The 72,089-nt window shown below is 52.7% G+C and overlaps 1 protein-coding gene across 1 annotated transcript; it reads right to left on the reverse strand.

The window, feature by feature from the left end:
* Positions 1–10,129: 10,129 nt before the first annotated feature.
* On the reverse strand, positions 10,130–36,059 carry LOC119104351 (proto-oncogene tyrosine-protein kinase receptor Ret). The gene is made up of 14 exons (XM_037228046.1): positions 35,808–36,059; positions 35,630–35,726; positions 34,644–34,745; positions 33,792–33,858; positions 33,154–33,313; positions 25,961–26,075; positions 20,650–20,839; positions 19,506–19,641; positions 18,942–19,071; positions 17,962–18,066; positions 15,109–15,205; positions 12,457–12,623; positions 10,337–10,440; positions 10,130–10,249 (listed from the first exon to the last, which is right to left on the reverse strand). Exons 1-14 carry the CDS (start codon positions 36,057–36,059, stop codon positions 10,130–10,132), a joined length of 1,842 nt encoding a protein of 613 aa, XP_037083941.1.
* Between the last annotated feature and the right edge of the window lie 36,030 nt (positions 36,060–72,089).

Genomic DNA, 72,089 nt, shown 5'->3' on the forward strand with positions numbered 1-72,089 from the left:
AGCACCTACGTAAACTTCGTGAACAGCATAGGTTCATAGGCATGGCTCCCGGCTGCACCCCACTTCTGGACCCGGGATGGATGACAGTCACGTGAGGTCGATCCAAAGGTATCCATCATCTATACATTGTTCCAGAGTTCCGGCTGGTTTCTAGACCCCGATCACAGTTCCCGCCACCGCGAGCCGATCGCACCCGGTCACCAATATACCGGCCGGTACCGGTCACCGATATCCCGGCCGGCACCGGTCACCGATATACCGGCCGGGGCCGGTCACCGATATACCGGCCGGTGCTGGTCACCGATATACCAGCCGGTACTGGTCACCGATATACCGGCCGGTAATGGTCACCCGATATACCGACCGGTACCGGTCACCGATATACCGGCTGATACTGGTGGCCGAAATATCGTCCGGTACTGGTCACCGATATACCGACCGGTACCGGTCACCGATATACCAGCCGGTGCTGGTCACCCGATATACCAGCCGGTACTGGTCACCGATATACCGGCCGGTAATGGTCACCCGATAAACCGACCGATACTGGTCACCGATATACCGGCCGGTACTGGCCACCGATATACCGGCCGGTACCGGTCACCGATATACCGGCCGGCAATGGTCACCGATATATCGTCCAGTACCGGTCACCGATATACCGGCTGATACTGGTGGCCGAAATATCGTCCGGCACTGGTCACCGATATACCGACCGGTACCGGGCACCGATGTACCAGCCGGTATTGGTCACCCGATATATCGGCCGATACTGGTTGCCAATAAACCGGCCGGTACTGGTCACCAACGTACCGGCCGGTTGGCTCGTGACGCCCGCCGTGCGTGATCCGCCAATGGTGAAATGCAATTTGGAATCAATCTAGAAGAGATCCAATCAATTTGTTTTTAGTTGGAGGAAACTAAGAAGTTCCTAAATTGTCTATCGGTTTAAGGAAGTCAACGAGATCATGCTTCTTCCAGAAAATGAGGTCGAAGGCAAAACCACGCCACTTTAGTACGAGATTGATTTTGAATGTTAAGTGCGTGGTCAGGGTGAAGGATAAAGGGGATGGCAGCATAGCACACTCTGCGAGTAATCTGCAGTTAACAGGTTTTTTTGTTAATTTTTGCCGAAAGTTTCTAGCCCATGATCACCTTGCACTAGCGCAATCGATTCCAGTGCTCTTTCTGGCTACCTCATTGCGTTAAAGTTTATATCGTGAAGAGTAAGGATAGTCCTCATCATAAGCCTGACCTATGCAATTGTCACCGTCCACCGCTCCCCCCCCCCTCATCCCCTCCCCTCCGTCCCCTACACAGTCAGCGGGATATGGTGGCCCCGCAGGGACCATTCATCCGATGTCAGGCCCCAGGGGCGGAGATCTGCATTCAGACTTGCAGTGTTCATTTAAATATGACCTTGTGACAGTGCCCTTGATCAAACAAACGTCATCCCGCGCAAACATGAACGCACAACCTTTCTGTGCTCACATCAGACATCGAAATGCGTGCTTAGGCATGCACTTTTGTGAAACGACCCTTACTCTCGACCAATATTTGAACCAAAATATCCGCATACGAAATTTTTTTTGAGATTGCTTCATGCGAGGTTTTGGGCGCACAAAAGTTTTCTTGCGAAATTTTTCCCGACGAAAATCTTACCATAACATCTTTATCGATACGTACTCTTTCCAATACGATGTTTTGCTGTTACAAACTTAACGAACTACGCACCTCATCCTACAGGGCATTCGGAATACGGGTTTTATCTTACGGACAATTGTCAAGCGCACTTTTATGTACAGCGTCCTAGAATTGCCGGCATAGGGTGTAAATTTACACAATATGAGGAGAACTTTTTACTCGTTTCCCCCATATTCTACGTCGATTTTTCACTCCTGCCTGGCATTGTCTAATCGCACATGCCACATCCCCATTTCCCTTTCTGAGGTGTTCAGATGTCATCCAAAACCGAGCTGACTTGAAACTACCAAGCATAAACGGGGCTTCGCAGAACCTGGACACCTATGGCTATGTCTTGCCTCACCTACATCTGAATCATGTCTGTGTTTACACAGGGCAAGGCCGCCACGCACCTCCAAGCCCAATAACCCCAGCGACCCCAGCCGCTTGCACGCATTAAGTTTGGTTTGTTTACAAAATGCATCACAACCTGCAGCTGTGCGCCAAACGCAAGGTTTTCACGCATCCTCTACTTTTTTTTGGTCTCACCACCACACCACGAAGGCAGAGGCTGATGCAAACACCAGTAGAGCCTGGTAGAGAATTTTACCCCACGTATTTATTTTTTCCTCAGGAAACTTGGCCACTAAACTGCATCACTCCCGAAATGCGTGAGTGAAAAGTTCAAGAAATGTCCTCTAAATTAAACTTACAAGATGAATATCACCATTTGAGCACTTGTATTAACAGATTTTAAGTCAAATCAGCTGATTACAAAATTTTGCGAGAAAAGTGCCAGTCTTTATATTTATTTAGCTACTTTTGTTTTTCTTGGTATCATACCAGTGTGATACCACTTTATTCTTTCTTCCTTTTCCATTGTCTTTGGAGGTACCATCTGCTGCGAAAAATTTTGACCAATTTCTCTGCAAGATGCTCCAGCTGCAAACTTGTACGTATTTCATACATAAATTGGATTAATTCGCCAGCCGCCCAAACATGTTTGGTATGCACCCAAGAGCGAACAATTCACAGTGAATGAAGGAGACAATTTGAAGCATGGAACTTATTTTTACCACCATTTTCGCCCTCTCAAACCTTCGTTTATCCGTTTTCTGGGTTCATAGCGCTGCTCAATAATGATAAATCCAACCCATTCGAGTGTCTGACTCACCGGGCTACCTGGCAAGGTTATTCCAATGCTGCCATATACAGCCTTGGGACAGACCTGACGCAGCTAATACAGAAGTGTTTGATGGCGAAATTCTGCCTTCTGAGGATGTTTATCATGCACACTTCTTACCACTTGTTTCGCATTTTAATCTCCAAGGTTGGTGGGCATGATTGATATTTATATTTGGGGGGTGAGTCGGAGGACTCTGTCTGCCAGCAGACTATGTAAAAGGTACTGAATTTTTGTTTTTGGGGGAGCAAGAAGAAGCCAGCAAGTCTCCTGTGGACCAAGTAATTGCTTACCTTACCTGCTTTCAACACATGATTGGTAACTAGGGTTAGCCATTTTCTGTTTAAATGCATCGAGTTTTGCCATAAGACAAAATATGATGCCACAAGGCGTGCAATGGGCTTATTTTGTTCCACATTCTTGGTTATTTGCCCCAAATTTCCTAAAGTGGTCCCTTACGGCTGATTTAACCAGATGTTTTCCATAGTTGTCATGGTTTGCTGGCCGGCAAATGCCTGTACTGTATATATGTACTAAATTTTTAACACAGGGATAATCTAAGCTGCATGGCAATTATAACAAGAGTTAAATATTGGTATGTAACAAATAGTCAGATCACCCCATTTAAAATGTGAAGCCAACATCTTAAAATGTGTCATTAGATATGAATAAAGAAGCCGAAATGAATGCATTTGCTGCAGCTGAAAAGGCAAGCAACAACTGACATGGTCATCTAAAAATTATGTTATTTTTGGAGAGGAGAAATTGTTTTGTGGAGAACACCATTATTGCCCTGAACATAGAATAACCATGACAATCAAAATAAGTTGTTCAAAAGTGATTTAAAGTGTTTTCATTTGTGTGTTGTCAACTCTGTCTGATGTCAACAAGCATACACAAATGAACTGAATAAAAATGCAAGTTGAAACTAGCCAAAAACTATCTTTAAATATCATGTTTTTATCACAAGTGCCGCTGTCAACAGATAAATGAGTTGAGATGATGTTCATCATATGGGCTACTCTAAGTTAGGTTAAGTTGGTCAAGTACATGGCAAGTGGCAATAGGAATTGTGTAAGGATCAGTAACTCACAACTGCTGCTGTGATACAAACAGGTTATACGGGATGAGATGAGGTAAGGCCTCTTTAGGTTAGGCATAGGCTACTTTCATGGAAATAGGCATTGGTATTTTGCAAGAAACAGTGACAAAATGGTTGTTTTCCCTGACCCCATCTTCACAGAGGCCAGAATTATGTCTATTGTGTTTGACTTGGTGATGGGCTGATGTGTAGGAGTCCAAATCTTTTTTTGTTTTTTTTAGTGTTTTATGCTTGTTGAATTTTCTGTTGTTACTTTGTTATTGAATTCCTTTGCGTTGTTTTGTTTTAACAGTGCTCTGGGAGGGGATTGAAAAGTGCAGCATCAAATTATTGGTGTTAATAATGTATTATGCTTATAATACTGTCATGAAATTACTATGCTTTAACACGCGCCCGGTTGGCCGGCTGGATACCCTTCGCTCGGCTTGGAATGGGGGGTCAATGTAACCCCCCTCCCTCTGAGATCTCTCGAGCTAAAAAGCTAGAAACACCAAATTTGCAGAATGTCTTGACCTATACGTGAACTCGCTTAGGTCAAGGTTTCAGCTTCCCAGGTCATGACCTTCAGGTCGAATAAGGTCAAACAAGGTCAAATTCCAGGTTGGTCTCCAAAGCGCCCCTAGAACCAAGGCAGCTGTATCCAAGCAAAAGACCACAAGCCCACTTGAGGTCATTGACCTTGTTTGACACTTTGAAGGTCATGGTGACCAAGATGCTACAAGACTGCTCTGCGTCTTACATTTGAATAAGCGACAAAGATTACGCTAGGCAGTATGTTTCTAAGACAAAACGTTCGACCCGGGTCATCTTAGGTCAATGGCCTGTTCTGACCTCTAAGAAGTCAATTGAAGATGTATAATGCGGTTCCTGCTGTCACTAAATTCCAAATGAGCACCAGAAGCTATCCCATACAGCAAACCCTGGAGTAATATATCAGGTTGGTTTTGACCTTGGTCTGATCATCATACCTGACCTTAGGTCAACGTAATTTGCTTATTCAATATTTGTGGTGCATAAGAAAGCATCTCAGAGATGTATGTCTTCGTCAAGCACTTCCGTTGTTGTATCAGATTGAACGATTCCCTAGAAATTGCCTTCGCTGAAACCATGACCGAACTTTGACCTGCCATAGGTCAGTGACCTTACAAGCTATATCTAAAAATTGGTATGTCAAACGATCTGCTATGCAACTATCTACAGCTATGCGGCGGCGCTGCATAAGCTCTGAACTGAACTGAGCTCTGAACTGAAATAAGCTCTGATCTGTACAGCTCTGAACGGCGCGACTACGCCGCGCCGTTCAGAAACCATTCGGGAAAAGCCCTCGGGGGGGGGGGGTTAACCTGCTCCCCCCCCCACCCGAGCGCGTGTTATTGTATTATGCTTCACTTTAATGGCCTAAGATGTTAAAAAACGGAATATTTTTATCAGGTTCCTGATATTACGCCCATGCCAACTTGGAATAGATGCCTTTGTTTGCTGAAGCATCAGTCACAAGCTCATAAGTTCCATCTTTTGTGACTTGATTTTTTCACTCCCGCACGGTCTTTTTGCGATGGAATTTTTCACTCCCACTCTAGTTCAAAAGCGATTCTAGCTCCCCTTTATGCATGTGCTTTTATCCTCAACGCCTCAAATACAAGGACGTTATTATAATGGCGCCAGTCGTCACGCCATTACCGCCACCTGTCGACCGACCAGATGATACACCTAGATGTCGCTGCCATCGCCGAATCATAACACGGCTGGCTTGTGTCGTGCGTGAGCTTGACATTGCTATCTTGATCTTTAGCATCGTATCTTGACCTTCCTTACTGTCGTGGTCGACTTCTGACAATGCAATTGCCCAAGCAACAGCCGTTGCCAAGGTCTTTGCTGAATAACTGAGTCGTCCACTGCGGCATTCCAGCCTTCCATTTTGACATTACGGTACGCTTTGCCGTACCGTTTTTACAGTTTTCATTCCTTCATGTGTGTGTGGGAGGTGATACTGAAAGTGGAGGTTTCAGATTTTAAAAAACCAGTGGTGGCACTTTGTTCACATTTTAATAATACAATATTACGCGCCGCCGTCGCGATACTGGCGTCACCTGCCGGCCGGGCAGATGATGCGTGTAGATGTCGCTGCTGTCGCTGCATACTAGACGGCTGACCTGTGTAGTACGTGCGCTTGATCTCGCTATCTACAACTGCACTTAGAAAAGGCTAAGAGTCGTTTATGTATTGATTGTGGTCGATCGCCTACATTGATTATATATTGGTCGTGATTGTGATGATGTATTGTTATTTACGTCGTCGTCCAGACTGTGTCGAAGTGTCCGTGTCCACTAGCCCACTCCAGCAGAGTGACGGGTGCGGCGGTTCGGCCCATCAACCGGAGGTCATAAAGCCGATCAGGATGGCGTACCTTGACCTTGACCTCGACCTTGTCCCGTCATGACATAAACTAACGCAGCCTGGCACCCTTCATCCGCCTGGGTGCGGGTGTCGGCGTCGCACCCAGCCGTCCCGTACCGCTGGGGGCTGCTGGACCAGAGGCAGCCCCGAGGAGTCCGTGTTGCCAGCACCGGATTCAGTCGAGCTGGGTTGTCTGACCCGACCGCCTGATTCGATCAGCACCAGCGGCCGCTCCTCCCGTCGTGCTGAGACCCTGGCCTGATCCTGCAGGCGGGGGGGGGGGGGGGGCGGTCCGGGCGAAGACGTTCGGATCCATGGCGATGGATGCTGTCGGCTGCACCATGTTGCAGCAGCTCCTGCTGGTTCGGAAGCCACACCACAGAAACGGACGTGTGGAAGACGATGTCACTTCACTTTCCCACGACTCAGGCGTGACTGCCTGCTCCCAGCCACGAGGCGAGGCTGTCTGACTGCCCGGGTCCTGCAACTCCCATTAGATGCGGTCCAGCAAGGTGCGCCGGAGCGTCAATAAAGGGGTGACCCTTCGCCGATGCGCCCGCGGTAGAGAGCCCTGCCATCCGAGCGTCACGTGCCCGGGGTGATACGTGCCTGCCCCCCCCCCCCCCCCCACACACACACTGCCGTTTCCGAGCTAAGAACGATAGAACTTCTGGGAAATAAATGGTGAACCTACTAAATGAGATCAAAAGAAAAAGAAACCATGATGCGTAACGACATGAACACTTTGCATTCATGCTCCTGGATCATTTCTGAGTACGTAGATATGTAGTTGTGTTTTTTTAGCACAAATTGAGCGGGTGTCTGTTAACCTAACAATATCGGCCAGCGGCGAGCGATCGGCGGTTTCGTCAGCTGCCGCCCGGCGCCCTCGTCGGTCGTGGATCGCCGCGCAGTCCCCCCCCCCCCCCCCCCCAAAAGAAAACTTCGCTTCTCGGAAACTAGAAACCCAGGGACATGTTTTTTATATCAAAACATGAATAATCAGTGCTCACAGACCATCGAACTTTGGGCACGATCACACGGCTTCCCGGAGGGATATTCTCAGAAAACCATAGGACAGGGTCGCACCCCCTCCCCTCCCCCATATCAGGACGGGGGCTAGTACAGGTGCGGTCTATAAATTACGTTACGCATGGGGAAATGGTGGGAGCTTTGATGGAGCGCAACGGAAGCGCAACAATGGAGGAAGGGACGGTTTTTCGAAAACTTAACGTTGTGCTCAGGTGTAATTTTAAATTATGTCATTTCTTTAGATGAAACGTTAAACCGGACGCTGATGGTTCTTTTTCATAGCAAGGGCCATGCTCTTTATTTGTTTTCCATCTCCAACACACACGAGGGTCGCGCGGAAGCTGCTGTTTGGGACTCCGGGCTTAACACAACGTAACCAGGAGGGAGTCGCCCGGCAAAACCAGCGCATGCCCAGGGTGAGGAAGGGGTTTGAAAATGGCGGAAAATACGTAACATAAATAATGGCCGGCCCCACGCCAGTTGGATGAGAAGTAGTATCAGCGAAAACTCGTGACAAGCTTTCAACAGGTGTATTTTGACTTGCACGCACATTGTAACAGCACAAATTGGACAACAACGGCGTGCATTTGCAGACGTAGTCGGAACCGGTCTGGCTCCCTAGCAGCGTCTTGTATTGCCTGACGCTATTGTTTGTGTCCGACGACCCCCGTGCGGACGCCGTCAGGATGACATCTTGCACTTAATGGTCGTCTATCCGCGCTTCCATGTCCATTCCATTAACATTCCATCCCTTTCATTTCCGTTCCACTTACCCCGTATCGGCGCGGTGTGACCATTCGGCGTCACATTCCGAACCAGTGGCGACACAAGGCACATCACATGTCTCCGTCACCCGCGTGTGACCACATACACGTTCCCTCCACATTGGCTTCGCGCTCTCAGGCTAAGAGCAAAGCAACAGTATTTGTTCGTCTGTTTGTTCGTTGTTCACCGACCGTGAACTTAGGTTTCCCTACCGAGCGTTATGTAGATAAAGCAGTAGTAAAAGCCTTATTCATTGGAGGAAAACAAGGGAAGTGGAGATATAGATGCGTTGATATTTCTGCAACATGCCCCTTTAGAAACAATTGCAGAAGTACTATTTCTTTTGCTATTGTTTCGATGAATGCATGTTGCCAGGATATCAACGCATCTATAGGCCTATTCTTTTTCCGCGAGTAATAAGGCTGTTATCACTGTCTTATCTATGTGAATAATATTTTTCGCAAATGCCACTTAACAACTTACCTAATCATTAAGCGTTATGTTCACAACCAGCCGCAAAGGGCGCTATTCAAAACACCACCCGAGCAAACACCTGGCCCGAAAAGCAGAGCGTGGCAACATTGCACCGTCCCGAGATTTCTCCCCTTGGCAGAGCTGGCCCGGCGTCTGTCGTCCCCCCCCCCCCCCCCCCACGGTGTCCCCAGCTCAGTTCACAGCCCCAGCGGCCGTGCGGGTGCGATGCATGTCCGCCCCAGCAAATGGACGTCGGGGAGACGCGCAGAGGCTAGCCGCGCCCGGATGTAGCCTCTCGGCAGAGTCTTGCCGCGGCTGAGTGTAGCCTCTCCGCAGAAGCTTGCCGCGGTGGGGTGTAGCCTCTCCACGTGCCTTGCTGCTAACATCGGAAGCAACGAAATTGGTGGCCTGAGTGTGCTCGTCTCCAGTGGCGTAGCCAAGGAAAGGGGGCTTTGGGGCCAGACGTACTCACCCCTCTGCCCTTGAGTTGGCGGTGCCCGGTGAGCGAAGACCCCAGCATTTTTGGAAGCTTAAGGCGCTTGCAAGGCCTCCAAAGCGTTATCAAACGTACCTCTGAGGAAACATGGCCTGATTTCGAACCCGAGAAGGTCTTCCAAGTCCACAAACTGACCAAAAAAAAGACGGACAGGGGCAGTTTTCACTTTCGGCGCGCCGCCACGCGCCGAAAGCGAGAACTAGGGTGAACTGCGGAAGAGCTTCTCCTGTTAGATTCCCGCGCTTTGGACTAAACCATTCCAATTTGTTTGCACCACTAGCTCTGGCGTTTTTGAGCTAAAGCTCAAGGAATTTATGCGATTACGCATGATATCTTACGCATTACAAGTATTAAGCGGCGTGAGCATGATCTCCGTCGCGTTGCAGAGGAGATCGCTAAACCATCGCGGGAGTGTCGCCCAAACTACCTGTAGTAAGAATGCAGTCGTATCACAGAGGTCATCCTTGCCACCATTGACTACCGCGCAGGGGGCAGGGGTATGGAGAGGTCAAGCTCTTTCTACGCTGTAGAATTGGTACTGTGCTTTCAGGCGGTGTGTGGAAAGAATCGTCCAAAACCATCGGAAATCCTAACTTTTGACCTGGGCATAAAGCTCTGTTTGCCGCCAGTGGCGGCAGACACTCGGAAAAGTGACGGGAAAGCAATTTTTGCCTCTCGTCTTTCCACACAGCTCTGTAGGCCCAACATAACATTCCCCAACGACAAGGGGGTTCGGCTGTCCCGCCCCTCGCTCCGCCGCTCCCCATTTCGACCGCCCCGCGTGCGGCGGTGTCACACCAGTTGTTCGGAGCCGAGTCGCAGCGGCATCGCAGAAGCTGCCGGCGCTGTGACGACGGCGCTGTGACAGAAGCTGTCCACCCCAGTGCTTCCACCGCGTTCGCAGCCGGCCGTCCATAGCGCCTCAGCCGCGTGCGTCGCGGAAGCGTTCACTTCACATCTCACGAAGGCAGGTGAAGGCGAGGCGGCTGTGGCCGGTTCACACCGGGACGAGTAGTCTGCATTGTTCATCTGACACGCCCCCCGTCTGGTCCTCCTGAAGCTCCACGTCCTCCGCTTCCTCCGGATCGGAGCCGTGCAGTAGTGAGGAGTACACCACCTGACCAGCGGCGGCCGCTGACTGGCTGCCAGCCGGGACGCCGGCCGGCGATTGGTCAGCGTTGTGGGTCGACACCGCAGATTGGACCGACTGCGCGGCGTCGACGGATGATTGGTCGCTGGGCCGCAGGTAGGCGGTGTTTAGCGGGTGAAGGTTGCCATACTCCAGAGGGATGTCGGTCCTTGGCTCGTCTGCCGGGGAGGAAGCGACGCTGTGATGGACACGAACAGATCTACGCGTGACGAAGTGTTTCTACAAACTTCTACTTAATCCTCGCCCTGACAGGGGCACGAAAATGAGACTCCCCGCGGAAGGTTTTATTGAGGACACCTCTCCGTCATGTGGTGCAGTCGCACCCAAAGTTTCGCTGTCCTGTACGGCATCTATTGCGCGTGTTTTGTCACCATAGATGTGTCACTAGCATTGCTGGCTTTTAAGCAGTGATGACTGTTAAGGAACCCACGGCCAGCACAGGCGACGGGCCGACCTGTTCGTTTCGGCGGATTTCACTTCCAGAAGGTATTTCGCGACAAACGTCCACGAATCTCACTAGCCTTGCGGCTGTGTTATAGTCACTAAAATTTTAATATTCGCGTCGTGCGACGTTATTTGAGTCGTTAAATTCAAAAATCGCATACAAGTCACTGTTTTTACTTTAAACTATTCAGAGTGAGTTCAACGGCATACAACATGCAACTTCCTGCCAGTTTCGTCGCACGTAAGTTAGCGATGGCCAGTTATTCGACTTGTGTTGTAGCGTCTCACTCTGGTGCTATTTAGGAGCCAAATCTAACTCCTTTTGACACATATTCTCCGAATTTCTTAGCTCAGAACAGTGATCCATCGGTCTCTGAAAAAAGTGCGTCATGTACACATGTACCTAATATATCTAGCTTTCCACGATGTGCAGAGGAAGCGAGCCTTTCTATTAAAAAAGAAGAATCTGAAAACGACTCGGTCCAAATCGGGGGACTTTTCGTGAGGGAAGAGGGAGCGACATCAGGTTCCAGGAGTACCAGGGTGAAGCATGACGTTTGCCTTAGCGCAATCCTTGATACGCCCCTGATCGCACATCATAAATATGTGCTCAAAACGCATTCAGGTATATGTCATTGTACTCTGAATTGGACAACGAACACGCCTAGTTAAGTTTTGTTTCGTGGTGTGGTGTCTGGTACATGTGAGCATGTAACGCTGAGAAAAATCATTTTAGGAAAATTTGACCTTTGACGAAGCCTAGTGGGGTATGCTATTGACCTAGGAACATAAAACTGATCGTCAACCGCCGGATCTCGTTGAGACCAGCTCAGGCCCAAGCTGTTTAAGTTTGGAAATAGCAGGGGGTCGCATCGACCCCCATATCTGCCCGCGTTATTGAGATCGCTGAACTAGGGTGAGGTTAGGGGTTGAAAGGTAAGAAAGGTAAACAAAGGTTGAAAACCACGAACTTTTTCTTCATAGGTCACTGAAAACGGCAGTGATCCGCGGTCATCCAAGAGTGAAAGGACAAAGTTTCGGGATGTAGCATTTTTCTTCGAAGTCACCCTTTCCCCTGCGTCGCCACACCATGCAGCACGCTGGCCAACATTTCCTTGCCTGTGGCGGACGGGGTGCTCTGTGGAAGGGGACATCCCACACACCAGCCCTATCCCGCCAGACCAACAGGAATTAGACAGCGTCGCCCAAGGTCCGCGAGCGCTTCTGACATCGCGTCCCTCGCCACAGCAGACATCTCCGTCTCTCCGGTACCAGGCCCGACTCGGACCTGCACCCTTCAGTGCGACAGGTGGCGCTCGCTGGGCATACAGCCCGGCCAGTGCGGCTCACAGAACCACTTTGTGTATGCACTGTGCGCTACAAGTGCACTACATAGTTTTTGCAGTTGGACAAAAGTAAGATAGTCCCATCCGGTCTGCCTGGGCAGAAAGCAAGAATTTACGCACTCGTGCCCGTGGGTATACATCAGTGTCACGTATGACAGGGATTGGAACTGGTCTGAACCGATCTGAACTGATCTAAACTAAATTAAAACTAATCTGAGATAGTCGGATATGGTGCATCGGGAGCATCATTAGAGCAAACATTGTCTGTGTCCAGTGACGTTCAATGCAGTTGTTTTGCAAGTCATAAAGTGCCAGTAACTTTCCCGGTTTGCAAAAGCTCTCAGTAGCTGCACATAACACCACGGTGGCGCGCCCGTGGCTGACCTCCGTCTCCCAGCAGGTCGAAGTACTCTCTGTTGAGCACCAGCGGCGTGCTGAGGTCCAGATACTCGGAGCCCGACTGCAGCATCTTGTCAAACCACATGGTCAGCTCGGCGAACGTGGGCCGGGAGGAAGGCTGCTCCTGCCAGCACTGGCGCATGATGCTGTACCTGAGGAGGGTGGAAGCGGGCCCAATCAAACACGTGCCACGGACCTGGAAGAGGGCTGCTCCTGCCAGCACTGGCGCATGATGCTGTGCCTGGGAAGGGCGTAAGCGGGCCCGGTCAAACACGTGCTTCTGTGTTTGAATGCGAGATGTTCTCGACCCTGTATGGGCCGGCAAAGCGACAGCTCTGCGGGTCCTCTCTGTCGTCCTCAACGGAGAGGACAACGGCTCTTCCACCTCAATCTCAGCTCTGCTGTGTAATGGACCCTCGTCCTAGCCCCGTCCTCTCGCGCAGGAGTGCAGTCAGAACCATGGTAGGGGAAGGGGTGTACCGGGGTGACGAAAGACTTCTGCTAGCAAAAACCCTTCCTCTTCCAGTACAAAACCAAGAGGGCACCGACCTTGGTTACCTTGATTTCGAAGAAATCTTTTCGTTTCAATTTATTTTAGCTTTGCTACCACCTTTCAGCTGGAACAGAATCCCGGTGCTATCATCAGGACATGGAATTTCCTTTCCATTAAAAAGCCAATAAAGTTAAAGGACCGGGTACTAATGACTGCGTTGAATTAATCACCGGTGCTATTCACTCTATAACGGTTCAGCGATAAGAACCGTGTGGGGCGCGAGGGATTGAACTTTGATGACACACGGAAATGGGTCCAAGCATTTGCATGGCCGACCCATGTTTGCCTGGAGTTATTCAGCCTCTTTCAGATCTCGTTTGTGTTAGAAATTACACAAAAACGGTTTGTGACGAGAGCGTTCGCGACTCTAGAAGCGGAAACACTGTGTCCGACGCTACAGTTTCTACGAGCCGTGGTGTTGGCCCCGAGGTTAACATGCGGCGGCGGCCGACTGACGGGCGAAAATGACCCTGTATCACAATGCAGCACCTGCGAGCGCCTTATTAGATCACTCCGCACGTGCAGAAGATGTTCCGGGTCGCCGCTCGCGTAATTTTGGGATCGACAGCGGGAAGGAATCAACGTTTACAGTGCCACGCGCGCTTGATGTAAGGGTTGAATCTCAATTGTTCGTGTTACTGCGACGACTAACCCGTTCAGAAGATACGCTCAAAACTGTATCGGTGATATTTCGCCTCAGGCTGCTCTTTGAACGGTACGAATTGATGCCGCAAGGTTTTCGGAAACCTTGTTTCACGGAACGTGGTCGCTCTCGTGCGCCCGCCGCCCGCCGCCAGCCGCTTGGTGTTAGCTTTAGCGGCTGAAGCAAAGCTGCAACGGCGTCGTGTTCAGTCTGATCAATCTGCAACGCCGGGTATCGGTGTTCTTGCTTCTAAGGATTGGAAGCGCGTACGCTCAAAACTATCCTAAGTAGCTTCTTCACCAATCGTTTCCGAAAAGGATAAACTAAGCAAACAAGTGTTTGCTTAGTCAAGAAGTTTTTGGTCCCGCGTCATGCACCCCATCAAGCACTTAAGAGGCCGCTTGTCCTTCCCTGGAAGGGACCCTGCGGGTATGATACTGGGGGGGGGGGGGGACACATAACCGTTGGCGGCCAGGGGCTGAGGGATCCATTCCGTCCCTGTGCACGGTGCCCCCGGCTGTCATTTCGGCGACCCGGAGCCGAGGCCCTCTGTTCGATCCGGAGGCCCTCAGAGGAACACAGATTCATCGGTCCCCCCTATGATGCGGCAGGCCCTGTGACCGGGGTATCGGGCCCCGGATCGACGAATGAACGCTCACTGGCGCAAAAGCTTTCTTTACCGGTGTGGCGGTTTAATAATCAGCACAGGGTCTCCAGTCCTGCTTATCGGGCAGTCAGCTGAAGTGGGGCGGAGGGCTCACTTTCGGTGCCGGGGACCCTGAATAACGCTACAACCGTTCACTGTTTCATTTTCGACTCTTCCAGATGACCTTGTCGAGCGTGAGAAGGTCCCTGACAATCGGGGTCCCGTTCCTGTTCCTGTTCAGCAAGTGTGCCCCTGGCCGACTCGGGACCCTTTGCCAACACAAGACACTGTTGGGCACTCTGGGCCTCTGGTCAACATAGGGGCCATTATTGTTACACAGCCCCTGACCAACGTAAATCGCGGGCCCTGGTGTTCAACCCTCATGGCAAACGGGCCCTTACGTCACATTTCCCGTGAGGGTTAAACGACCGGCACGGAGCCGATTTGCGGTGCAGGTGGTCTCTGGCCAACTGAGGGCCCACGTGATCCCAGGGGGACCCCGAAAGGCGCAGGAGACCTTGACTGACACCTGAGGCCCCGGTCCTGAGGTCCGGGCGGCATAATGAGGCCCCCAGCCTGCCTTTCGGGGCCCTCCAATGGGACCCGTCATGGTCGGCCCCTGCCTGCGCCTCTGCTGTCGCATGTTGCTCGACATTAGCCACATCGATGATTGCCTTCCACCGTCTGGTCCGTGACAGCCCCCTCATCGCCGTGTCAGGGCCGTGGATGGGCGCCTGCTGCACGCAGTCAACAGATGTCGTCCGCCGCCATCGGGCGCTGTCAGCTGGCACTTACATATCCTGGGTACAGTTGGCCGGCCGATCCATTCTGTACCCGGACTTGAGCAGGTGGCACAGCCGCTCCGGGGCTACGCCCGGGTACGGGTTCGCTCCTGGAAAGTTTGCACGCAGCTTAAGTGGATGGCAGACGGGCACTGGCAGCAGTTCAGACACGTGCGACGTTTTAAATTACACTTTTAAAAAGGAAGGTGTGATGCTGAGAATGTTTTGCGGATTTCCGTACAATGTTCAAACATGCAGTTTTATCTTCAGGCTTTCGGAACATCTTCTTCGCTTTTTTTCTGAATCCGGGGCAAGACTGGTCTACTACAGGCTTCAAACCACCACCTGACGAGAGACCCACCACATGGTCCGAATGATTGTGGAGAAAATGCATGTTCAAATGCTAACCCTCCGCGGCAAACCAAACACAAAAGATAGCATATAAATGGTTGGATATACTTAGCACCCTCAGCAAGCGTGGGGAAACTCCAGGGCACTCTCTCCAGGGCCCAAGCCCTCCAGAGCGACGATCGCAACCTGACCTAGCACAAACCAGGCAACTGGCGCTCTTGCTGCGCCATTGCTGCATATAATTTGCATGCAATTCAACAATAATTGAATGTAGAGCGGTTCCAGGACACGGGGTCGTCAAAAAAGCTTCCGTTGTGGCGAAGCTGCTCTGGGCTAACGTCTTGGCTCTATTGAAAGTGAATGTGTAGTGAAAACATACTCCCTTGCAATGGCGGAGTGTGGAGGCGATGAACTTCCGTTGGCTTACTCAACGTGCCGGCTACAGTCGTCGGCTTACATTGCTCGTTCTACATCCACATCGAACGTCTGTCCTGTGAAATGTGTCATTTTACATCGAGCTCTCCCACCCTGAGCTATATTCCCGAGGTGCAGCCTCTTCGACTGATGAGCTGCGAGGGCTACAGATGCTTGTCCTTACTGGCTGGGCAAACCCTGAACTGAGCAACCAGTCTCTCCCAATGTCTAAAACATACCGTTATAAATCCGTCAATATATCAGGTTTTTGGTTAGTTTCTGGTCATTCAGCCTGAGGCTTGCTCCATGTTATCGTTTCGGGCGGTTGCAGATCACATAAAACTGCCCCTAAAAGCCCTGATCTCTACAAGCCAATGACGCTGGCCTGAAGCTCGTAAAAATATATCTGCCGATTTCCTTGAAGCAATAAGAAATCGGCTGGTTTGTCGCATTGCTCTTGGCCTGCCCAAGGAAAATAAGAATTTCTCAAAATATGAAAGGGAGTGTTTCACATTTATGTGGAGTTTGAAATGAAAAAGCCACCCTGAAGACCTCTCGGTGCTGTTTACAACGCTACCTTTCTCGAGATTTATGTTTATGATCGCTATGATCGATCGTCGTTGATCGTTATTATTATGATATGATCCCCTCTAGTTTCTGAGCTACACACCCTCAAAAATGGAGAAAGGTATATCAGGGAAAGTATTTCAAAGTCACCTTGGTATTCATGGCGTCATGACAACTGTATTCAAATCCTGCGATTCTATAATACATGCGGCGATCAATGCTAAAAATAATGTAAATGTCGAGACGTTCACAGCTGGAGTTCGCGAGCAAGATTTCCAGATAAAGCGGCCGTCAATTTGCTCTAAATCAATATTATACAAGGAACGGTGACGTAATCAAAGCATCATGCGTTGAGGAGCAGACTTACTAAACAGAGAATTGTGCCGTTTAGAGCAGTCTTCTCCACTTAAAAGATATACCAATAGTTATAACTGAGCTTGTTTTACCATATATGATGCTTGCTTCAATATTCTCAAATGTGAAACATTCCCTTAAGCGTCGTATTTCCTCTGGTCGTGCAATACGCTGCAACACCACATGAGTAACAGCAGACGCATAACATCAGCTGCTATGGCACAAACTGTAGACATTTTTGCCTTGTCTGGCGTGACCAGCTATCAAAGAGTTGTATCAAGTTTTCAGAAAGCATTGTTGCCCCGCGCGTGGCATATGACCCGAACGTGACCTTAAAAAGCATTGTGCAAGCCGTGGTGCTGTGGTTGGTCTGATACCGCATGTCTGTACACGGCTCCTGCGGCGGCACTCAGGAGTACCGAGGGCAGAGAGCTGTAGGATTTTGAAGAGGATTTTGTGCACGGGTGGTAACAGGCAGGAGGCGAAACGACAACATACCGGACACTGAAGCAACTAGGATGGTTGTGTGCCAAACACCTCTTACACTGCCACACTGTGCGCGTCGTTTAAACTATCATCAAGACCGAGCAGCCAGAGGGCACGTGTTGCACGATCGGGCAGCGGGCAGACCAGAGACACCAACACGCCACAGACGTGCCGAACGCCGCCCCCCCCCCCCCCCCCCGATAATCCGAAGAAGAGCGGGACGGCGCCGACTATGCTACGAGGCGTAAGGTTGTTAAATAGGCTTGGTGTTGACCCTCGAGCGTTAGCTTTCCGACGCCACGTGAGACAGGGAATACTGCCGGTATAGTTGACGAAACTAAAACAAACAAACAAAAAACAAAGCTGCAGTGTCTGGCTATATACTGTTGATGAGTTCATAGCATGTTTGGGTGGGTTCCCGTGGCAGTGACAGGATTTTCCGTTATTATGTTCCCTGCGTGTTTTATTTACCACGACGTGCGTGAGTGAAAAGCCACGAAGTAGATCTCACGGCAAATAAAGCTTCATCATGATCATCAAAAAGTACGTTACCGAAGCTCCTTATCCTTTGTGACTAACTCCCAGAGCAGGACGCCGAAGCTCCTTACTCAGTGTGACTAACTCCCAGAGCAGGACGCTGAAGCTCCTTACCCAGTGTGACTAACCCCCAGAACAGGACGCCGAAGCTCCTTACCCAGTGTGACTAACTCCCAGAGCAGGATGCCGAAGCTCCAGACGTCGGACTTGGATGTGTAGACATGATCTTGGAGCGACTCGATCGCCATCCACTTGACCGGCACTTTGAACAGCAGGTCCAGCAGTCTCAGGGGCGTGCTAAACCAACCTGTTATCCATCATCAACTAACTTATTACCTATCGCTAACCGACACGCAACTCACCACTGACCAACTCATAACCTACCGCCAACCAACCCACTATCCGACACCAACCAGCCTGCCAACCACAGCCAGCCAACTCATTACCCACCGCCAACCAACCCATTACCTAACGTCAACCCGCCTGTCACCGCGCGCACTCGCTCCACGGCTGTGGACATGCGTGGACGCGTCCCTCTCCAGCCCCCGCCGTGGACAGTGGCCGCCCCTTGCGGGGGCGTCCCTCTCCAGCCCCCGCCGTGGATAGTGGCGCCCCTTGCGGGGGCGTCCCTCTCCAGCCCCCGCCGTGGACAGTGGCGCCCCTTGCGGGGGCGTCCCTCTCCAGCCCCCGCCGTGGATAGTGGCGCCCCTTGCGGGGGCGTCCCTCTCCAGCCCCCGCCGTGGACAGTGGCGCCCCTTGCGGGGGCGTCCCCCTCCAGCCCCCGCCGTGGATAGTGGCGCCCCTTGCGGGGGCGTCCCTCTCCAGCCCCCGCCGTGGACAGTGGCGCCCCTTGCGGGGGCGTCCCTCTCCAGCCCCCGCCGTGGACAGTGGCGCCCCTTGCGGGGGCGTCCCTCTCCAGCCCCCGCCGTGGACAGTGGCGCCCCTTGCGGGGGCGTCCCTCTCCAGCCCCCGCCGTGGATAGTGGCGCCCCTTGCGGGGGCGTCCCTCTCCAGCCCCCGCCGTGGATAGTGGCGCCCCCTTGCGGGGCGTCCCCCTCCAGCCCCCGCCGTGGATAGTGGCGCCCCTTGCGGGGGCGTCCCCCTCCAGCCTCCGCCGTGGATAGTGGCTCCCGCTGACCTCTGCCCTTGCTGGTCTTCTGGTACAGGCTGCCTTCGTACACGTCCCGCGTCAGGCCAAAGTCGGAGATCTTGCAGACGCCGCCGGCCGCCAGCAGGACGTTGCGTGCCGCCAGGTCGCGGTGCACCAGCTGGAGATGTGGTTGAACTGTCAGCTAAAGGTGGACCAACTCGGAAAGGGCAGAGACCCAAGTTAGCCGGCCGGTGGCCTGCTTCGTTATACCTCATCGCATTCATGTTTTTGAACCACTCTAGCCCAGATCGAAAATAGATGCCTAATGGCTGCGCAGCACGACGACATCGATTGCCATAAACTGAGAAAATTTCGGCACGCGCACTAGAAATCGGGGCACATCTCCGCATTGGCATTTCAGTGTGCTGACACGGAGAGGTAACAACCAACATCTCAGGATTATTCGGAACTAGAGACCACACCATCCATATGCCCATCAACAGCGTCACCCGTACACTTTCTAGCGACTTCGGCTCCTGCCCTTGTTTAGGATCAAACGGAGTGTTTACTGACAAGTAACGACGTCCTTCGGCATGCAGGGGACAGACGAACCTTTATGCCGCCAAGATAGGCCATTCCCTTGGCTATTTGCCACGCGTAGCTGATGAGTTCTTTGGGCGTGATGGAGCTCTGGCTGTCGCCGGAGCCGGACGCCAGTGTCGACTTCCGGCTTTTGTACAGGTACGTCCTGAAAGTGGAACGATGTCAGCACAGGACGGCACGCCCCGTGTCAGCTCCCGTCCCCAACTGCCACACCGTATTGTGCCGCAATAAATATCGTAATTGAATTTTGTAATGGTGTTTGCGTGTGTATGCGCCATCACATCGGTAGAAATTGCGGCAATGAGTCTAAAAGCCCCTCCTCGCGCAGTCAAATATAAATGTCAATCACGCAGCTGTCATCGGATAGCGGGCTTATCTGAGTTGGCTCATAGTTGTTATGTACGCGCCTTCCCTTGAACCTCATCTGAGCGCAACCGATGAATACATAAAATACCTTTTTTAATTTATATAGGACGAACTACCGTTGCATTGTTTCACCTAAAGTTTTGACTTGTTGACCTACACGAGGTTAATGAGCGACAGTAATATCACACGACAAATCACTACCACTGCAACAGCACACCACTACACCACTACGACAATCACTACCATGGGCGACACCACTTCTTGGAATACTTTGTGTGCAAAACCTCAGGTCGTGGATCGCCGTGCAGTGCTCCTCAAAAACTGCCGCACCTGCAGCTCTGCACAACCTACGACAGTGCCTGCACCCCGGCACACGACACTGCCTCAGCTGCCGCAGCTGTACCTGAGCCACAGCTGTCGCACCTGAGCGACAGCTGTCGCACCTGAGCCGAGCCACAGCTGTCTCACCTGAGCCGCAGCTGTCGCACCTGAGCCACAGCTGTCTCACCTGAGCCACAGCTGTCGCACCTGAGCCACAGCTGTCTGACCTGAGCCACAGCTGTCGCACCTGAGCCACAGCTGTCGCACCTGAGCCACAGCTGTCGCACCTGAGCCACAGCTGTCGCACCTGAGCCACAGCTGTCGCACCTGAGCCACAGCTGTCGCACCTGAGCCGCAGCTGTCGCACCTGAGCCAGATGCTGAGGCTGAGGGTCTCGGACTGTCTGTCCGAGCCTGTCTCATACTGAGGCTGAGAGCCTGAGACTATCTGTCTGAGCTTGTCTCACCTGAGGCAGCCCAGCTCGGCGTACTCCATGATGATGCAGACGGGCCCATCCGCGCCGGTGCAGGCCCCCAGCAGCCGGATCACGTTAGGGTGGTTCACCTCCTTCAACAAGTTGTACTCGGACAGCAGGTCCTGCAGCTCTGACGGCGTACTGGACGGCTTCAGCATCTTCACCGCCACCGGACTGTAGCCTGCGACGCGTCAGGCGTCTCAGTCGCAGTCGACGTAGGCTTTCGGTTTCAGTCGTCGGGACTCTCAATTTCATCAGTCGCCAGCACTGGCCGTCCAAGTGGGCATTATTTTCGTTATCATCAAACGTTAGAGTATCACAGTATTCACATACTTCAGGACTAACAGTGTCCTCATTGTTGAAGCTTCTCAGCCTCAGTCACCAGGTACTTGAACTGTTGGATCGGTATCGATACACTGCACCTGATATAGGCAGATGGTCGTATGCATCGCATCAGGGGTTATCGATGAAGATCTTATCTTAATAGTTGGAAGCCTCGGTTTAAGACGGCTAGCATTTCAGCATTGCTCTTCAGGAGCATCCTGTCTTATTCTCCAAGGCGCTCAGTCCCAGTCTCCTAGGTGCCCAGTGTCAGTCCCCCAGACTCTACGTCTCCCAGGCGCTAAGTCTCATTCTTCTAGGCGCTCAGTCTCAGTCTTCCAGGTGTTCAGCTTCAGTCTCCCAGGCCCTCAGTCTCGGTCTCTCGGGCGCTGAGTCTCAGTCTCCCAGACTCTCAGTCTCAGTCTCCCGGGCGCTCAGTCTCAATCTATCAGACGCCCAGTCTCAGTGGTCGGAGATACAGTATTGGTCTCAGCAGCTCAGTCTCAGCAGAAGCCTTGGTCTCAGCAGCTGTAGGTTCCAAGTCTGCGTTTTCAGTGCCTACCAGTCTCAGGTAACGGGTGCTCTCAGCATTCTCAGCCATCATAGGATTTAGTCTCAGTCGTCAGAGAATCTGAGCTGTCGGTTTGGCGCCGAAACGCTGTCTTCCGCGGTCCCGCGGGACGCGGGTCAGCCGCGGGTCAGCTGGTGATGTCCCGGGTCAGCCGCGGGTCAGCTGGTGATGTCCCGGGCTAGACGCGGGTCAGCTGGTGATGTCCCGGGCCAGACGCCGGTCACCCGGTGAGGTCTCGGGTAAGACGGGGGTCAGCCGGTGATGTCCCGGGTCAGACGCCGGTCACCCGGTGAGGTCTCGGGTAAGACGGGGTTCAGCCGGTGATATCCCGGGCCAGACGCCGATCAGCCGGTGAGGTCTCGGGTAAGACGGGGGTCAGCCGGTGATATCCTGGGTCAGACGCGGGTCAGTCGGTGATATCCTGGGTCAGACGCGGGTCAGCCAGTGATGTCCCGGGTCAGACACGGGTCAGCCGGTAATGTCCTAGGTCAGACGCCGGTCAGCTGGGAGGTTCCAGGTCAGACGCGGGTCAGCCGGTGATGTCCCGGGTCGGGCGCGGATCAGTCGGGGGTGTCCCGGGTCATGCCATTCTCTATTCTTTTCGAAGCTGCAACAACGTGCCCGTATAGCCTAGTTGTACTTTTCACTGCTCTGATGGCAGCGGAAGGACTTGAGTCACTAGAATAGCGTATAGTCCTAATATACCTCAAAAGCATAAATTTACAACGAATTACGATCGTGAACGGTGCTGTGAATGCCGTGCGAGGTCATCGACCTTCCCGGTCATCGACCTCTCTGGTCATTGGCCTTTCTACACGACATGAACGCAATGACAGCTGTCCGCAGGCTTCATCAGCGCTATCAGCAACAGAGCCAACACGTCCGGGTGTGGTGTCGATGAATGAGCTCCAGGTGATTAGAGTTGGATGGAAGGCTTCGACCTGCCACAACCTAATTCAGGCTTGAGGCTGGGTCAGCATTCATGCCAGAGGGCCAAGGGGCGTTTTAATGCGTTTTAGAAACACGAGTGTGGCATTTGGTAGCAAAGATAATGGGATATGTGTTTACGCGTAGCTCTTAGCTTTAGCATTTGAAGATGCCTATGGTTTTGACAATGCTTAAAACAAACGCGAGATTGAAAATGTTCTTAGTTATCCCTTCCGACATGATTATGGACTATCCCCTATCTAACATCAGCAATATGCGCACGCACACGTGAAGGCCGCATGCCTACAATGGGCCGACGCCCGCAGGGATGGAACACAACCCAGCAGGTGTTGGGCGGCCATACAAGCTCTCGCCGAAAAGGTCACGAGTGTATCATGTGGCCAGAGAAGGCGCCAGCTCAGTTGGCTGTCACATAGATGCTTTCACTATTCACTAGCACCCCCCCCCCCCCCCCTCCCACGCCCCCCCCCCCCCCTCCTCCCCTGCTGCCGATGGCTCTTGTTCAGCTGAACGGTGAATACACAGGGAAGCAAATGCAAAACTTGCCAAAGATGTGGCGACATTATATACGTAGTTCGTGGCTGCGCTTTCTGGGTTGATATAGTGTTTGTGCTACGTGTGTTTCTTTTTATCGGGTGATTATTTTTTTCTGGGATGGCTGCGCTACACAGCCCTGCTTCTCACTTCCCACCTTTCCACGCTTGCCCCCTCCCCCCCCCCTCCCGCCCCCGGGGGAGAGCCAGCTAGGTTCAACCAAACAAACTGCCGAATTTCCGGCGCCGGCCCTCACAGTTCTGCGACAGAACACTGAACAGGAGACTCGAGCGTGACGACGACGGAGCGCCCGCGCCATCAACAGACTGCCATCAATCAACATCAATGGGCGCAAACAAAGACCTAGCGTCATCAGTTGCCTACCCCGTCACCGTCGCCGATCATGACAGGATGCCTTTGATCGGAGCCTGCACGCGACACAGCGAGGTCACTCACCGGAGCCGGGTCATAGGAGACACAGCGAGGTCACTCACCGGAGCCGGGTCGTAGGGAACACAGCGAGGTCACTCACCGGAGCCGGATCATAAGGAACACGGCGAGGTCATTCACCGGAGCCGGGTCATAAGGAACACAGCGAGGTCACTCACCGGAGCCGGCTCATAGGGAACACAGCGAGGTCACTCACCGGAGCCGGGTCATAGGAAACACAGCGAGGTCACTCACCGGAGCCGGGTCATAGGAAACACAGCGAGGTCACTCGCCGGAGCCGGGTCATAGGAAACACAGCGAGGTCACTCACTGGAGCCGGTGCGTGACGCAGCGAGATCACTCACTGGAGCCGGGTCATAGCGGGACACGGCGAGGTCACTCACCGGAGCCGGGTCATAGGAAACACAGCGAGGTCATTCACCGGAGTCGGGTCATAGGAAACACAGCGAGGTCACTCACCGGAACCGGGTCATAGGAAACACAGCGAGGTCACTCACCGGAGCCGGCTCATAGGAAACACAGCGAGGTCACTCACCGGAGCCGGGTCATAGGAAACACAGCGAGGTCACTCACCGGAGCTGGGTCATAGGAAACACAGCGAGGTCACTCACCGGAGCCGGGTCATAGGAAACACAGCGAGGTCACTCACTGGAGCCGGCACGCGACCCAGCGAGGTCACTCACCGGAGCCGGGTCATAGGGAACACAGCGAGGTCACTCACCGGAGCCGGGTCATAGGAACCACAGCGAGGTCACTCACCGAAGCCGGGTCATAGGAAACACAGCGAGGTCACTCACCCTAGCCGGGTCATAGGAAACACAGCGAGGTCACTCGCCGGAGTCGGCACGCAATACAGCAGGCTTTCCCCTCCGTTGCTCTCAGTGCCGGGCGCCCCTTTCCCTGCTCCCAGCGCCAGGTGCCCCGCCCCTGCTCTCCAGCTCCGGGCCCCTCTCCGTACCCCACCGCTAGGACGGGCCGCGCGTTTGGTCATGGTGTCACGGGAAGCCACGTCACTGATGTAGAACGGGGTCACGTGCAATCAGAGCCTCCTCCTCCATTGGCGTCTTTACAGACGTGCATGTATATGCGTGTGTGTGGTGGTCGTCTGAATATATATATATATATATATATATATATATATATATATATATATATATGTGTGTGTGTGTGTGTGTGTGTGTGTGTGTGTGTGTGTGTGTGTGTGTGTGTGTGTGTGTGTGTGTGTGTGTGTGTGTGTGTGTGTGTGTGTGTGTGTGTGTGTGTGTGTGTGTGTGTGTGTGTGTGTGTGTGTGTGTGTGTGTGTGTGTGTGTGTGTGTGTGTGTGTGTGTGTGTGTGTGTGTGTGTGTGTGTGTGTGTGTGTGTGTGTGTGTGTGTGTGTGTGTGTGTGTGTGTGTGTGTGTGTGTGTGTTGTTTCTGTGAAGATGATAGCATACAAGGCATTTGTTTTGTTTTTTTGCCTTTCTTTGCTAAATTTGCTAAAACATATTTCAAAACGGATAAGATAAACATGACGATGGATAGTTTACTGTGCATAAAGTGCATCAGGAACGGAAACAAAACATTACAAAGACTTGTATTGCAATCACATCAAAGATGGCTACCACAAAAGGCCTAATAACTCAAGAGCTGTGCACGAATTTGTTTCTTTAAGGCCGTGGGGAATTCGCTGACAACTATGCTTTCCCAAATTTTGAGGCGCCTCCTGGCATTGCATGTCCAAAGGATGTTAGTGTCGTCGGCCAACTGTTGTCGTGCTAATGTCTTGCCACTTTCGTGTCGCATGCGCTCCAGCGGCGCACCGTCGCGTACGTGCAGTGTGAGAGTGTCATTGGTACACCGATGTGGTGTATGGAACCAACTAAACAGCCTTCGAGGCGCATTTAGATTGACACACTACATTGGTGCACTTAAGGTTGTCGGCTGTGTCAGTCCTGTTTCTCATAAGACAATTGGATATGTTTTATTGCGATAATAACTGACAAGGTTTGCTGTGGTCTATATGAATATGGTCGTTTCCGCCTTTTACGTGTTCAGAGATGATTTCCGGTAGGGCCTTGAGTCTTGTGTGCGAGCAGATGTTATTTGATTTTGGACAACCGGTCGGACGGCTGGCTGTTTTCCTTGCTTTGGTTCCTTATCGTGAAAATGTCCTGTCATAACACTTTCAACATCCCCAAGGTCGGTCTGATTCACACTGATTCTGAAGGTAATGCAGCCCATTGAAAACAATGTTCAAATGGACGCCAAAATAAAGAGAGAGGGAGAGAAAGAGGGAGAGAGAGAGTGGGAGGGAGAGAGAGAGAGAGGGGAGATTCAGAGGAGAAAAGCTGCACTATTACTTTTCGTTTACTATAATAATATTTTACATCCCATTAAACATAAGCCTTAAATTTTAGAAATTAACTCCGTATCACTAATGCTGATTTTCATTGAAAGATAAACTGAAACTAGAAATAAATTGAAAGGAGAGTAATTACCTGTATCACCGGCGATTCCCATCGCGCGGCCCTTGAGCACCTTGCCGAACTCGCCCTCTCCCAGCAGATCTCCCAGGACGAGCCGCTGCCGAGGGAACTCCCATTTGCAATCGACCTGAAACACCAGTCGATATTACGTCATCAGGGGTGATGGCCGGAGACGCGGTAGTGACCTGAGAGGAGCGGAGCTCGTGTTAGTGGCGTCAGCCATGTCGGCATCACGTCTTCAGGGGACGTGAGAGCGGCGGCTGCCTGCTAGTAACCTCAGGAATGTCCGTGTTTGAGCGTGGTAGATTTTGGTGTTCTGATGCCGCGATACCGATGGCCAATTTGCGACTATCTTATTTTTCTACCGCCCGAGAATGTCGCCGGAAGACCCAACATTGGCTCACGATATTGGCTTACGACTGGCATGCCTTGGGCGTCACAGGTCACTGGGGCGGTCGGAAATGGCGGCGTTCTGAAGTAAATTGGACACAGGCCTTCATCTGCCCAGTCGCCTGACCGCGGTGACCTGGGTGGGAAGGGCGGACTCAGCGTCCGTGCTCGCATGGGCGCCGTGAACGGGACATGTTATTACTAAACTGCAGTATGAGTGTCTGAAAACAGTCACAACGACCGCCATGCTCGTTGCTGTCGCCATTTGGTGCCTCCCACTCTGGTAGTAAGGACTGGTACGTGGGAATCAAACCTCGTATCTCTTCTTTCCGAGGCGCGCAGCTTAGTCACTGCACGGTCGGTACCACAGTCGATTTGGTTTGTGCTATTCATTGTACTGTACATACTATATACTGTATTTGTACTATATGTATATATACATATATACGCATATATATATATATATATATATATATATATATATATATATATATATATGCATCGGCCGAACAAAGCGCAACAGAATCTGATATTTTGGGGGCTTTCAGGCGTCCAAGAACAGTTGCAGGCGAAAGTAAAGGCCCCACGAGTAGACAAAAAATATTCTTCACTGATTGCCAGGGTAGTGATTGGGATATCATAGGGCTTATTACGCTGTTCAGAGGCCTTTTGCCGTTTCCGGAGGACCTACACGCCGACTTGTAGGCTCAATCCGATCGCTAAGGAGCCTTCCACTCTGCACTCACTTTCCTAGCATTTGCCCGGAGTGCCCCGGGCTGTCGGCCGGGCCCTTCCTGCTACCGTACCGGGGCGCTCTTGTCAATCAGGAGCCTTCCACGGATTCTTCCCGTCAGCTGATCGCATCAACCAGACGACTAACCATAAATAAGGTAAGAGCCATGTTCGAGTTTATTTTCATGATATTTAGCATGGAACTTTAGTTAATTCAGCCTGTTTTCCGAAAAAAACTTAGACTAAAATGACACGATCTACCATGATCTGGAGGAAATTAATAAGTTCCATGTATGTGCTTACCTAACTCGCCTAGCTTTCTATGGCTGCGCACAGTAATATGGGTTCCCGTATTTGTTATTTATTGCATTATATAGTGTGTGTGTGTGTGTGTGTGTGTGTGTGTGTGTGTGTGTGTGTGTGTGTGTGTGTGTGTGTGTGTGTGTGTGTGTGTGTGTGTGTGTGTGTGTGTGTGTGTGTGTGTGTGTGTGTGTGTGTGTGTGTGTGTGTGTGTGTGTGTGTGTGTGTGTGTGTGTGTGTGTGTGTGTGTGTGTGTGTGTACATGTATTAGGTTCCATCTATCTTAAAATTTAACTGCAGGAATAAGATTTTTAGAGTCCAAGCTGTGGGGCCTCACAATGTTGCGTGGAGTGGAGCCCATGACGAAATCCTAAATCCGCTCCTGGTTCGTGACATGTCCCCTGCCTCCTCAGCCTCCCTCTGGTTTGCCGTTGAGTATCAGCATGGCTCTGTTATTTCCATTATATATTATACATATTATGTCATTGCATTGCTCGTTAGCCGTAGAAACAAATAAAACGGGAACGTTTTGACAGGCGTGATCTTCTTCGATGGGACTGTTCCACAAATAAAGATGTTGGGCAAACAACAAATGTAACGGAAAATCCCACTTGCAGCTCTTAGTTACTATGGAACTTACTTTAATCAGATGTAAAAGTGTTGCTTACTTGCATTGACATTGTTGGCTACGGTGCTATTCTTAAGCTGCTTTTATTTCGATTTTCTGCCTCATGTAAGTCATATCTAGATAATCGCACCGTAGCCTGTGCTGGTTACGGCGAAGCGCACTTCGCGTTAAAGACGTGCAATCTGCGGCGAAATCTAACTATTCGCAGAATGCCTTTTATCTTTGGGTAACTTGATGCTCCATTGCCTCACACACAAAGGCTTCAGAAGCTATGCTTTCCTCGACCATGAGCACGAAAAACCATGAGGCGGGGCGGCCGTGCGAAGCTTCTGTGACGTCATATTTGTATGGGTGACGATCCCGTAAGCGGTCCGTCATAGACTGCACAAGTTTACATGCTTTTGTTAAGTCACAAGCAAGAGGATTGGAAGTCTCCAAGTCTGCAGTCAGACTCTGACTCCAGAAGTCTGGAGTGCTGCATCGCCTCATATACAAATGCTTCAGAAGCCATGCTTTACCCTGACCCCAAAAGTCTGGAGTCAGAGCGGTGCAAAAGTCGCCGCAACAGTCCAAGGCGACTTGGTGTTTGGCCTCCTGCATACTGCGGTGGTGCAGAACACTTTGCTGGATGTCAACATGCCCTTAACGACCATCGCGGCATATTTCGGCGCGCCGGCTTAACTAGCGCCATCGCCGACTGTTGACACTGTTACCACTTCATCGCATTAGCCAAACATGTCATGGCAAACAGGCGCCACAGGCTCAGCCAACCTGGCGACAAACAGCTCGCTCGGATCAATGGCGCATAGTTAAAAAAGAACTCGGTCGCCTCGGTTTCGCCAGCGGTGCGGACGACAGCCCGCCCCGGTGAGCGCGTTCCCGGCGATTTGCGCCGCTCGTCCGGCCCCTCTGTTCCGTTCCCAGCGGGTGTGCAGCTGTTGCCCGTGTGTGACGTCAGACCTGGGACTAGTCTCGGCAATCGAAACTGCTAAAAAAGCGCGAGCTTTTGTGAACTACGGTGTTTCCCCATTCAGTCACTCAGGAAGACGTATTTATTTCTTTTTGACGATCGTGCTCGATCGATCACTGAGGAAGACGTATTCATTTCCTTTTGACGTTCGCGATATCTATCGTACTGTTGGCGGAATGACGTGCGTGTTCCATCGAGTTTTCAACAACACCGACCCACTTAAAGCTCAGGTGCGGATACGATGAGGGCTGACAAGGAGGCAGTTCGTTTCTCTTCAGAAGCTCCCCGCTGGCGGCGAGGCGGTCGCCATGAGCAGCGTCCCTCCCCTTCCCCTCCCTCTCCCAGCCAGGTCGAATGACGGCAAAGTGGCTGTCGCAGACGCCTCGACCAGGCCCACTGCGGCGGCGGTCTTAGGCCGCACTGCTGAATCGATAGACAGCAGGAGGCAATCAAGGTCGCTGGCAGGACGCCAGCATCGCAACACCGACCTCGTGACCTTTGGTCCACCTGCGAATCGGCGCGGTCGCCTCGGGCCCAAAACGGTCGCTACCTCCGACCAGCGGCGCCAAACGAAGAGCCGGCGGGCTTCTTCAGCTATTCCCCGCGCGGTGTGCGACGCAGTGACATGCTTAACAAACACTCGTCTTTGCCTGTGCTGCTTAGAGTGAGAGGCTGATTCCCTGAGGTCGATGCAGCCATGCGAGCGTCAGGTACTGTAATAACGTTGAGTGCGTAATAATCCGGCATGCTCGGACGGACCCGTTAGCTCTGCATTGCTGCTCCACGGAGCAGAACGCCCGCCCGGGGCTTTGTGGCGGGTGTCGAACCGGATGTCGGCGTTCCGTTCCCGGAGGAGTTTCTTAGCCGCCCGGTCACGTGACCTGCAGGTCCGCTTCGATTGGTCGACACCGCACGGGCGGCTAAGGCGGGTCAAACGTCGCGCAGTGGTATTTCCTGAGCCCCTGAGGGACGCGAAAGATTGATGGAAGAATTAAGGTGCTTTCTCGCAGCTTACTTCAAAGGTGTGCTATTTTGGTAGCTTTCCATTCCAATATACTCCAGTGTTGTTCCAACGGACACCTGGATTCGTGCAGGTGTTCTTTAGAAATCCCGTTCTGTCGAATTTTATTAACAATTCATGCGCAGTTGGCCACGAAGAATATGTGGTGGTTAATTTCGCCTTCACGCGGCTCAGCAGCCAACACTATTTCCAATCGCAACGTGAGCAGTGAGACAAAGTTGGAGATAAGATATCCGGAACATATGTCACTTATTTCTGGCAGTGTACTTCCAAATGCCATATCCAATGATTCTGATGGCATTTCTTGAAGATGATTACTATACTCTGGTGCGTGTTTCTGACAACACGTATTTTCCAAAGCATCGAAGCTTAAACATCGTAGGGCTGAACATGTTCAGAAATTTCAGAAGCAATGTTGTTTTATTAAACAAGCACCATGCAATGATTCAAGCCGGCTGTCATGCAGTAAGTAACCAGAGGTACAGCAACTAGTAGGCCGAGGGAAGGGGGAGACACAGACCCCGGACTTTCCGGACATCTAACATTGTCGCAACATGCGTTGACTGGAAAGAAACAATAACAAAACTGTGTCGCCTCGCCCGTTAAACTTGGGGAAACTACCATTACCCCACATATAATACAGCAAGGACAGAATGCATCACAACAATCAGCCGGTGCTGCCGATTTTACCGAGTTCGGCGTCCTGAGTCGGCCTCTGTCAGTTGTATTATCTGAGGTTTGATGGCACTGATGGAAGGAATTCCTTTGATCCGCCATGCATACCTCAACACGTCGCTTGTTTGCTTAGTGCTTTCTCTAGTCCGTCAGCCTAGAGAATGCCCGCCGACAGAACCGAGGCAGGAACGCATGATAATGGGTCGAGACGACGTGATTGTGCATGCACTATTAATCAATGTAATGGCTTCCAGCCGCGGAGAACATTTTCATAGATATGTGCAAATGTATGCCGAGATTCTATCGCGAAATATATGTTTGGATAATGATGAAACTGTGCATGCATCGTTCATTAGTGTAATAGCCTCTAACACGAGAGAGAATGAGAGAGAATCTTTATAGATAAACACCAATATGTGTGGAGATTATATAGCGGGAATGAGAGAGAGAGACAGATGGGGAGAGTGAGAGAGAGAGAGAGAGAGAGAGAGAGAGAGAGAGAGAGAGAGAGAGAGAGAGAGAGAGAGAGAGAGAGAGAGAGAGAGAGAGAGGAGAGATATAGAGAGAGAGATAGATAGAGAGAGAGAGAGAGAGAGAGAGAGAGAGAGAGAGAGAGAGAGAGATCGGGGGTAGCCTGATTCAGAGACTGTCACCGCCGCGCTTAGGAAACAACATGAGCCATAGCATCCTACATGCGCAAAAATGAAGAGACACTTTCATGGGCTTCCCATCCTCGATAAAAAACGAATGGCCCTCAGCTTCTCCTTGCTCGGCATGCTGAGTTCCAAGCTCTTATGTTGAAACGCCTTCAGCATAGCAGAAGGTACTGGTTGGACGACGTTGAAATGCTTAGTAATAATATAATCGCTATGTAGCGCTCCAATACCTGCTAGCATAACGAAGGTAACTCGACATGAGAACTTTGAACTCATAGTGCCTAACATTATCTCCAGCATGTAAGACTATTCACCCTGCTCTTCCGAAATAGTAAGTTATGTCACTGGCCAATGCTTCTGCAGGGTTTATCTCGTACTATTACAGAGCAAACATCGGCAACCCTGCTTAACCAAAGCCGCGCTTTACAGATCGTGCTCTCTTCTCCAGTTTTTCGCTACGTCATGGCGGAAAATCCAAGAGTCTAGCCACTAGGAATACCAAACCCCAAGTGGATGACTCTTAAAGACACGGGCTTCGGTCAAAGACCCTGAGACCAAGCCCGTGCCCCATTCCTGGTGTCGTGATAAGACTGATCTGAGTCGCGAGTCCATCCATGTAATATTAAAGAGTCCAAGCCTCTGGGCGCTGGGCACGAGCTAGAGTTAGCGTATGTGTCCGGGGTTTCAAATATTCAGTCCGAGACCATTAACTATTTGGGGAATGCCAGCGATGCTTCACATTACATTGCCATGAGCAGGTCGTCGACGGCATACATTTAAATAACTGTTAGAGTAAAAAAGCCGTAAATGTTGTAAGTCTACACCTGAGCCGGCGCAACCCAACCCAGATGTTTAATTGCACCCACCTGCGAGTCATACAGAGCTTCGGCAAGTGACGCTTAGCCTTGCATAACCCAGCTGCAAGTTCATGCAGCCTAACCGGACCCAGCTGAATTCAGCCATTAGCCCAACATCGTTCCTCGGGGTCGGTTCAAAGGTCACTTTGTCTCCGAAACGCCGCGAGTTTGGGCCGAATTCATGTGAAATCGCCCGCTACAAAGTGTAAATTGCTTGGCACGGAGGGAGCGTGGGTACCTTGGGCCTCTCCTTAACTCAGTCCCTAACCGAACCTAACCGACACCGACAGGTGCGATCATGACCAACTCAATCCAGTACAGGGCAGCGCGCATAGCAATTTCTTCTCCACCATATGTTATATAGTATGTGGATATGTTCCATATCAACTTTGTATTTGAAAGCATATTTCGCTTCTACTGTGCACCCTTCCACCGCAGTTGAAACTTGAATGAAACCAGGGTTAAGTTCAGGTCCCATGCCTTACAAATGTATGAGATTGAGCCTGTGCCTTCCAATAAATCGATTTACTTGAGTTCAGGGGCCAACAGGTCATGAGATTGCCTCATTCTTCAAGTCCGGACGGGCCCATGTCCGGACACCAGGTGGCCCCACTGTCAGCTCCTTCAGATGTACTTAGCAGATGTAAGTGTTGTACAAGAACAAATGTGCCGGACGGGTCATGCCTTAGGCTTATCTAACTACACGGACACATGCAATGGCGCAGTGCATTGCCACACCGGAGAATGGCAGAATCACGTGAGAGGCGAACCAGTGATCCTACGCCAGTCCGAAACAAAATGCGCCCAGTGTCGTCATCCAGTGTTCATTTGCATACATTCGCAGGTCACTGAACACGACCACACTCTTGCCCACACCCTCGACACACTTCCCAGCACCGACTCCGTCAGCTGGCAGGGCAGGGCGCAGCGGGGGAGGTGGTGGCCACACTCTCATCCACTCTCTCGCCACACTCACCGGCACCGACTCCGCCAGCTGGCAGGGCAGGGCGCAGTGTGGGGCGGCCGACAGGGACGTTCGGCGCCTCGCCCCCAGGTCCGCACCCCCGGCTATGTGTGACAGCGCTATGTGATCCACGGCGAACGGGTCCTTCCGGGACTTGACGGCTCGACCTCGCCTGAGGAGGTCACCCGGTGAGGACCCAGGCCCGCGCGCGGGCAGGACAGGGACACGCATAAGGCACCGGATCCTGTGCTTGGCGTTGGTAGCGGGCTCAGCTGGGCTGCGCTCGTGGCAGAGTCAGCTGACTGTTCCGTGACCGGTTACGGCCTGGTGTGCGAACATGGGTCGTGGGTCACAAGAAGGCGGGGAGAGGCCGGTCCTAGCAATGACAAAATATGGCGGTAACCACCTGTCATTGTGACTTGTGTGAGTGGCAATACACCTCGAGCCTTGTAAACCTTTTAAGAAATCCCCGAATGTTTTGCTGAGACATTTTTTAATGACCCAAGACATTTCTAATCAGCGAAGACCCTGATGTCATCACCCCAGTGAAGCAGCCCCAGTTAACGGAAAGGCAGTTTCGAGCCTTCGCCGCCGCTGCCGCCGCCCGTGGGTTACCCACGTTCCTCAGCGTCAGCTCCCCGGCCACGTACCAGTTGTCGAAGGCGACGCCGCCGAGGAAGAGCAGTGTCACGAGCAGCAGCACGCCCAGTGTGACGCCTGTGATGCAGGCTGTGCCGCACGGCGCCGACTGGGCCACCGCCGCCGCTGCGGCGCACGGCCAGAACACACACACATAGGTCACACAGGTCATACAGGTCACACAGGTCGCGGCCTCCGAGCGGCGGCCAAACAGCGCAGCATAGCTCAGGTGAGCAGCTATGTCTTTGTGTCGTGTTGTTGCGTGTTGTGGGCAGAGCGTTGCGCATGCGCATGTGAGCGTCGAAACAATGCTTGTATGGGCGCTCTCAGTCAGGGACACAAAGCACCAAGAAGTGGTGAAAAGTGCCGCACAAGCAATGCTTTCAGATTATTGTGTTTCTCTTTCGATTCATTTCGTACCGTACTTGCTCTTTGCACGGACCTGGAAGCTTATCGAATGTCTGCTCCTGATCTTCCCCAGTATCTTTTTGCAGCTGGATATGTTTGTACCATGATGATTTCTTCGCGGTGTCCAACGTGCCACTTACAAAAATTGTCTACGCTACATGGTAGTCACAGTTCACTCCGCTCCCGAGCCCCAGCCCGCCTCTAATGCTGACATCACCTCCCCACCCGCTCCCGAGCCCCAGCCCGCCTCTAACGCTGACATCACCTCCCCACCCGCTCCCGAAACCCAGCTCGCCACTAACGCTGCGTGCGGGGGGTGACGGGCTGGGCCGGCCGGCCGGCCTCGGCTCCGGCCTCGGCTCCGGCTCCGGCTCCGGCTCCGGCTCCGGCTCCGGCTCCGGCTCCAGGTCGGCTGGCGTCGGCTGGCGGCCGTGGCCGGTGCTGCTCCGGTGTGCAGACGCACGAGCGCGGGTGCAGACAGAAGCAGACGCCGCAGCCCTGAGCCACGCCCCGGCCGGCGGCTGTCTTCTTCAGGCACAAGCCCTCTGAATGGTGGTCTGGCGGCCAGAGCAGCGCGCAGCCGCGTCACTCGCCGGTGGCGACGGCGCTGGTCTCGTCAAAGCAATCGATGGTACGATCCCTACCGCGGGGAACTTTCACTGGTGCCGGCCTCCCCCAGGGTAGCAACGGTCATGGTCTTAGCAGTTACAGAAGACGGCTAGCAGAAAAATAAGCTGACGGAAACACACCAATGGATGTGATCAGCCTGCGTGATGTGCGCTACAATGGTGTGCGATCTCAATAAGTCGACGCCTCATGTTCATTCCTGCCGACGCTGCCGACGAAGAAGAGGCCGAGGTCAACTACCCTGAGCCATCTGCCGAGATCCTTACAGTTCTTCTATTGGCTAATCAAAGAATCGCACGAGCCTATCAGTACAATGAGAGATGAGTGGCAGGGATGCCGGTGCAAAGCCGACTTCGAATCCTGCATCGACCCGGCTACTTTCAAGAAAGCCGCTGCTGCTAGGTGTGAACTACGTGAAAGGTTCCAAAGCAATACTTGGTGTTGGTTTAGTGTTTCAGAGCGCGTCGGCATCGGGGCCAATTTGCGCCCAACCAAATCAATTCTTGCATTAGAACTTGCGCCAGAATTTTACCAGACAGTTGCATCAGCACTGTATGGGAAAACGTCTGATAAATATTTTCCACTAACTGTAGATTTCCTGTCAATAGCAAGCCTTTCACAGTGTTTTTGCGGCAGGTAAGGAAGCTTTGAGTTACTCACAATGCTTCCTGGAACAGCGCGGCTGTTGAACGATGAGGAAATTCAAAAGCCTACCACACAGAGCCAGCGTTAAAGCGGCTGGCCAGTGTAAGCAGACCTCCCTCTCCCTCCTTCCCCCTCCCTCCACCTGTGGCCTGCCGTGACCCGATCTAACCTGCGCAGTCCTGCGGGCAGAGTGCGCCGTGCAGCTGCTCCAGCGGGTCACACACGCCGTCAGGACACGTGGCCAGGTCGGGGCTGCACGTGCCGTACTTTGACGTCATGTCGGTGGCGCGCGGCGGCCGCCAGCGGCAGGCGCCGGCGGCGCCCTCCCCGCAGCGGCGCTCGCACGCCTCGGCGTCGCTCTCGGCCGCGCACATGCCCTTCTCCGGCAGGGCCTCCCCCTGGCAGCCCTCGTCGTCCGACGTCAGCGTCACCCTGACGGTGGTGTTGACGTCGCCGCCCGCCGCCCCGCCGACGCCTGATGACGATGGTGGCGACGCTCCGTCGTCAGCCGGCGGACCCGACAGCGTCAGGTCGATTTGAGCCGCCGCTGGCAGGCGGTCAGGCGCCGCCAGGTACACGATGTTCCCTGGTGACGTCATGGCGAAGGCCGCGGAGGCGCCGAGCAGTCGCAGCTGAGCGCGGCCCAGCGCCGGCGGCGGTTGGAAGACGCGCGCGAACGGCGCCGCGGCCCGACTCAGTGTGACGTCATAGAGGGCCGACGCCGGCGGCGGGGCCTGGCTGGGGGCGGCGGGCGGCGTCGCCGGCGGCGCACACGAGGTCAGCAGGTTCACCGTCAGCTTCACCTGCGAGGCAGGGGCGAGGGTCAGGGGGCCACCGCCTTCCTGGGCCCGGGCGGACAACACCCGTGTACTGCAAACAACCAAACGTCTTTTGGTCTAGCGTTCTACTTGGGTGTTGACGGTATCTCGTCCTTCTGACGAAATGTATGTTCGCGGGGACCCCTAAGAACCAGAAATACAACGGATGAAGTACTGTTTGACGGAACTCTACTAGCGCTTCGCCTTGAATGGAATGTTGTCGTTTTCGCCGCACAGATCAACCTAGGTTGTTTTCCTTTGGCTTCGCATGCTAGATCCTCAACTAGACATTGAGTATAGCAAAATGCGTATGATTTTGCAGAATACCGCCTCCAGACGGACCTAAAGCGCCACGTCTCGTTTGTTTCGATGTGTTCTGGCAAGCCTTGGGTGCGCCAATGTTCAGAGCCGACGTCATCACATGGCATCACACGTATACCCGCATCACAAGCTCTTGTCTGCATGATCGCTCCCATGGCCTGGTCTAGCAGATTGTGTAGACATGGAGCTTCTCGGGGGGGGGGGGGGTGTAGGCATGAAACATTTATTTGGCCCGGATTCTGAGCCTTTAGACATGAGCTCGGACGCTGTCACGCTATTTCGCAATCTCACCCAAGTCTACACTCAATTCTTTAGCGGCACGTGGCGCATGCCGCCGTGAATTCTTGTTGTGGAACGAGAGCGACTGCAGTGACCACACCAGCGCTCGAGGGACGTGGCGCAATTGGAATTTGAACCCGGGCCCCACGTGGGATCCGAAGGTGCCATCCACTCGGTCGTTTTTCCCCTAGTATATGCCTGGCATGCCTCCGTGTGCAGCTGACCCCACGCGGACGCACTTACGGCCTTTGTCCCGAAGGCGGGGTGAAGAGAGACGTCCTCGAAGACCACTTGCACCGAGTAGTTGTACTCAGCACCTAGCAGGTCGTAAGGGCGGAAATCCCGGCCGTACCGCAGCTCTGACAGCATAAAGGACCGGCATTGCATGACAGCGGTGAGCTTACTGTATAGACACTTAAGAAAGTGGTTCAGTCTAACAGACATCCGTATGATCTGATTAACATGGCGACGATTACAAATCATTAGGAGACCAAACGCAATTACCCAGCCACAGCAAAGCCATATATTGTACTTTACGGCCCCGTACTTTCAACTTGCAACAAAGGTTAATCATGAGAATAGATGTGGGCTCGATATCCACCGACAGCGACACCTGCCGGCCTTGTTTTTCAACAGATGGTGACCAGGCAGCCTCATTGGTTCCGCTACTGATATATGTCAACAAAAACCTTGGCTATTTGATCGTGTTCAGTTCGAAAGAACTGTTGCACTAAGCCACCGCAGGGAGGAAGCGCCAGCCCCCGCCGCTAAGCGCGGCTGGTAAGCGGCAAGAAGGTAAGCTGGCTGGTTGGCGACATCATCAGTCTAGGCTCGAATTTAAAAGGTCGGCGCTATCCGGACACGTGCAGCAGGCGATCCTGTCCGAACACTCGTGGGTGGACACGTTCGTGCCAGTTGATCCAGTGCTCCTCGGGGGCCGAGGCCATTCCATTTCGCCAACGCCCACGAAACAGCGGGGAAGCACGTCGTACCGTGGGCAATGTAGGAGGTTCTTAGAAAGTGTGTGGGAGAGGGCAGCGTCCGTTTTGAAGTTGACTCACTCCACCCTCTGGGTTACCCTCTCCACCCCTCACCCCCTCTCCACCCTCCACCCTCTCTACGTAGGGTTAGAGTTCACTCACAAAAAGTGGAGGGACTATGGCTCTGTGTCCCCCCCCCCCCCCCTCCTTGCACCTAGGCCCACGGATTGGCATCATGCCTCCAAAACACTGTTAACACAAATTATTGATGGCTAGATGCAAACTGGGAACACATACCATGCCGAGCGTCGTGTCGACCTGTCACATGACACCACTGCCGCAGAGTTTTTGCACGAGAACGACAAGATATAAGAGCGAAAACGCCTCCGATCTGCATTATACGTTAACGTGTAAGCGCCTGCCTGAAATACATGTGGTCCAAATAATGGCCCCTCCAGTGGCGTGCGCTTTTGACGGCGCCGACCTTGTCATCAAACACTCTCATTACTTGTGAGCACGTAGCTGTCATGACTAGGATACATGTGCTGCAGGTCACCTTGAACGATTCTCCAGTGCCGGGCAATCCTAAGTCCCGTTAGCCGCGGCATGTTCGTCTTTGTGACATGGCTCCGTGATAGGTCGGAGTTCTCATGGCGTGGCACCGTGAGAGGCCGGGGCTCTAATGGCGTGGCTCCGTGAGGGGCCGGGGCTCTTATGGCGTGGCTCCGTGACAGATCGGGGTTGTTGTGACATGACTCTGTGTCAGGTCGGGGCTCCTATGGCATGGCTCTGTGACAGGCTGGGGCTCCTGTGACATGGCTCCATGACAGGCCGGGGCTCTTGGGACTGAAGGCTTGTCTGCGATGGTGAGCCGCATTATTTACCACACGACGGCCTTGCAAATGATATGGCAATGCCGGCTTCGCGGACCCGCTCTCGGGACCCGCTAGGGTGACCCACTCTGGGGACCCGCCAGGGTGACCCGCTTTGGGAAAGGTAAGAAGGCACTGGTGACGCGATCCTTGCTAACAATGACGCGATAACAATGACGCGATAACAGTGGCGCGATAACGGTGACGCGATAACAATGACGCGATAACAAGGACGCGATAACAGTGACGCGATCCGCCATAACAACAAAAATGGGTAGAGAGCAGCTAAATCCATACAGTGGGAGAATAACGCGAGTGCGAAACGAATGTCCGACGGCGAGGTGCGAGGCTGCACCGAATACAGGAGTCCAACGCCCGCCGTGCCCAGCTTAGACGCCAGACGCCAGACGTCAGACGCCAGACGCTAGACGTCAGACGCCAGACGTCAAACACCAGATGCCGGACGCCAGACGCCAGACACCTGACGTCAGGCGCCAGATGCCAGACGCCAGACGCCACACGCCAGACGCCACCTATGCCCGCGCAGCCCAGACGTCATTAAGAAGTGGCATGCATACGCGAGTTGATATGAGATGTTGCTAGAAGCTGTGAACAGCACGCCGCGGTTCGAGGTAAATAAAAGATATCAGCCAGCTAAAAGGGCCGGCGGTCAATAATTACAATGGGCCGAGGTTCTTTGTACATGGCTCCAGTGTTGCCGGGGCATGGAAAGGCTGATAACGTCATCGGCTTATGACCTCAGCTGCCGATGACGTCACCAGCTGATGACGTCAGCAGCAAATGACCTCAGCAGTTACATGCATGCAAACACAGCCGAACACCAGTCCCAAGCGGAATGTAGCGGAGGCTGACCTGTGAATAGCATGGTCTCCCAGTCCTCGCCGTCGTGTCGGCGGCCGGAGGCCCCGGACAGCGGGTAATGACCCGGCGCTATGCGCAGCAGGCCGCGGCTGTCGCCCTCCAGCCGGACGCTGTAGTGCTCCAGGCTGTGGTGGTCCAGGTCGCGGATGTACAGCTGCCGGGCCAGCCCCACCCGTTCGTCCTGCGAGAGCGCCGATCCAGGTCACAGCGCCGGGGTAGGACAGGTCAATTCAGATTGCCCGCTGCTCCTGCGGGAGGGCCAGTCCAGGTCACAACACCGGGACAGGACAGGGTAGGTCAGGACGGGTCAGAACAGATAACCCGCTGCTGCTGCAAGAGGGCCAGTTCAGGTCACAACACCGGGACAGTACAGGCTAGGTCAGGACAGGTCAAAACAGAGCACCCGCTGCTCCTGCGAGAGCACCGCGACCAGTGTATGGCGCCGCCCAGCGGGCCGCTGGCACGCAGGCAGCGCAGTGCGGGTGTTGAGATGCGAGACTTGGGAAGAACTAGGGGCAGCCGCCAATGACACGGTCTGGGAGGACAAAGACTAACACCATGTGGCCCTCTAGCGCGGCTGGGCCGCACACGGCACCGGCTGCCCCAGCGCCTGCCACTTACGAAGCACTGCCGGGCTGTGTGTAGTTAGTGTGTGCCACCCACCACACGGTGAGCACCCCTGCAGCCCCGCTTGACTGCCGAGTCCCTGCCACCCGGCAGTGGCTGCGGACTTGTGCTCAACTCCGTGTCGTGTGACTCGAGAGTCGACAGATATTTATTCAGCTGATTAGTTTGAACCTTTGTTGTGAGTTGGACATATATATATATATATATATATATATATATATATATATATATATATATATATGCATGTATTCATATATTTACTTATACATATACATATACATATAAACCAGATCATCAACATGATTGTTCTACATAGACCATTATGAAATTCACGAGTTATACTAATTGCATCGTTTATTATGATGTGGCTGCTTTTTAACGTTATGTGATGCATGCTATGAAGCCCGGGACACCCGATAACCCCTAAACTGCTGTTGCTAGAACCAACTGCATCAAAAAATTGATCCCAGGGCTAAGTCACCTCTCATTGCGTCAGAACTAAGGCTGACTTGAAAATGTACCGCGCTGCTCGGGGTCAGAGTGGCAATCAGCTTAATATGCCGCGAGTTCAAAATAGATTTGGCTTAAGTGAAACTCATCACAAGTTTACTGGGAAATGATGCCAGCTTTCGAAGCGGGCTGAGTACCATACGATATCATATAAAAAACGGCTCCCTCCGAAATCGTCTGAAATGATTATGCGTCTAATGAGACGTCAATCCACCCTGTAGCGGAAGAGTCAGGTTCAAGCGTCAAATCAGCGTCACAATGACATTTTGACATGCGAGTTCGGCCTATCTTTCGAAAATGGTCATTTTCCTGTCAGCTAATCTTCTGCAGTGCGGAGGCGCCTGCTTCATCAGTCACGTGACACTGATGGAAATTCTGCCCTGTAATTTGGGGGTCCGGAAACGTCACATCCGCCCGGCGCGCTGCCCTGGGGCAGTCGCGGGGTGCCCGGGACAGGAAGAATGTTCGTGACGGGATCCTTCCGTTGCGTGACACGGCCCTACTGCATGGTCGCGTTCGAGAACGCTGTGACGAGTTTGAAGTCGGGCGACTTACATACCTGTAAGGCCACTTTGTGGGTGTAAGCCCGAGACACACGTGAACAACCGCTCCTTAAATGTCACGGGTGTCCAGCTCGGCTCGGAGAAAATTTTTGTGGCAAGACACGAGGTTCCATCTGCCCAAAAGTTACTCGTGCTTGGACCCCAGGGACCCCAGTGACCGCTACCGCTGTGCGTGCGCGCCTACCTTTTCGTTGACTCGTGTTTTTCTCTGGGGAAATGGTTTGCCTATTGCGCGTTACTGGGTGTTGAATGAAATAGCTTTTTATGTCAAGCCGCTTGAATTTCAGGATTTGTTTCATGATGCTCCGGGTTGAAAAAAGTCCTGCAAACCAACCAACTTAATCTGCACAATAACATCAGGTCCATATAAGACAGTAGGTACTGATAGCATCATTTCTCTCAAAAGGGAGGTAGCTGAAATATTGACACACCTATTTCTCCTTTATAATAGTTAATCGACGAGGAATAAAGATAACGGTACTGTCTTATCCATGTGTGGAATGCTCCTCGCAAATGTGCTTAACAACTCACGTAAAGCGGGATCCAGTTGAATATACCGTGGCCAGGGGTGGGTCGAACCAGGGTATTTTTTGAAACGTCCAAAATGAAGATTACAACTACGAATAACTTCCAAAAGGACACATTTAAGAAAGAAGTACCATCATCCATTGTAAACAGTATCGGTATTCCCATTGATAATTGGTAGTGAAGGTGCAGTTTGGAGGGTAAGAAAGCGAGTTGGGATGCGCTGGTGGCGCAACGGCGCTAAAGGACTCTATCTACAACTCCGCTCTCAATGTCAGTTGGAAATTGCACAGTACCTGAATCGCAGCATTGCTTGCATCCCGTTATTTCACACCATGAGCTAATCGGCTGCTCCTCTGAGCGTCGGTGTCTTGTCCACATACCAGTCCTCGGAGCACCGGTGTCGTGTCCACATACCAGTCCTCTGAGCGTCGGTGTCTTATCCACATACCAGTCCTCGGAGCACCGGTGTCGTGTCCACATACCAGTCCTCTGAGCGCCGGTGTCGTATCCACATACCAGTCCTCTGAGCGCCGGTGTCGTGTCCACATACCAGTCCTCTGAGCGCCGGTGTCGTATCCACATACCAGTCCTCGGAGCACCGGTGTCGTGTCCACATACCAGTCCTCTGAGCGCCGGTGTCGTGTCCACATACCAGTCCTCTGAGCGCCGGTGTCGTGTCCACATACCAGTCCTCTGAGCGCCGGTGTCGTATCCACATACCAGTCCTCGGAGCACCGGTGTCGTATCCACATACCAGTCCTCTGAGCGCCGGTGTCGTATCCACATGCCGGTCCTCTGAGCGTCGGTGCCTTGCTCACATACCTTCTTTATTTCACGCCGTTCACAGAGGTAGACGTTGCTCACGGGCGCACTGGTCTCATACAGTTCTGGAGCGTGATTATTTCTGTCCAGCACCTCCACGTCAAACGTTCTCAGTAGTTTTTCCGACCCCTCCTCTGGAAACAGCAGAGATGTCCTCAGGGGAGCAGTGTCAGCAGACGTCTCTTAGGAATGCCATCCAACCAAGTGCCGATTTTGTGTGCTTAAGATGAAGGTCTCTTCAGTGAAAATGTCCCAAGTGCCTGAAATGTCTGCAACTGCAAGTGTGCGCGCCGCTGTGCAACAAAGAATGCATTGCAGGAAGCGCCAAACAGCGAGCCAAGCCTGAATTGTGCAAAGGTGGTCGCTAGTGCAAGCGCCGCTGTTAACGAAGCTTCCTCTGACTGTTTTTCTGCCGGCCCAGAGTAACTTTTCAGGAGAGCAACAAAGAGGGTCAGAGACAATTACTGATTGTTGGCGCGGCTCCTTTGTGCTCAGCGGCGGGTGAAGCCATTACGAAACAGAAGCAAACTCGCTGGTCGAACAAGCCCTACGAGAGGTAAAACTGCTGGCTGAACAAGCCCTGCGTGATCTATTATGGAACGCTGACAGCAACGGGCAGGCCAAATTGGCTCTCATGAAAAAACTCGTTAGGATTCTGCACCGAGATGAAACGGTGCAGTTGGTTGACACAAAGCGCGCGGCACACGCTGCTTTGGTCTCGAGTATTTCCGTGCGCTCCTGTCGTGCCACCTTACGGCTGGCCCGGCGTCCATCTTCAGATTGGCTGCGACGTGCGCGGCCACATTGCTGCTGATGAAGTGCAAACATGGCCGCGGTGGAATGCTGGAAGAGGAGGCCGTCCGTCGTCTGGTTTGGGCTGACAGCCCAGACCGTCCGCCGTCTGGTTTGGGCCGACAGCCCAGACTCCGACTACTCGCGCTCACCCCTGACCCGTGACCTTTGGCGTCTGACCGACCGACCCACCTGCGGCGGGCGGCCGGGCGCGTCCTGCGCCGGCCGGGTGACAGGAGACGGTCAGCCGGAACCGGCGGCAGCGGGCCCTCACCAGCCGGGCCGCGGAGACGGCCGAGCCTCGGGCCTCCTCCAGCTCCGGTGGGCTGCAGGCGGCGTCTGCGGCGGAGGCGCCGTCGCCATCTCGGTCAGCGGCCCCGGCCAGGCGGCCTCGGGGCTGGCGTGTCAGGGTCGGCGGCAGGTCAGACAGGGGCATCAGGGGGCGAGGTGGTGTCAAACCCAGCTGTCAGAGAATGGCAAGGGCGGTGTCAGGCTCGTGCAGCGGTGGAAGAGCCGGGGCAGGTGTGTCAGGGCCGGGGCGGGTGTGTCAGGGCCGGGGCAGGTTTGTCAGGGTTGGGGCAGGTGTGATAGGGCTGGGGCAGGTGTTCAGGGCCGGGGCAGGTGTGTCAGGGCGGGAGCAGGCTTGTCAAGCGGCAGCACTTAGATCGGACTGCACTAGCGCAGTAGAGGCGCAGTAGAGCACTACTGGCGCATCTGACAAGCGGCAATGTTTAGGCGGCAATGATCGGGCGCCCAGCATTCAGCCCAGAGGCCATAAGCGGCACCTTTCTAGAGTAGTTGAAGACGCAAATGTATTTCGCGAACCACTTCCTTCGATGGGTCATAAATCTAACCTCGAAGCTGTGGAATGTTACGTGTGCAGCCGTGTTCTCCGGGCGAAAAGAGCGGTGTCCAGGAGCAGGGCGGCTGCTGGGGCGGTGTCCAGGAGCAGGGCGGCTGCTGGGGCGGTGTCCAGGAGCAGGGCGGCTGCTAGAGCGGTGTCCAGCAGCAGGGCAGCTGCTAGAGCGGTGTCCAGGAGCAGGGCGGCTGCTAGAGCGGTGTCCAGCAGCAGGGTAGCTGCAGTCTCAGTCAGAAGGCGGCTGTGCTGCCGGACACTCACCTTCTGACGCCACCTGGTTCGCTCGGTACGAGTACTGGGGCTCCTGACAGGTGGTGTGCAGAGGGCACCGCAGGTCCAGGAGGAACGGAGACTTGTCTGCTGTGGCGGGCGGGGATGCGAACCACTGCATTCCGGCCAGGAATGTCCACGGCCCCCAGCAGAGCTCCTGCAATCAGCAACACCAAACTTAGGCCCCAGCAGAACTCCTGCAATCAACAACGCCAAACTTAGGCCCCTCAGCAGGGCTCCTGCTCCTGCAAACTTAGCCCTCAGAAGAGCTCCTGCAGTCAGTAACGCCAACCTTAGGCCTTCCCGCCCGGTCAGCGCAAAATCGTCTACGCCAATTTGGAGCAGAGGCTTTCGCGGCGTTGAGAAAACCCGTAGGCATAAGTATGCTCAGTGGTTGTGGAGCGACGTGGTGGGTTGGGAAGATCTTTGGCGAAAAATAGGGGTAAGAAGTGTGGGGTTGATGGTTGAGAATGGTGGGAACGTCAAAATATATTGAGTGCATGTTTGGAAAACGCCAGAAATTACCGGCTGCGTCCATTCCTTACATTTACCTAATTTTGCGCGTCATTTGCGATTACCAGAGCAAAGGCATTGAGATTAGGTGGTGAGCCTAGATGGTCCTAAATCTTATCCATAATTAGTCTAGGTTGTGATCCTATGTGTTCCTTAATCTTACCTGTGAAAAGTCTGGCTGGTGAGCCAGGACGGCCCACAATTAGTATAGGTGGTGAGCTAGATTTTCCTTAATTTCACCTACAAATAGTCTAGGTGATGAGCCTATATGCTCCTTAATCTCACAAACGACTAATTAAGGAGGCACCCTAGATTTTTCTTAATCTCACCCATAACTAGGAGCAAAAAGAAACAAGACATGGTAGACGGGTCAGTAGGGCCTGTCACAGAGGAGGAACGCGTGTGGTCAAATTCAGAGCCGGTGTGGTCTGTGGCCAGACCCCACGGGTAGACGGTGGGCAGGGTAACACGAACCCCAACCGCGAAGGCCTCTGCTCGGCAGGGTCGATGAAGGCCGACCCTTGTGACCTTAGCGGCGGTATGTGTCGACAAATAACCGAATTATTATTGATAAGGCCAGCCCGCCACCGCACGGCGCCAGAGACTCGCCCATCGAGGAATGTGGCGAGCGATGGCATCTGGAATGGCTCCCGGCTGACGCCTGAATGGCATATGATGTTGATCGCGAAGCATATTTAACAGCAAGCATGCATACCTGCACACCACAAATGCTCGACCAGTGCGCATTTTGTTTTTACTCGGGATCAACTATTGCTCGAGGAGCTGTGTCACGCGATGTAATGACTTTGTTCGATGTTTGAGGGACATGTTCACGAGTTGGCTGAAAGCAATAACGCCTTTTTGGGTGTGTGGTGCTACCGAACGAATCACGGGTAAAATACGATAGAACAGCCGTGTTGGACGGTCGCCAAAGCCGCCGCCGCGAGTGAGCGAGGCTAGACAGGGCGTCTAGGCAAGAGGATGCCTTATGTAAGGCCGCACCACGCCACCAGTTGTAGTGTGGCGTTGCGGCGCGGTGCGAGGCAGCCACAGCTGAAAGGTAGCGTAGCGTTGCAACCAATGAGATTCTGCGGCGCTCCCACACTGCCACCTGCGCGCGAGATGGCAATGAGCGCCACCTCTTGGCCGATAAAAGCATAAAACTTCAGTGAACTATTCATACCACTGTCTGTCGTCTTGACTAGATGAGACTTGCCGCTGCTGTTTCCTTTATATCACGGTGCGCGTGATTTTGAATGTTATATTGCTGGTCAATTCCGTTCCGTTTCGTATCGCAGCGCTACGCAACAAGAGGCCGTGTGCGGGGTGACCTACAGGGTCACCGTGTGCGGGGTGACCTACAGGGTCGCTGTGTGTGGATGCCCTACAGGGTCGCCGTGTGTGTGTGGGATGACCTACGGGGTCGGCGTGTGGGGATGGCCTACGGGGTCGCCTTGTGCGGGGTAACCTACAGGGTCGCTATGTGTGGGTGACCTACAGGGTTGCTGTGTGCGGGGTGACCTAAGGGGTCACCGTGTGTGTGTGGGATGGCCTACGGGGTCGCCGTGTGCGGGGTGACCTACAGGGTCGCCGTGTGTGGGATGGCCCACTGGGTTGCCGTGTGCGGGGTGACCTACGGGGTCGCCGTGTATGGAATGGCCTACGGGGTCGCCGTGTGCGGGGTGACCTACATAGTCGCTGTGTGTGGTGACCTACAGGGTCGCCGTGTGTGGGGCGATGGCCTACAGGGTCGCCGCGTGCGGGGTGACCTACAAAGTCCCTGTGTGTGGTGACCTACAGGGTCGCCGTGTGTGTGTGGGATGGCCTACAGGGTCGCCGTGTGCGGGGTGACCTACAGGGTAGCTGTGGAGGGGTTACTTACAGGGCCGCCGTGTACGGGGAGTCGCCGTGTGTGGGTGACCTACAGGGTCGCCGTTTGGGGTGACCTACAGGGTCGCTATGCGTGGGGTAACCTACAGGCTCGCCGTGTGTGAGATGACCTACAGGGTCGCTGTGTGCGGGGTGACCTACAAGGTCGCTGTGTGTAGGCTGATCTACAGGGTTGCCGTGTGCGAGGCGCCCTACAAGTTGCCGCGTGCCGGGCGGCGACTACGCAGATGCCAGCATGGCTTGGAAATTGGCTGCGTTTGTGCTGGTGTCGGCGTATCAAGTGAGTGAGCGTGAGCATTTGATAAGTGGAGATGGGCGTCTAATTTTTGGGGGCGAGCATCTGATGAGCGGGGGTAAGCATCTGATGAGTGAGCGTGAGCATCTGATGAGTGGGGTGAACATCTAATGAGTGGGGGTGAGCATCTGAAGAGTGGGAATGAGCATCTGATAAGTGGGGGTGGGCATTTGATGAGTGGGGAGTGAACATCTGATAAGTGGAGGTGAGCAGATGATGAGTGGAGGTGGCATTTGATGAGTGGGGGTGAGCATCTGATGAGTGGGGGTAAGCATCTGATGAGTGAGCGTGAGCATCTGATGAGTGAGGGTGAGCATCTGATCAGTGGAGTGAGCATCTGATGGGGGATTTGAGCACCTGATGAGTGGGTGAGTGAGCCTCTGATAAGTGGGGTGAGCTGCCGCCCAGCACGGCGACGCGGCAGTGGGAATGGCCAGTGCTGTTCGAGGTTAGGTTCGTGGGTCGCGGTGTGGAGAAAATCGCTCTCATCCGGATTAGCCGCGCTACTCCGCCCACAACATGCCGTGACGAACAAAAGCCGACCCTCATGGCCTTTGTTGACCGGAGCTCTTGGTAGCCACGCAGACATCAAGCGACCGGGCATGCGAGCCATCCATAATCGACGCCAGTGTGATGCAAGCTTGCTTGATGACAGTACTTTATGTTTATGTCGCTTTACACTGGGACAGAGCCACGCCGAGGGCACGACCGTCGATCACGTGACGCTTTGGCTCAGAAAACCGAGCCATTTGAACTCACAAATCTTGCGGAGCAAATACGGTTGTGTGCCTCTGCTGAGATGCCAAAACAGGGAACGTGTCCTGATAACGTGGAAGGGCAGGGACGCATCTCGGCTCAGTTGGCAGCACGAGAACGGATATGTCCGTGCTTCCGGTGAAGAGACAGCACAGGAACTTACTTCTGGTGATGTGACGTCACATGCCGTCATCAGAGCGCGCTTAACCCCAGTTGAGGGGCTATCACATGACATGTGCAAACGTCCCTCCCCTGGGGCGGCTACACAGGAATATACCAACGCTGAAACAGCGCCACAGGCCGTCGTCAGCACGTACACATTTTTACTGAAGTAAAGTCATAGTGACGTACCTCTGCAGAGATGGCGTCACAGTCCGGCGGGTTGCGTGTGACCTGGATCTCCACGGCCAGCACGGCTCGTTCGGGCGCCGCCTCCCCCTGTAGGCCGGCCACGATGTTCAGCCGGTACCGCCGTCGCTCTACCGACGTCAGATGTCAGGGGTCAGGTCAGTGCGGGGGCCAGTGATCACAGGTCAGTTCGGGGTCAGGTATCAAGTCAGTTCGGGGTTAGTCCAGGTCACGGTTCAGGTCAGGATTCAGGCAAAGGGTAAACTCAGGAGTCAGGTCAGACCATAGGTAGGCCAGTTCGGGTTCGGTTTTTCAGGTCATGTGCCAGGTAAGATTTCAAGTCAGGAGTAAGGTCAGGGGTCAGGTCGGGGTCATGGCAGGGATCAGGTAAGGATCAGGTCAGTGGTCATGTCAGATAGGTCAGGGGTCAGGTAAGGGTTAGGTCAGACCTCAGGTAAGGGGCCAGGTCAGGAGTCAGGTAAGGTGTCAGATCGGGTTTCAGGTCGATCAGGTCAATGGTCAGGTCAGGGGTCAGTTGAGAGCAGTGCTGTGGTGGGGCCATGCGTTTGGCTGTTTAACTTCGCCCTTACGGGCGCGACATTTCCGTTCCGCTGTAACATCGTTTGGCACAGCTGCAGAACCACCTGGCTACCAGCCTCATGAAGTTTGCAGCAACCTATGCCAAGTAAGTGACACTTTGTGGTCATCATGGCTCCCTGAACCAAGCTAGCCTTTTAGCTCTGATTGTTAATAGTGAGTGTTTTAAAACCATAACCGATCGGAGGTATCCACTTTTGGAACTGACGATGCCACTCGCTGACATGCAAGGGCTATTTGTATCCGGAAAGGTCATAAATACGTATAGACATAAATAAATAAATAGATAAATGATATGCATAAATACCGCGCTGGCGTCGAACTTTGGGTGGCAGCAGCGGGTGGGAGGGGAGGTCGGCTTCCCAAGCTGGCGTCGGACCGGGGGTGGCGGCAGCGGGCGGACAGGGAGGTCAGCCTCATACACTGGCGTCGGACCGGGGGTGGCGGCAGCGGGCGGGCGGGGAGGTCAGCCTCATACACTGGCGTCGGACCGGGGGTGGCGGCAGCGGGCGGACAGGGAGGTCTGCCCCCACGCTGCCTTTGGCAGGCTATTCAGGCCTATACTTTGTCTCGCCCTGACATTTAAGGAGACATTCAAAAGCCATGGTGTGTCCAGTACACAGTGTGCATGGTTAGCAGCAACGGGGCGTTAGGAGGCCCAGCCACGACCAGCAAAGCTGCTTTGTATTAATTGATGTGAGGCATATGCTATGAAAGGAACAGCTATCGTTGGGAGTGATTGTGTCATCACAAAGGTCAGGAGCGTGCAGCAAAGTCAAGATATGAAGTGGAGGAGAGCCAAAACACAACCAGTCATATTGGCAGATGGCAATATGCGACAGGAGCACGGTAGAAGACCGAATCTTACGGGCATAGCTAGGATCTTGAGAAGGTGAAAGTCCATCATGGTCTGGAATACGAAGCCCTAGAAGACGAAAAAAAAAATAACACAAGAGTACGGAAAACGAATTAATAATGCAGATAAGCTTGATTATCTCAACCAGCCGAACAACAGGAGGCCCCTGTTTTGATCAGTGTCACAAGCATCTCCGATAAGACGCTTGCCGTGGACTTCAGACCCATCACCGTAATACGATAGTCGGACATGGTTGAGAAACATGGCGGCGTCCTGTCAAAATCAAGAGCATGTTGAGAAGGCAGGGAAGGATATGCGCCGCAACTCTTCGCACTTGATGGCAGAGGTGCGTGGAACAGTAGTAGACCTTCGTCACAACAGATATAGTCATGCGCAGAGGGATAGACGGTCCTCTTCTCACGCAGAGTGGGCTCCTTCGTACGAGCACTAGGAGACGAGGAAGAGGTCCCTGGCGAGACTTGTAGCAGGTCCTTGTAATCGAGAGGAGGCCCTGGCATTGTGTGGACGAGGTCCCTGGCGAGACTTGTAGCAGGCCCTTGTAATCGAGAGGAGGCCCTGGCAGTATGGTGATTTCATAATATGGGCAGTAGTGTTGAGTATGTGGTGTTCTAAAGCTCATTTCTACAGAAAGCTGGATTACTTTTGCCTTAAAACAGTGGCAGTACAGCCAACTTCGCTTTCCCGAAAACGCCTCGGCGTTCCTAAGGAACATCTGGATGTGCAGTGAGGCACTGCATTGTAAAACAACTCTCGGCATAACTAAAGCTCTTGTGTCCACAAACGTGAGTCAGAGCATGGTGCGGATTAGAAAATGTACCAGCTTACTGTACCATGGTATGTGTACCTGACCTGTGCCAGAAAGCATCGCCTTACGTTTTGCCTTTTAATCAGGTCGTCCAGCTTTGACTGGTCAGAATTCTTTCGATGCCCCGCAGCCTGCGACATTCTTCGCTTGATTGTGCACACTGTTTGAGCCACTCACCTGGACTACCAGGCGAAGAGTACTGCCAAGCCGCGGAGTGGCTGAAGAGTTCGGGCACACTGGAGCCGGAGTGGCTGAATAAAAACACAAGCCTCCAAAGACTGAGTCTCAAAATAAGTTACAGATTTCGTTTTACTCTTGTGGCGTTGTTTCTACTTGATGTGTGACTAAATGGTACTGAGATTTTACACAAAAATAACACAATTACGGTTTATCAATGGCAAAATGCAAGCCGAACCGGAGCCTGTGGCGTTGAAAAGCCAACATCCAAAAAAGTTTTCCATCCTCGCATAAACACCGCCCCCCCCCCCCCCCCCCCCCACCCACCCTCCGCAAGTAAATTCGTGCCGACACCCATATGGATGACGCTGATGTTCGGCAACACTTGTCGAGCTTGAAAACGTCTCCGTCCCCACTCGTTACAAGAATATTCAGATAACTTGACCAGGACCGTGCCATCCGCTGACAGGGCTGAATTGCAATCGATTTACACCGCACTCGACCCGACTTCGCAGTGGACTTTGGCTGTTTCGGGGCAATGAACGGCCTCAGAGTAACCTGAACACGGCCTTGATTATCGTAGCATCTACACTGCTTCTTAAGTGTACAGCAATATAGTGGACTCGCACTCCTGGTGCTACTGCATTCGTGAATGTCCTAATTTATGATAATGCATAGCACAACACTTTAAGGCAAAACGGAAAATGCAAAGATGTAAGTATAATTCAAATCCTAAAATATCTGGCCGATACGAAAAATAAGGTTGGAATATTGGAGATGCCCCTACATAAGTTGACACAAGAGAACACAGCTTCCAGAGCTGTACAGATGGAGGTTTGCGGTTGATACGTGGTGCGCAAAAGAATACCAGCTACAAACAGCACGATAATCTTTAGAAGATTCGCGCAGCAAAATTAGCGTGTGGCGCCAGGAATAAAGAAATAAAAGCACTGCACTTGTGTGTTAAATAGCAGTTGTGTTATCTTGTACTGCATTGCATCGTGTTGTTTTGAAATTAATAGCCGATGTGTTCATCCATCTCGGTGACTGTCAACGCATAGGTCGGATGGGAAAGTACTACGCGTAGGGTTGAAATGGTTGGGTGCACAATTAGAATAAGATAAAGAATGTAAGGTGATGTCCAGAAGTAACACCAATGAAACATTGCCACGCTTGCCGCAGCACCGGGGAATAGCCAACAGAATTGGTAAACACGGTTTCCATAGTCACGTGACCTGAGACGGTCGTGATGGTAAAATGGTAGAATGCTACAAAAGGTCCGAGAGAAATGCAATGTCGTCGCATCACCGCCTCAAAGAACACTGTTGCCTTCAATTTTGATTCGGGCTACAGCGACCGTTGAAAAAATATATATATATATATATATATATATATATATATATATATGTGTGTGTGTGTGTGTGTGTGTGTGTGTATGTATATATATATTATGTGTGTGTGTGTGTGTGTGTGTGTGTGTGTGTGTGTGTGTGTGTCTGTGTTGATATAAGCTTAAGTTGTCTTAACAACGACCCGGACGACAAAGCTTATAGGTGACGTCAAGTAGCATATTTGTGTCTCCCTCTGCACACGGCCGGTGTGCCCCGCTGCCCGGGCCTCAGCGGGGCCAGCCGGCCGGCGCGCGGCAGCCGGCGGCGTCCGTCTGCTCGGCAGGTCTGTTTCGTCTGCAGCTCGCCGCCGCCGCAGGCTGGTGTTCGTCGGCTCACGCGCCGGCGCCGGCGCCCCTCCCATAGTTTACCTGGCGGACTCGGGCGGCCGCGGCGGAGGGTGCTTCGAGGGGAAGGGCTGCGAGGATGAGGCTTGGCCCGGCCAGGGGATGAGGTCCTGCGGACACCAGACGCACGTGCGCAGGGTCCGGGCTCTAGCGGTTATCTATACGCCCGTGTGCTTGTCTTATGTGCCTGTGTCCTTCTCAGAGAACGTCTGAGAGCACGGTCCATGCAGCAGGCGGGGACGGCCAGCACCATTAGCTTTCTGGCCCGGACCGGTAGCCTTTAATCCCCCCCCCCCCGGTCCTTCCAAACCCCGTGTGCGGCCTCACACGTGGTGAATAAATGAAGACATGACTTCAAGGATAACTTAAGCCATTTTGTCACGCTCTGCCATGGAATGACATAATTTACACTAAACGCGAAACGCTATCGTAAAACTTACAACTTAATGCAGAGCTTTCTGCAAGGTCTGTTGTTAGGACTCTGCAAGTCCAGGTGTTTGATACTTCGAATTCGTATATTGCCAAAACAAAAACCACACTTGCAGGCGTAACGGTACGAAAGTCGACGATGAACCGGATATTGTATATTTACCGGACGTCCATATTCGAAAAAGAGAGGTTGGATGTCTTGCAAGTAGTTTCATCACATGAGGAATCCGTTTTTTAATTACGTCGCGTGCTATATAACGTAATGAAACGGCCTCATTTGATACGCTTCGTCATGCGGCTTGATGACATGATGCAACGAAAGCCGCCATGCCTCGGTTCACGCACAATCCAGTGACCCTCTTGCCCTCTCCCCTCCCTCAGTGAGATCTACAAAACTGCCCCCCCCCCCCCCCCCCCCAGCCAAGAATGCCATCGCTCTCGTCCATGTCCGCGCCGCACGCCAGCTCTGGTGTCATCAACGGCGGCGATGATCGCCATAGCGACGGCCCATGCACGGCCTGTGTCGTGACGCATTGCACGCGACGGCCTGTGCCCGGTTCCTCCGCACCTAGCGGACACAGGGCCGGGGTGTGGTGGCAACGGTGCCGCCTCGTGCAAGGGGTAGGGGAGGGGGCTGCAGGGGAGGCATGCATGCCACGGCTTCGTACGGAACACTCACTAGGTCGGTGAGTGTCGTTCTTCACATATTCATCACGGCATGCTGGTGTTATTTGTGACACGACCTTGAATGTGGTGGGCTTATAACTGTCGACAGGCGAGCTGCGGCATTGTGTGCTCTTAAACCAAACCCTCGGTCCATGTTGATAAGTAAATGCTTGCTCATTTATGTGTTGCCTACTTCACCAATTCGGCAATTACTGTGCTTCTTTATGCAATCAATGTCAGTCACTATCATATCGCCACGTCGTATCATATCACGCAATATATCAGCCCTACTGATGTGATGGATTTAGTTGAATCGGTAGGTGACTTGTGGCTTGCCTCCTCATTTGGAATGACAGCCTGCTGGGAAATAAGCTAGGTTTCGTACGGAGGCATTCAATTAACGGGTTCTCCAACAGTGCAAAGTGTCACCTCGTCATACGTACGGTGCCTTTATCCCGTCATTCTGAGGGACGGACAGAGTTCATCCCATTATGGCGTAGCAATATCTGGAGCTCTGGCAGCCCAGATCATTGTGATTGGTGCAGCATGAGACAGTGCGCCAGTGGCGGAAGTTGGTGCACGACTTCGTCCTGTCGGGCCAATAAGCAGTTTTCGCCAATGGTCAAACAGGAAGTGATCACCTTATGCACCAAGGCGCTGTTTGACTGTGCAAACGGCAGTAAACGGATCAGCTGAAAATCGTATGTCAAATAATAGTCACGGCGAATATATGATTAAGACCTGGTATCAGGTCAAGCAGATTAAATCGGGCTTCCAGTGTGGCTGGCTGCAAATAAGCCAAAAAACCGCGCAGTGTCAGCATGATCAGCTGTTACGCTTTCTCTTGTCCTTAAGGTGTGACCTTGAGGTCAAGCTGGCCAGGACAGGGTGAGAGCCTCGCACGAGGTCGGCGCCGATGACACCCACCTTTCCTCGTTTTCCTGAACTTGACCTCGCGCGACAGGCGAATGCCACCGTCGTTTGTGATCTTGAATAGGTTGTCCCGGTGGTTGGCCACGGCGTATTCCATAGTTCGTGATTCGTTCGGTCGCACATAGGTGTCACTAGTGGCGCGCACGCGCAGGAACGTCACGTTCGCCGGAAAGCCGACTGGCAACGTGGCTCGTAGCGTGAACCGGTTTCCTGATCCCAGGTATGGAAAAACCGTGCGGCAGTTCACTGAAAAGGTACAAAACAACCACATTGATCAACATCGACCGCATACCTTTCACTTGTACATTCGTTCACAGAAATTGTTCCTTTTCTGGGACAAATGATGATAGCAGAATGAATTCAGCTACCTTTCGCGGCCGTTTATATCTTAATTGGATCTCAATTGGATTTGAGTCATGTGCAGTAAGGTACAACATGGAGTCTGCTCAAAGTCAGCACAGTACATACAACACTCTAAGGACAACATTAGCAGGGTTTACTCTGCTCTACTCTGCTCTCTAGCAGGGTTTACTCTGCAGATTGCCTACGAAAGGGGCATGCCATCTAAATCCGTGGCTCAAGTCCTGCCATCGCGCAGTGCAGCAAGCAGAGTGTAGTCGGATGAATGCAGTCGTTGGAGTGCAGTTGATGTGGTGTAGTTGATGTCGAGTGTCATGTAGTGCAGTCAGCGTGCCATGCGGTGTAGTCAAGGTGAAGTGTCATGCGGTGTAGTCAGTGCAAGGTGGAGTGTCATGCGATGTAGTCAGTGTGCCATGCGGTGTAGTCAGTGTGCCATGCGGTGTAGTCAAGGTGGAGTGTCATGCGGTGTAGTCAAGGCGGAGTGCCACGCGGTGTAGTCAAAGTGGAGTGCCACGCGGTGTAGTCAAAGTGGAGTGCCACGCGGCGCAGTTGGTGTACAGCCAGCCGCATGCTTTTATCTACTGGGGCATGAGAAAAACGACACATCGCAAGTACATCCTGAGCTGACGAATAGTTAATGACGCCTGCGTTGAACATGGTGATAACAACATCTTGGACAACGTCTGGAAAGGGATGTCTATGTCCGCGACATATATGTCCGTGAAATAAAGGCACATGTCGAGACTCGGTCTGGAGTGACCCACATTGCCCGTGATGGGGACGCAGCGAACTACGAAACGTAGCAGATGACTCACTAGTGTTTGCGTATTTGCGGTAGTGTTTCTGATTATGAAGGTTGTGCAGCGAGGTCATTCTTCAATGAGTTCACTGCACAACCTGAAGGTGAGCTCACTGTGCAACCTGAAGGTGAGCTCACTGTACAACCTGAAGGTGAGCTCACTGTACAACATGTAGGTGAGCTCACTGTACACCCTGTAGGAGAGCTTACTGTGCAACCTGCAGGTTACCGCACTGTACAACCTTTAGATGAGCTCACTGTACTGTAGGCGAGTTGCTGCACAACCTGTAGGTGAGCTTACTGTATAATCTGTGGGCGAGGCATGCACCTTCACCTCACAACACATTTTGCCTCTGCGCCTGACACCACCAGATGAAGATCTGGACTGATGTGACCGGACCTGGTGAGCTAACGTGACCTGACACGCACCTGACCTGACCTGACCTGACTGCTGTCGACGCTCTGCCATCGCGACCGATCCATGCATTTTTGTCGAAGCGCGTCACGTGCCGCACGTGAAGACGTACCGATACCGGCACAAGTGCAATTGACCGGCATCTCCGGCGGGTCAGGTTGTCTCTCGCCTCATTCAAAAACACACGGACGGATGATGGACGGATGAAAGGGAAGCGCGCATCGCTCGGCGTATTCACGAGCGTGGCAGAATACCCACATTTAAACGGAATGTTTCGCATAGATAGGACGGTTCCAACAGCCTTATTCCAAAACCAGGAGAATGGAGATATAGATGGGTGGATATTTCGGCAACATGTCTTTATCGAAACAATAGCAGAAATCCTCTTGTGATAGAGCCAGCCGATAGCCGAGTGGGAACACACTCGAGACGATTGCTTGCAGCACCGCGGAAAACCAGCACCAATAGCCCGTCGAGAAACAAGTGCAACTTACGGAATATTTCGCATTTAAAGATATTGAACTAATCATCATATGAGGTGGAATAAGCCACCTATAACTATTGACATACTTTTTCTTTAAAAAGACTGCTCCAGACAACCAAATTTATCTTATTAGTAAATGGGCTCCTCAATGTGTCATTGTTTAATTACGTTATGAAAAGTTTATATGGCAGCACTCACTTGTGGTTATAGAATCTCTCGATAGTTGGCCGCGGACTTGCTGGATGTATGCTGAGCCAAATATCGTGGTTTTGCTCGTGCTCGGTGCCCGTGTTTAGCCCGTTCTACTGTCTCTTGCATTTTTATCCGTGAGTTTAAGGCGCTTACTTGTATTCGCATGCTCGGCTGTCACGCTTTTCTTAAGTTATTCTATTACAAGTCTTAGCTCTGCAACACCGAGAAAGAATGTGTAACTTCTTATATTATGTAGCTCAAACGTAGTTCGTGTCAGAATCTGGCATAGATTGCACAACATTGGTTGAGAGTCAACTGACGGTCGTGATATCTGGGAATCGTGATCACGAACGCCAGATATGAACGACTCGACAATCTGTTTTACCTGCTGTGCCGCATGACCAGTGGAATGGCATCATTTGAATGACGTTATTATAGCGTCATGAATGCCTGGGTAACCTTGAAATAGTCTACACGAAGTGATCTGCGCAACTTCGCAAGCGTGTAGATCTGAAACTAGAGATTTCAGCTCTTAAGAAGAACAGAGCTGTGAACTTCATCGAATGATCTTTAGCCGGCTTTTTTAGTTCAAAACCCCATACAAATGCGTAACACCTCCTTTAAGCGGCTAATATCACGCGTATCTGTTTGAGGCAAATGCTCATGCAAACTGGATGCTCCTGTAGTCCAGGAACTAGAAACCTCATGCAAAAGTGGACAGTAACTTCGTTTTACAGTCAGTTCTTCTGTGCATAACCACATGCGCTGAGATTAGGGTTCTACTAATGGGGGCAGCATCCTCGGTCCTTCCTTCTCCCCCGCCCCCCTATCTTTCCGCGCTTATGCGACATCTGACCAGCCATCTATCGCAAATCCAAGTGGCAAGGATCCCCTAAAACGCGCCTCATCTCCACCTCACAAGACTGTCGCGACTCATCTCACCTTCCTTCACCCACCATGACACTCGGCTCTCATCTGGTCCGATCGACACTCCATCTCACCCATCCTCCCAAACCTCACCTGGTCCGACCGACACTCTACCTCACCCATCCTCCCAAACCTCACCTGGTCCAACCGAAACTTCACCTCACCCACGCGACTCTCACCTCGTCCGACCGACACTTCACCTCACCCACCGTGACACCCGACTCTCACCTAGTCCGGCTGACACCAGCAGAAAGAGTGTGGGCGTGCAGTCCCTCATGGCTTCAGGAGAGTCCCGCCTCTCCTGCCATCAGAGCCGGACTCCCGACACTTCCCGCCTCCTTCCCGACGGCGAGTCGAGTCGCTTTGCTCAGAGCCGCGGCGTCGCCTCGCGTGCTGTCGTCTACACGGCGCTCGCTCTCGTTTCGGAAGCTCGAAGTGTGGGTGGGACTGGGACTTGGCCGGACGTGTGGGGTCGCCACGGGATGTGACCAGACAGCCGAGGACGCGGCCGGACGGGACGGACGTCTGGGAGCGACAGCGGACGGCTGGGAACGGCTGAGGACGGTTGGGACCGGCAGTGGACGGTTGGGACCGGCAGTGGACGGTTGGGACCGGCAGTGGACGGCTGGGAACGGCAGCGGACGGCTAGGAGCGGCAGCGGACGGCTGGAAACGGCAGAGGAGGGCTGGGAACGGCAGCGGACGGTTGGGAACGGCAGCGGACGGCTGGGAACGCAGCGGGAGGCTGGGAACGCAGCGGGAGGCTGGGAACGGCTGAGGATGGTTGGGACCGGCAGTGGACGGCTGGGAACGGCAGAGGAGCGCTGGGAACGGCAGCGGACGGTTGGGAACGGCAGCGGACGGCTGGGAACGCAGCGGGAGGCTGGGAACGGCAGCGGACGGCTAGGAGCGGCAGCGGACGGCTGGGAACGGCAGCGGACGTAAACGGACGGCAGAGAACGTGGCCGGAAGCAGGGGACGGGCGAAAACGACAACGGGCGGCTTGAGACACCCGGTGACGCACTGGCCGTGCCTCCCGCTCTACAGCGACGCCCACCGGGCAAGCTTCGGAGCCTCGCAAACCTGGAGCCGCAGAGGGCCGCTGGTCCCCGGGCCGGTCCAGGACACGTCGGTCACGCCGTGACGCAGCGTGCCCGGTGGCCGCACCCCCGACGCGTCGCAGCCGGCCGCCGTCGGCGATCGTCGACACCGTCGGGGCCGAGTGGCCGAACCGTCGCCGACGACGACCACTACGCCACTGCGGTGCCATCGATTGCGACGTAGCGCGCTCCACGTGTCGCGGCGGCGGCGGCGCCGGCGAGCCGCGCCGAGACGGCCGGCGGCCGTCGCTCGGCGACGCTGCGGAAGCCCCCGGCCGACGGCAAGGCAGACTGGTGTAAGTGGCTGCGGGCGGGTCAGGGCGGGTGGCAGACTGGTGTAAGTAGTCCGGACTGCGGAGTGTCATGCCCAGGCACCAGATCAGTGTGAGTGGTTCCGAGGTATCAAGATTAGTGGCAGACTGGTGTTTGCGGTGCTGGCAAGCCAAAACGGGATGCGATTCGGTGTCAGTGGCCATGGAGAATCACGAGTCAAAGGAGACTGGTTCATATGGCTTCGGAAGATCATGCACGGCCCACAGACTGGTGAAATGGCGGGACAGGATTATAAACGGACAACATACTGACCTAAGCTGTTGCGGGGATCATGAGCGGACGGACTGGAGGAAATAGCCCCGAGGGACCACGGCTCTGTCAGGCAGCCGAGAAGGACCACGGCCGGACGACAAACTGACTTCAGCGGATGTGGCTTCGTAATCAGCAGGCAGGATGGCAGGCATAAGTTGAGGCGGTAAGCCCAAGCAGGCGGCGGCTTAGGATGCCTGTCTACGGGGATCATGAGCGGAGGACAGGCTGTCGTGCTTGGCGTCTAAAACTTCGGGGTTCTGGATCGGCCAATGTCAGCGAAAGGCGAGTAACTTGGCCGGAAAAAGCCGCGCAGACGGTAGACGGTGTGCTCGTGTCAATGGAACTGGTTGCGTAAGACTGCAAATAGTACAGGTTTCCCCGACTTCGGAAGACTGCGTACGGACGTAGACCAGCGTACGTTTCGTAGCTTTGTCACAATGATAACCTCGACTCATGTTCCATCCCGATCGATGCAGCACAAGCTACACAAAGGCGCAAAAACAGCACAAATGTCGAGCGTCGAGACAACAGATGGCTAACTTGCACTGGCTGCGACGGAGAGCGTCTGTACATCATGCTGACACGACGCCTGACGGGAGCGTCTGCACATCATGCTGACACGGCGCCAGATGAGAACGTCTGCACATCATGCTGACATGGCGCCAGACGAGAACGTCTGCACATCATGCTGACATGGCGCCAGACGAGAACGTCTGCACATCATACTGGCCTGGCGCCAGACGAGAACGTCTGCGCGTCATACTGATATGGCGCCAGACGAGAACGTCTGCACATCATGCTGACATGGCGCCAGACGAGAACGTCTGCGCATCATGCTGACATGGCGCCAGATGAGAACGTCTGGACATCATACTGGTATGGCGCCAGACAAGAACGTCTGCACATCATGCTGGCATGGCGTCAGACGAGAACGTCTGCACATCATGCTGACATGGCGCCAGACGAGAACGTCTGCGCATCATGCTGACATGGCGCCAGACGAGAACGTCTGGACATCATACTGGTATGGCGCCAGGCGAGAACGTCTGCACATCATACTGGTATGGCGCCAGATGAGAAAGTCTGGGTTTTCCTACAAAGCAAAGAAAATGTGACGTCATCTGATGACAGTCTCACCGATGCGTGGTCGGAGACACAGCCAGGATCCAGGTACCCAGGTACAGCTGGATCCAGGTACAGCTGGATCCAGGTACCCAGGATCCCTTTTGTGGTGAAACCCGAACAATGCGGGTCTAAGGGGGACGCCCCCACCCCGCCCGCCCACCCAGCCCCCCCCCCCCCCTTGCCGGTTGCGCCTGTATTGGTGTGGTATAGCTGGGCCACTGCAGCTGTTCGACTACGGCTTGCGAAGTGCTCGTTTTTCATTTCACTGACGTGCATCACCTGCACGCGCTTGGGAAACATCACACGCTGCACCACATGTGCTTCGACAGCGGCTATATGCAATCTGATACCCAGTGTGGGTTGCACATAAAGCGATTACGTGGAACACATCACATACAACGGCGTCGTAGTGAAGCTCGGTAAGCAGAGATAAACTGGTGGGATTTTCCTGAATCTCACCACGGTATGTATTCGACGAAGTTCCGCTTATAAGACTCAAACAAGAAATCAGCCGATTACATATAAAACAAAACGCAGTGCCTTCAGCCACAAATCAAACTTCCTATCAGGTCACAGAAAGCGACTTCACCGCACAAACATGACGTCATTGACGGAGTCTGGTCTGAGCCCTACGCGATGCCCAGCCATCTTCGGGCTCCCTCAAGAGAATTTATTGGGCGTCAATAAATGACTATCCTGCTTCACTTTATGGGAGCTTGATAGGGTAATATTTTGTCAATGACTTCCTGTTAAAGTTTGCCATGGTGGGACATTGTGACATTAACCAGGGGCAGAAAACCTTTGGCAGTCTTGTTCTGTGGGGAAGATAGTGGCAATGGATGGCAGATAGATAGCTGATAGTGGTAGATCTCGTTAAGTCCAATAAATTTGGAGAAACAAATGTGACCGACAGTGTTAATTATATCATCACTCTTTGCACTTCCCGGAAAACATACTGAAAACAAGTTAGGTAGCTTGCTATGTTGGTTTACTTGAAATGTTGGCGTCAAAGGGCTGGAAAGAGCATCGCAAACACTTGGCATGTTATCTTACGGCTTTAAAGGCTGTCCATCAAAAAGAGCACGGGATGCACGTCATACTTCAGTATCAGGGCAGTCGGAGTACCCCTCATTAGTCCGGGGTCCACACAGGACAGTCAGAGTACCCCTCATTAGTCCGGGACCCACACAGGACAGTCGGAGTACCCCTCATTAGTCCGGGGCCCACACAGGACAGTCGGAGTACCCCTCATTAGTCCGGGGCCCACACAGGACAGTCGGAGTACCCCTCATTAGTCCGGGGCCACACATGACGGTCGGAGTACCCCTCATTAGCCCGGGACCCACACAGGACAGTCGGAGTACCCCTCATTAGCCCGGGACCCACACAGGACAGTCGGAGTATCCCTCATTAGTCCGGGACCCACACAGCACATTCGGAGTACCCCTCATTAGTCCGGGGCCACACATGACGGTCGGGGTACCCCTCATTAGTCCGGGTCCATACAGGACAGACGAAGTACCCCTCATTAGTCCGGGGCCCACACGGGACGGTCGGAGTACCCCTCATTAGTCCGGGGCCACACATGACGGTCGGGGTACCCCTCATTAGTCCGGGTCCATACAGGACAGCCGGAGTACCCCTCATTAGTCCGGGGCCACACATGACGGTCGGAGTACCCCTCATTAGTCCGGGTCCATGCAGGACAGCCGGAGTACCCCTCATTAGTCCGGGGCCCACACATGACGGTCGGAGTACCCCTCATTAGTCCGGGTCCATACAGGACAGCCGGAGTACCCCTCATTAGTCCGGGGCCCACACGGGACGGTCGGAGTACCCCTCATTAGTCCGGGTCCATACAGGACAGCCGGAGTACCCCTCATTAGTCCGGGGCCACACATGACGGTCGGGGTACCCCTCATTAGTCCGGGTCCATACAGGACAGCCGGAGTACCCCTCATTAGTCCGGGGCCACACATGACGGTCGGAGTACCCCTCATTAGTCCGGGTCCATGCAGGACAGCCGGAGTACCCCTCATTAGTCCGGGGCCCACACATGACGGTCGGAGTACCCCTCATTAGTCCGGGTCCATACAGGACAGCCGGAGTACCCCTCATTAGTCCGGGGCCCACACGGGACGGTCGGAGTACCCCTCATTAGTCCGGGTCCATACAGGACAGCCGGAGTACCCCTCATTAGTCCGGGGCCACACATGACGGTCGGGGTACCCCTCATTAGTCCGGGTCCATACAGGACAGCCGGAGTACCCCTCATTAGTCCGGGGCCCACACGGGACGGTCGGAGTACCCCTCATTAGTCCGGGGCCACACATGACGGTCGGGGTGCCCCTCATTAGTCCGGGTCCATACAGGACAGCCGGAGTACCCCTCATTAGTCCGGGGCCACACATGACGGTCGGAGTACCCCTCATTAGTCCGGGTCCATGCAGGACAGCCGGAGTACCCCTCATTAGTCCGGGGCCCACACATGACGGTCGGAGTACCCCTCATTAGTCCGGGTCCATACAGGACAGCCGGAGTACCCCTCATTAGTCCGGGGCCCACACGGGACGGTCGGAGTACCCCTCATTAGTCCGGGCCCACACATGACGGTCGGAGTACCCCTCATTAGTCCGGGTCCATACAGGACAGCCGGAGTACCCCTCATTAGTCCGGGGCCCACACGGGACGGTCGGAGTACCCGTCAGTAGTCCGGAGTACACACAGGGCGGTCAGGGTACCCATGAGTACTTTGTGGCCTACACACGACAGTCGGTGTAGGCCACGCCTCACGCCTCAGTACCCGTGGCCCTGACATGCAACACAACATCGGCAAGCTATGACGTGTTCATCGACGTGCTGATGTGGTACCCAACGGGACTTTACAAATAGCAGCGGCGTCACCGCCACGTTCCATTGGTATGTTATTCTTCTCTTAAGCTTCGGAAGAAGCCCAAGCTCAAAATATTTCACAAAATGACACATCAACTCGTGAACAGAGCCCACCGAACGGTGAGCTCTGAACAGAGCCCACCGAACAGAGCCCACCGAACGGACACCCGTAGGCCGGGTGCCAGACGTTCACGCAGGATTGCTGGGAAGCGAAGCAGAGTAAAATCCTGCGGTGAACACTTGTTCGTTCTGCAGAAAACCATATGAATAATGCAGCGTGACCTATCCGTTATTTTATCATGATCGGGTAATATCACGTCGTGTCAGACGCTGCTGTCAACAGGAGGGGATTCTGGCGGCCTATTTTCATGGCTGTCATATCACACGCCGTGTTCGCCAACATCGTCATCTATTAAAGACATTTGCACCACAGACCTGTGTGCTTGACCGTCCCTTATTTCAGGTTACGACTGGTGCCACGTTCTTGATGGTCATTGTGTGTATTTAACTTGTATTTAACGAATCTAGGCAGCTGGATATAATTGATGAGTGCAAATATCTCGCAAGAGAAGTGCGTTGTCATTCCTTCTCTGATGAAGATCACCCGGTGGTATTAATGTAACGGCTGTGTGATCTACACGCACGGCGTCCCGTGCGCGGTTGTAATTATTAGCAACGAGTTTAAGCGCGGGAAGTGCAGGTCAAGATTGGCGTTCAGAATGCAAGAAAGGCTTCCCAAGCCTTTTATGTCAGTGGTATATGAGGAGCACAAGCAATTAATCCACGGAAATCTGAAAAGTTAATCGAAATCCTACAGCGCTCGTGACTTGAAAGCTGTACTCCCAGAGCATGTATGCCTCGCATTCACTTCAAGCGCGTTTCCGGTTATGAAAGCCCCGCTGGCATTTCCAGCACCGAAATGAAACTTGACTTTGCAATACATTAATTTGTGTTGATCGATGATTCACCCACCAACGAACCCCAGGAACTGAATGCATCTCAAACCCTCTCAATATTTTAAGCATCCACCTCGCCGGTAAGCATACTGCACAGTGTTGAAGAAGCTTGGCCAAAACTGATGCGTCGTGCTCAGCGAGGGCCGGTGAGGGTGGCCTGAGGACGTGCACGGGTTTGTGTGTGCACGCCTGCACGGCAGACAATAGCATGTGAGGTGTGGCAGTGCGACCAGGCACTGTTTGTTCTGTTTGTCGTGATATCGGTCTTTCATGCCGTGCAGTGTTGACATGATCGAATACGGGCGGTATATCCCGGCATGAAATACCTGGTTCATCACTTCCGGTTCTCCTGCCGGTAGTAGCCATCGCCAACGCGCGTGCGTCGACGCACGCGGCGCGTCATTATCGCCGTCAAGCTGCGGTACGAGGATCTAGCTGAGCCCCAGGCTTTGGCTGCTTCCGTTATGTATTTGATTTGCCAAGCTTGAATTGACAATGTAGGACATCTGGTCATCAGTATTCAAAGGGTGCGCTAATTAGGTGCTTCATTTTAAGGAGTGTAAGCCTGAGTGTGTTAATGGAAAACATGTGAGGTATGTAAGACGGAACAAATGGATGATATTTACAGCTACTTCTCGGCCTTTCCGCATCAACAAATTTGGAATGTGGACAACGACTACGTTAAGGGATGTGAGCGACAACGTTTTGGGATGTGGACAACAGTAACACTATGGGATAAGGGCAACAACAACGCTATCCGCTCTTTTAAAGGAAATATTTGACGGTTGAAAATATTGAAACAAGCATGAGAAAAGACGAACTATGGTCACTTATCACTATAGGCTTACTTATAAGTGGAAAAGACTACTTTAGACAACACAATTGTCAGTTTAGTAAGCATGCTTCTTCAATCTGTTATTGTTTGATCACGTCATAGCACCTTGCACAACATTGATTGAGAGCAAAGTGACGTGTGTTATGTTTGGAAATCATGCTCATGAATGCTAGATGTAAACGACCCGACAATTACACCGTTATTGAGCTTGATCACCGCATGGCTAATAGAATGGCAGAATTTGACTGACGTTCGTATGGCGTAATGGATGTCTGGGTGACCTTGAAATAGTCCCCTCAAGGCAGTCTGAACATCTTTACGGGCGTGTAGCTCAGAGTCTAGACGGACTTAGGTCTTAAGAAGGACAGGGCTGTGAGCTGCACCGAATGATTTTCAAGGTGACTTTTTTAGTTCAAACCTGCACACAAATGTGGAACATTCCCTTTAGCATTTTGCCGATGCATATCAACTGTCGTGGGAAGATAACAAATGCGATTTCCATGCTCGCTTGCGGAAATTTTAGTCCAGTGAGTTGTTCAGTACATTTGCGAGGAGCATTATTCGCACAGATCAGACAGAAGTAGTAAACTTATCCTCGGAAAAACTCAGGGGATAGAGAAATAGATGGGTTTATATATATATATATATATATATATATATATATATATATATATATATATATATATATATACAGATGGGTAGCCCATCTATATCTCCATTCTCCTGGTTTATCTCCGAGGAATAAGTCTATTACTAAATTTTAGGCCGATGAAAGCCACGTCCCAGAAAATACATTCTCAACGATTTTAGACAATGGCATGATAGTCATATCGCTGTTTCGCCTATCTAGATGCGCAGACATAACAACGACAAGCTTTACGCCTTACCAACAAAAGCTCCAAGACAATATATATATATATATATATATATATATATATATATATATATATACAAGACAATATATATATATATATCCTGGCAATAGAGCTATGTTTGATATGGCTTTAGCAGCATTACTTCTCAACCCCAGTTGGCCTTTGATCACAAGACATACCGTGGTACCCACACGTTTCTACATAAATGATGTCACTGGCCATTTGGGCGGTTGATCCGGCTTGAGGGAAGTCAGTTTGCTACCACTGGACTATTCATATATGCCCGTCACCTCGTCAAGCTTTTTGTACCACTGTGTTTAAGATTCTGCTGAGGCTCAGATTGTATTGTTTTTTGAAGCTTTGAAGCTGCCTTCCATGTCGAGATGACATATGAACAAAGAAAACTGCCTACTGCTGTCACGAGACAATGTCGCTGCAATCTTTTTTTGCCTCGCAATAGCTTCACGCAATTCTGCTCACCGATCTCCATCTATTCTATGCGATAATCGACGTCGGTTTAAGCTGCGCATTAGTGTCTCACTGTTCAGGACAGATAAGCGGGCGAAGTGGCGGGTACGGGTCGACATTACCACAGTTGACAAACGGAAATCAACCGGCATATGTCATCATACCGAATCACGGCTGAGACATATTCACATCCAGAAAATCGGCAAAAAATGTTTGGGCTCTCATTGGCTATTCGAACTTGGCAAGCAGCTTTGTCAGCAATGAAGTTCAGGACTGCAGGAAATGTTAAACAAGGGTGTTTTACAGCAATGATGAGCCTCTATCACGTTTATTATCGTGTCAAGGACAACTTAAAACGATATAACATTTGTAGCCTACACTTTTTGATAAACGTTTTGCCCAACAATGCCTCGTCGCTGCATTTTAATAAGCTGGCAGTGTCACCACAATTTCCTAGGCCTTTTTATAGAAGAAACTGGTAAGTCAGTCGTTTATCCGCTTTCATGATCACATGAGGCATAAAAGGTGGCAATCGCCGAGCTGGATTACACTTGTCTTGGAGAGCCTCCAGCAGCGGTGAGTCCGTCCTGAAAGCTCAGTTGGCTGGAGAGCCTGCCTTCCGATCCACCCACCTGTGGCGAGGTAGGTTCGAGTCACTTCAGACACTCGTTGTTTGTTCTTGACAGTATGGCGTGTGGCCAGTGGCAGCGGTCGCGCTAAAGGCAAGTTGAGGTCGAAGAGCAGCGCGGACCATGCTGGACCTTTCGGCACGTCAAACTTTCACCATCGAATGCTTCTTTTCGCCTAGAATTTTACGATCGGATGGCAGGGGTCCGGACTCACGCGACATACATGCACTGCTAAGCTTGGGTTCTGATCTCAGAAATCAGCTCATTCAAAGAGCTCGGAATAAATCTGAAAAGGATTGATGGTGATCACAGGCGACTGAGACGGGAAGATTACCAAAACTGCGGCCGTTTGCCCTAGCGTCCATGTCTTTCTGTGGATAACAACACAACTGGGCATTCCACATTTGTCACAGGCTCAAAACTGTGTTAAGCAGCTTGAAACCTTTCAAATCCTTGATGCAACTAAACCAACTTTTGAGGTGATTTATTTTGAATGTTTTACTAACTAATTTAGATATCTATTCCGTGATAAAAAATGAATGACTATTTTCATAACCAACAGTTTTGTGGTTATTGTTTGCTAACTATTTTGAACAACGGCATTTTGTATAACACTGGATGCATGTTTACATGTTTAGGTTGTGTAAGAACATGTTTTTCAAGAACATCTTGTCATGTTATGATGATGCAGCAAAAGCATTTTGGGGTGAGACATCTGGTCGGGAGTGCGCCAGGTGGCCCAGGGTGACTGCGTCCTACACCCAAGCGCTAAAAGTTTCACGCTTCCAAACTTTCCCTTTCCGCGAAAGCCGCTGGTACCGTAGCTGAAAAAGTCGAATGCAAACAGAACAGAAAAACTCGAGCCTCATTCAGGCGCTTCAGTTCCAGCCTGTCGCTTTTGAAACCACCAGAGCCTGTGGCCCATCGACGAGAAATGTTGTCGGAAGTCTTGACCGAGGCTGACCCCCTAGTTGGGCAGTAGACGGAAGCGTGCTTGGCTCTGTACGCAGCCTCAGTGACTCTCACTTTACCCAGCTTCGAAAAAGGTGAGCCCGCACACGTCCTTCACAGAGACGGCATGTCGCAACAGCCTGCAGCGTCACCAAAAGAAGGGGCTATTGACGTTAAGTTGCGCAAGAATGAGGTTGGCGCCAGAGCGCGGCCCGCGACACAGTCACTTGTCTTCACGGGTCTCTAAAACATGACCTGGTGCTGACCTAAACGCCATTACTCGAGGGATTATGGCCCTGCTACACTTTACAGAGAAATATTTAACTGCCGTGTCTACGCTCTGGACAAGTGCATTATTTACCAAGCCTACGTTCTATTATTTTGGTAAGTTAAGTAACGAGACTATGATGGAACGTCAAACATTGAGTGTTTGCAACAACATGAATTTGCACGGGTTCCTGCCCGTGTGGCTTATTCAGTAAGGGTTCCCGTGCCAGTGATTCAGTATTTCTTAACTTTTGGAGATGGTTTCAACGTTTAAGTCACAACAAAGGAGCTACTCCTGGTAGCTTATATTGTGAATTCCACGGTTGCATTAGGCTTCTTGATTTCTAAATCCTGGCCGTATGACCCGAACAAGTAAGCTATATTGAAGTGTGTTTTTCAGTCATTGAATGATGATTAAAATGACACGTGACCTTCATCGACCGTGATGTTCAGCGCTAAGGACGGCCAGGACGGCGTAATGAAATTGGAAAAATATCGGTGAGCTTTCCACTGGAACGGGATCGCTTGGACGGAAATAGAATACGGGCGTAACAAACAATGTGACATCGAATCTTTTACCTTTGAGAAGGGTGCCAAACCATGCCATGTCCGCATTTTGTCATGTCATGCACAAAACCGCTTGTTTTGTGCGCGCGTTAGAATTAAGTCAAGGGGGCGGTGGCACCGCTGTCAAATAATGGAAGTCATTGCTGTCAAATTGTTGTCAAGTGTGGAAGCCGCGGACAGATATAAAGATTCTGCAACACTCACTTGCTGACTGACTTGCAATACTGACTCCTTGCCCTAGAGTTAAGTGATAGCCCATGGTCAAAATGCATTGGGAATATTACCAAACGTGGCGCAGCCATCGGCCAGGATTGGAACATCGTTTGAACAGCAGGAACTAATACATTTGTTCCGTTTTCGGCATCTGTGACCCCACTTACGGCAACAGCTAATCAACTTGACCGAAGGCTCAAGTACATTATATTGACAAACGAAAACCATGACGAGGTTCCTAACCATTGATTGAGCAAGCGCCTTACACTGTACGGAACCCTGAGCTTTATTTGTTAAGAAGCACGTCATCGATGCGCGTCAAGCACGCTAGAATGGGGTGGGAGGCAACCAGCCGCATCGGGTCGGGTGACTGTCACCGAGGATTTAGGCATGCGAGAGACGCAAGAGAGTCGCAAGTCTCATTAAGCATCATTACGATGCAGATCTTGCGCCATGCCAACCCCAGCATGTGATGAACAGATCCTGAGAGATGGCTGTAACCACTTGTAGCGGCACGAGGTCAAATCCTTGTCGTGTGGGTCACCAATAGGTGGCGCCAACGAGTGCTGTTGTGTGTGTGGCATTGTGCGTCGGGTGAGAACTGTGTGCGTTCCCACAGCTTCGCTGCTCTGTTAATATTAGGTAATGATATTAATGATATGCCTACCACAGAACGGTTGACAGTATGACCATTGTTTGGCCGCTATTGGCATATTGACTGCCGGAACTAGGCAGATGCTTGACACTGTCAAGTGTGGTAGTTGAACCGAGCCATTTCGCTAATATACTATTTGTGCAACCTGATAGCGCAGTGTTCTTCGCTCTTCGTGATCCGTCCCTCTCTGGACGCGTTTCCCTGTCTGTTAGTCCGGGCCGGCATCACCTTGATGCCGGCACCGAAGATTGAAACCGGACCAGCACGACCAACGCAGCAGTGTCAGTCACGGCCACTCGGCCGCAGCCAGCCGGTTGACAGCCCGAGTCCGAGGTGCGGGTGATTACATTTGTGTCACACCGCACGGGGGTTCGGGTTGTTAACTGAAGGAAACAAAGGGCAAGTACTGCCACATTTGCTCTTTCGTCGTCGAATGCAGTGACGTGGGCGACACGCTGTATTAAATCTAATGTGACCAACATCAATACGAGATGTACTTCTACAAAGACCAGAGCAATAAAAGGGAATGCCAATTCTTGCAACCAGTCAGAAGGCTTTCCTGAAATAGGAACGGTGCCCATTGGACGTTGTGAACGGTGTAACCGGGCGAAGTTGTCACAGGGTTTCGTAAAAACTTTTGCGGAAGATGTGCTCGGGTGGCCGGTATGAGGATCCCGGCCACGAAATCCCGAAAAGTGAAAAAGTGAAAACACGAAAAAAGCGTTTGGCGCTGGCAAGGACTCTGTTTAGGGGCAGGACGCTACCAGGACGATACTAAGGATGAACAGCCATTCTGGACCACAGGGCAAAAACGTACAAGTTGCGGACTGTTGTGGTGCTTTGTGTTCGGTGAAGCTGGCAGAAACGGCTCTAGTGCATCTGTATTATGCGCGGAGAGAAGGACCGAGTGCGTTGATGACTGAGCTGGACCGGTGTAGATTTGGCACGCATCGTAGCGATCAGATACGAAACGAATCTTATCTTGTCAAACACGTATCGATGGCATGTTTATCTTGCTTAGAGATATGTCTAGATAAGCCCTGCGGATAGAGATCAGCCACGCGATCTGGCAGCGCGCGTTGCCAGACAACCCAACCAGGAACAGACGAAATGGGCGTATCCAGGGCGGGGCGGCGGCGGGGGAGGGGCATTGGGTCGTGGCCTGCTTGAGCTGCACCGAACGCCTGCTCTGTAGTTTTGGGTCGTGAGTGTGTAGGGCACCGGGGCGTGATGCCTGGCCCGCGGGAGGTTGGCCGCGCCGGCGCCACTGCGCGTTCTTGCATGGACGCACCGCTGGCATCGCTGGAGACGCCTCTGCGCACGCGTCCTCTCGAGAGCAGCATGTGTTTGAGGAGCCCAAAGGTTGATCTACGCGCTGGATGACCTTATGACATGCGGTCGGGACCGGGGGGGGGGGGATGTCTGCGCATCTGACATCGCCACACAGACGTGAGCCACTAGCCCTGATATCACCACACAGACGTGAGCCACTAGCCCTGATATCACCACACAGACGTGAGACACTGCGCCCCAACATCAACACATAGACGTGAGCCACTGGCCCCGACATCAACAGACAGACGTGAGACACTGCGCCCCGGCATCAACACATAGACGTGAGCCACTGGCCCCGACATCAACAGACAGACGTGAGACACTGCGCCCCCACATCAACACATAGACGTGAGACACTGCACCCCGACATCACGCAGACGTGAGACACTGCACCCCGACATCAACACATAGACGTGAGACACCGCACCCCGACATCACGCAGACGTGAGACACTGCACCCCGACATCACCACGCAGACGTGAGCCAATGCGTCCTGACATCAACAGACGTGAGACACTGAGCCCCCACATCAACACACAGACGTGAGACACTGCGCCCCGACATCAACAGACAGACTGAGCCACTGCGCCCCGACATCAACAGACAGACTGAGCCACTGCGCTGGGATGACGAGGCTGGCTGATCGCTGAGCGGCATGGCAGCACGAGTCAGTAGCGCGTCTCAGAAAAGTACTTATTTTCCTTTCCAGAAAACTATTTTCAGAAAAGTTTCCCCGCTCAGAGTTTGTGTGGCTCCCCGAGTCTAGCCGAGTTCAGCGGTGTCGTTTTTGTCCATATTTACGTATCTTTAAGGAAAACGCAAAGAGCCTAAAGCTCGCTAGTTTCAAACAACTTTT

Source organism: Pollicipes pollicipes, unplaced genomic scaffold (assembly GCF_011947565.3).
Source record: "Pollicipes pollicipes isolate AB1234 unplaced genomic scaffold, Ppol_2.1 Scaffold_6052;HRSCAF=7182_pilon_pilon_pilon, whole genome shotgun sequence".
In the NCBI taxonomy this organism is placed as follows: Eukaryota; Metazoa; Arthropoda; class Thecostraca; order Pollicipedomorpha; family Pollicipedidae; genus Pollicipes; species Pollicipes pollicipes.

Coding starts and splice junctions, on each gene's coding strand:
- LOC119104351 (XM_037228046.1), bottom strand. CDS start 36,059: ATGACGTCACCAGGGAACATCGTGTACCTGGCGGCGCCTGACCGCCTG. Junction 20,840..25,960: donor GGGAATCGCCGGTGATACAG/GTAATTACTCTC, acceptor GACGCGTCGCAG/GCTACAGTCCGGTGGCGGTG. Junction 19,072..19,505: donor CCTATCTTGGCGGCATAAAG/GTTCGTCTGTCC, acceptor CCACATCTCCAG/CTGGTGCACCGCGACCTGGC.